General features: G+C 40.1%; 2 protein-coding genes across 2 annotated transcripts in view; both read left to right on the top strand.

Annotated features, from left to right (window-relative positions):
* The first annotated feature begins 2,496 nt into the window (after positions 1-2,496).
* LOC138967561 (probable 3',5'-cyclic phosphodiesterase pde-5) lies at positions 2,497-46,438 on the top strand. Its single transcript, XM_070340138.1, has 26 exons — positions 2,497-2,897; positions 5,946-6,119; positions 6,735-6,781; positions 10,019-10,130; positions 10,674-10,723; positions 11,065-11,093; positions 11,556-11,661; positions 12,902-12,995; positions 14,269-14,327; positions 14,735-14,785; positions 16,566-16,624; positions 16,971-17,022; positions 20,141-20,283; positions 23,719-23,811; positions 24,438-24,506; positions 25,903-26,017; positions 26,584-26,723; positions 27,726-27,812; positions 32,504-32,654; positions 34,116-34,271; positions 35,430-35,480; positions 36,406-36,527; positions 39,871-39,982; positions 42,276-42,356; positions 43,612-43,700; positions 44,949-46,438. The coding sequence occupies exons 1-26, from the start codon at positions 2,840-2,842 to the stop codon at positions 45,292-45,294; spliced, it is 2,646 nt and encodes an 881-aa protein (XP_070196239.1). The 5' UTR covers positions 2,497-2,839; the 3' UTR covers positions 45,295-46,438.
* Positions 46,439-54,419: 7,981 nt separating this feature from the next.
* LOC138967560 (phospholipid phosphatase 1-like) overlaps positions 54,420-61,393 on the top strand; it is a 7,551-nt gene continuing 577 nt past the window's right edge. Inside the window, exons 1-5 of the mRNA XM_070340137.1 lie at positions 54,420-54,523; positions 55,443-55,594; positions 58,398-58,696; positions 59,035-59,092; positions 60,269-60,445. Coding sequence (XP_070196238.1) covers positions 54,433-54,523; positions 55,443-55,594; positions 58,398-58,696; positions 59,035-59,092; positions 60,269-60,445 — 777 coding nt within the window. The 5' untranslated portion in view covers positions 54,420-54,432. The remainder of the gene's footprint in view (positions 54,524-55,442; positions 55,595-58,397; positions 58,697-59,034; positions 59,093-60,268; positions 60,446-61,393) is intronic.

Genomic DNA, 61,393 nt, shown 5'->3' with positions numbered 1-61,393 from the left:
GCACAGAGGACGACATCAATGGGTTGAAGAGACGAGATGGAAGCCTGTGTTTGCAGCACAGAGGACGCCATCAATGGGTTGAAGAGACGAGATGGAAGCCTGTGTTTGCAGCACAGAGGACGCCATCAATGGGGTGAAGAGACGAGATGGAAGCCTGTGTTTGCAGCACAGAGGACGCCATCAATGGGTTGAAGAGACGAGATGGAAGCCTGTGTTTGCAGCACAGAGGACGACATCAATGGGTTGAAGGGACAGAGGTTATGCTACGTTGGAAGCAAAAGAAAAAGCGAGACGTTCTTGCGGGTGATGATGGTTCCTGTCCCACAACAAATTCCCAATCTTGGGCAATTAAAGATTCTGTATTCTGTAGGTACAAAGCCTATTAGGGACTGTCATTGTTATTTCGCTAGTACGTACGTGACGTTCTTGAAAGCATCATAGTAATTTAAACGCATAAGGAAATGACCTACTTTTGTTTTTAAATAAAGCTTACGGTGAGCCACCTTTGCCTGAGGGGCACAACACCGTGCTCTGCGTTAGACTACGGTAGAATTTACGGTGAGGTAGGTGGAAATGGAAACTGGTGATAGGGGTTTGGGTGGTAGTTAAGATGTGGGTGTTCACCCAGGACCTATCGAACCACTGGCGGGAGGTATTCAGTCAGTAAGCCGTCTTGGGGTGATTACTTTTCGCTGATCGAGTCACAGTGATCACTGGGGCTGGCAAACCCTCACTACCGTGACGTCGCTAACAGCTTTCCCCCCAGTTTTGTATGCCTGAATGTGTGTACACGTGTGTGCGGATTTAGCACGTAATACGCTGCCCCGCGCCAACTGGGTCTAGGTATTGTCCAACGGCTCAAGTTGGGGTACCTGCCTGATTTAAACGGCTGTTGTAGCCAGTTTTTGTCCATGTTCTGTATTAATCAATCGGTCTGTTTGATCTTTCTAAATGTTAGCTTCTTCGAACGTACATAGAAACAATGACACTCAAAAAAAGAGTCCAATGCGCTCTTTAAAAGTATAAGTGGGTGTGGGAAAAATCGAGCGTAACTGAGACGAAGTGGAACAGTTAAAATCAGAGGGAACGGTTTTAGCCCGCAGGTGCGATTACAAACTTAGAATGTCTGAAGCAGAACGTATGCAAGAAGATACATTTTTTTCTTGTGCTGACCCACCATATTTTCGATTGCTTCGCATTACATTTTCTTGTCACGTGTGTTCTTCCTGGTAAGTTTGTAGCATAGTGCTCGACATGTATGTGTGTTGTAGTGGTGAACAGTATACACTGTATTCTGTTTTTTGTATGTTCAAAATAAAACATTATGTATCGATTGGACATTGGATTTCCCTTCTTTGAGCCATGTGACGTCAGAGGCCTACAAAACTTCATATTTGGGCGTTTCAGGTTGACCGAAACTTCAAAGCAACTACAAAACACACGTCATGTGTTTGATTGCATGTGTGTGTGCTCGTTCAATCGTCAAAACAACAACAAAGTCAGTACATGACGTGTGTTTTGTAGTTCCTTTGAAGTTTTGGTCAACCCGAAACGCCCAAATATGAAGCTTATGTGTTTGATTTCATGTGTGTGTGCTCGTTCAATCGTCAAAACAAACTGAAAGGAATTCGATCGATACATAAATGTTATTTGCGTTTTTGACCAAAATATGACATTTTACACAGATCTCGACAGTCATTGTTCACCTCGACCGCTATCGCGGTCTCGGAGAACAATGACTGTATCGATCTGTGTAAAATGTCATATTTTGGTCAAAAACGCAAATAACGTACAATGTTATCCTTTGCTTTATTTTTTTGTTAGAGAGGGTTACATTGCTGTGCTTTTACAAGCGAAGCCAGGTACTAAATTAATCCTGTCAAAAATGACAGCAGAGACTCTTTCATGGAATCAAGGGGTCTCTGGGCCAGCTGCAATCTTTGACTCGCTCGGACGGGGATCTTTTTATAGGCTGTTTTTATCAGTTTGATTTTTAGCTTCCACGCCGCGTTTACCCCCTACTCAGTTCACACTGTGTTATCAGACAGCGCCGCTAGCTCATGAAAGCATAAGTGCAATTAGTGTGGGTTTACAGTGCTGTGCACAAACTTTCAGCAAAAAACAAACAGTGGTGTGTGTGTTTGCAAACAAGTGATTTTATGCTTCTGAGCAAACTTCGTTTAGACTTCCAGAGGAGTAGGGCTTATGTTCTTATCAAATGTGTCAAATTTCACTGGAATCGTTTACGGACTTGCGGGAAAGAAAATTAATGCATCAGAGTAAAGACTGTGACACAGTGAAATGCCTGAAACAGAATACAAGGTGGATTTAAAGAGAAGGTGCACAAAGAGACAGAAAACAAAATGCGAGGAAGTGTTTTAAAAAGAAATGCAACAAAAACACACACACACACATTTGAGGTTGTTGTCACACTCACACGTATTTAACGTCATGTCCGCTGGGGAAAGATGCGTTCAGCTGTGAGACCTACCTTGTTTAGTTGTCTTCACCACTGAAATAAGGAGATGTACAGAGATAGCTGTCAACCCCTCGAGAGAAAGAAAAGAACATCTGTTCGGTTTCTGTTCTCATTTACACAGGAGTAGAATTTTGTCGAGTGTGCGTAACAGTGTTGGCCCTTGTAGGATCAGCTGGCGATGTAACAATGATGTAACACTGATGTAACACCAAACTCACACTGATTACAGATGAGACACAGGCATGCGACCTTGTGTGGATTACTCGTGACAAGATTGGGCCGACGTTTGTGTGGTGTGTGTTTGTAATTTTTATACGGTGTGAGACTGAGCCTTTCGCTTGAACTTTGTCCGAATGCATCATGATGCACCATCGTACATTCCGCCGTCGTATTCTTCGTCGTTCTTCTAGTGAAGAAGGTTCGTAATAAACATCCAGAAAAACAACCACAGCAACAAAAACAACAACAGCAACAAAAACAACCACAACAACAACAACAACAACAACAACCACAACAATAACATCATCAATAACATTACTAGAATCAGTAACGCTGCCAGTATTAACAAAGAACACCAACCCTATCCGAGAACGGAGAACATTTTTTTTCCTTTCTGGACCAGTAGATTTACGGACGCATTTCCGTGTCATCTTTATCACGCTGTCAAGGTTATCTTGAAGGGTCAAATGCACTTCATATAATGTTCAGAAGTGTTTTTCACACGTACGTTTGTTTTCTGTCCTGTTATCCTGTTTTTATGTTTGATACGTTTTCGTCGTGATTTTATCAGTTGCCTTACTTTTATAACATTTACAGGTTTTACGCACTATCCCTGATATATATATATATATGATATATGTATGCAGTTTATAGAAGGTATAATATAAAATCTTAAAGCTTTACAATCAGTTAGCTTTAATAAGATGGGAGCGAGATCTTGTGTGTGTGTGTGTGTGTGTGTGTGTGTGTGTGTGTGTGTTGGGGGAGGGGTGTGAGTGTTAAGCGAGAGATACCATGTTGAGAGCGCCTTTGAAGATGTGGATAAGATATTTGGAATGAACTTTGTCGAGTACCAGCTATCCTTACATCGTCGCCTACTAACATGCACCGGACTGAAAAGTTACGATTTGAATACACACACGAAAAGTATAATATAGTCTATGTCTGTCTTTTTTCGTGCAAGACTGTTAGGATCCAAAATAAGGTTTTGAAGGTTGAATGTGACTCTTACTCATTCTCACCCACACCCGCACGCACGCACGCACGCACGCACGCACGAACGCACACATGCACACATGCACGCACACAAGTACGCACGCACACACACACACACACACACACACACACACACAGACACACACAGACACACACACACACACACACACACACACACACACACACACACACACACACACACAGGTTTGCTGTCATCTGGACGTTTTGGTATTTGACTAATCATCTCCACAGCTACGTAAATGGTTATTTTGCGTTGCATGAGGATATATGACTTGGCGCTCACGGACTTTTTGTTTGGCTCACATTTTCATGTTTTAGCAATTGAAGGAATTTAGTATGCATAGTTCAACATTTTAAAAGTGTTACTGTTATCAAATTAGTATTCACATATTGAATTGTTAAAGATCTCAACAATTAAAATTTTAAATAAAATTTGTGATCTTGAATTTTCTGTGCATTAATTCAAATTTGTATTTGCAAATGTTATTTTAATGTTTTCAGGAGAACGTTAATTTAACATTTGCATGTGAACGTTAATTTAACGTTTGCATGAGAACGTTTGATTATGGTTTTGATTTGGTTAATTTCATGTTTGCATGCTAACGTTAAAAAAACGTTAAATAAACGTTAATAAAACGTTTTATTTTGGTTATTTTTATGTTAGCAAAAAACGTTAAAAAAACGTTAAATAAACGTTAATAAAACGTTTCTTTTTGGTTTATTTTGGTTATTTTTACGTTAGCAATAAACGTTTAAAAAACGTTAAAATAACGTTAATCTAACCGTTGTATTATGGTTTGATTTTGGTTTGATTTTGGTTATTTTTATGTTTGCAAAAACGTTGAATTAACGTTAATTTTAACGTTATATTATGGTTAGATTAACGTTAAATTGACCGGTACGGTTGGCCTAGTGGTAAGGCGTCCGCCCCGTGATCGGGAGGTCGTGGGTTCCTAAGACTTTAAAATTGGCAATCTAGTGGCTGCTCCGCCTGGCGTCTGGCATTATGGGGTTAGTGCTAGGACTGGTTGGTCCGGTGTCAGAATAATGTGACTGGGTGAGACATGAAGCCTGTGCTGCGACTTCTGTCTTGTGTGTGGCGCACGTTATATGTCAAAGCAGCACCGCCCTGATATGGCCCTTCGTGGTCGGCTGGGCGTTAAGCAAACAAAAAAAACCAAAAAACAAAACAAAAAAAAGACGTTAAATTAACGTTAGATTAACGTTAAATGTTAACGTTAATTTAACGTTTTATCACATGAGCAAATTAACGTTCGCGGTAAACGTTAATTTAACGTTTACCGTTAACGTTAATTTAACGTTAGCATGCTAACTGGGCAGGCAGTGATTAGGCCTAAAAAAAAATAGGTGTGGTTACGGTAACCCGACCTACCCTATTTTTAGGAGCCGACCCTATAACTTTTTTTTACATTTGTCAAAAAAAACCAAAAAAACAACGAGTGCAGAAAACGCAATGAAAGCGAAAGCGATCGAGTCGCACACTTATTTCCCTGTCAAGTAGGTTTAATTTGTACACATTAGAAAAAAAAGTTTAAAAAAAAAAGTGATTGCCTACCTTCCTACCCTATTTTTTTGGCTATGTTACCTTAACCACACCTATTTTTTTTTTTTGCCTTATGCCTGTCAGACAGAGTTGCATTAGCTGAGTTGACCCATGTTCTACACTTGGCACAGAGTTGCATTAGATGAGTTGACCCATGTTCTACACTTGGCACAGAGTTGCATTAGCTGAGTTGACCCATGTTCTACACTTGGCACAGAGTTGCATTAGCTGAGTTGGCCCATGTTCTACACTTGGCACAGAGTTGCATAAGCTGAGTTGACCCATGTTCTACACTTGGCACAGAGTTGCATTAGCTGAGTTGGCCCATGTTCTACACTTGGCACAGAGTTGCATAAGCTGAGTTGACCCATGTTCTACACTTGGCACAGAGTTGCATAAGCTGAGTTGACCCATGTTCTACACTTGGCACAGAGTTGCATTAGCTGAGTTGACCCATGTTCTACACTTGGCAGACTTAATAAGTGTGTGAGTGAATGTAAACATGATTGCATCATGAAATGAGCAAGTAAGCGTACAAGTCTTGTCGAATAATCATTGATTTAACCATGTTTGACTTTTTATCCAGAACTCCTGGTGTAGAAAAAGTTTGTCATAGAAACTGTTGCTACGGCATTAATTGACGTCATACCGTTTACTGTTTTGCAGACGTCAGTCCTGAGCTTGTGACGCAGTATTTGCAGCAGAACCCGGATTTTCTCGACGACTATGTGCAGCATTACGTCAACAGTGAACAGCTGGATCGGTGGACAACGTACAAAACACGTCATAGTGCGCGACTCTCAATACGTAACAGGAATGACCATCATCACCCCATCAACGGTAACGACAGAGTGAGCGAGTGATTGTGTGTGTGGGATATTGAGTGTGTGTGTGTGTGTGTGTGTGTGTGTGTGTGTGTGTGTGTGCTCGCGCGTGCGTGCGTGCATGCATATATGAGTGTGTCTGACACGGAGTCTGCCGTGCGAACTGAGAAAACAAAACAAACTAGCATCGATCCCGGATAGCCGTATCGGTTGATGGGACGTTAAAAAACAACGAAACAACCAACTGTCAAGATCTTTTGAATGTTGTGTCTCTATATTTTATTTACGTTTAATTTGTTTTCAACTCGTTTATAACGGTTTCTTTGTGAAAGAGGAACATGCGGGAGTTTATACAGAGCTTGTCCAAACAATGTCGTGCAGTAACTTTAGAAAAAAAAGTGGGCATTAAATCGATTGAGCCTCGAGTGAGGTTTACCGTTTCGCTAAGTGAATCTCAAATGATGGCTCTTCTTTCAGTATGTCACACTACTTCCACGGGGGTTATTCGGGACTATACCAAACGGTGTACTTTAGCTCTGATTAAAAGGAGGACCGAAGGGTCAGGTCAGTACGTCTCATTTAATCTCTTATCGATTTTTTCGACGCACTGAAGATGTTTCTGGTTTTGCAGGCGAAGTCACATCAGAGGGGCGATCATCTTCATTATCAAAATGGAAGGTATGTACGGTGCGCTATGAATGCGTGTAATTAATGTCCTAAAGAAGGACTCCATAAGTGCATTGCATGTACGTGCACGTCTGCTGAGAAAAGATAAGAAAAGGACAGAAAAGAAATGAAAAGAATAGAGTCCTATCTTGCTGTGATAATGTTGGTTGATAACCGTTAGTGCTTTTTATCTCTGTCATTTGTGGTTGCAACTTCGCAAGGATACAAACATAACCAAAGACACTTACAGACTAAACTGTACGAGTTGAGAAATACTTTTGTTTGCTTGATTTGTTTTTCAACCAATCCTGTCGGTGCATTTGAAAACAGAGGCCCTTAAATATACATTGCCCAAAATAGCTAAAGAACCGGAGCCAGACCCGATGTTCAAGGGATCCTTCTTTTCTCCCGTTCTATCTCTTTTGCTACCTTAGAATGATAAATCTCAGAAGAAACATTTATTTACTTACTTACTTACTTGTACTTTTACTTGTGCGACGTTGTAGGTTTATAGAAAATCTGTTTGCCGATCTTGGTATGAAAAATAAGCTGCTGTGCGTGGGCTCTAGCATAGGCAGCTTGGGAGCATTTGAACATTTAGGTGAAATGGTTCGTCTCCCGTCAAATATTCTTAAAATAATGGGATCTTTTCAACTTCTACCTCCCTGACGGAATACGTTCAACGCCCACAGTCCTGAATGCATTTGTCTCTCCGAGTTTGTTCGTGTCCAGAATTAACCAGTGCGGCGGGAAGATGTGGCACAGGGACTCCGTTTGTATGGCCATGTTGGGTTTGATGCGTGCATGCCTGGTTTTCTCCTGTAGATGGGTGTCGGCACAGAAGGTCTGCCCGCTGTCCTCAGCCAACATGCTCCGTCTTCATGGCAGCTCAAATTTTTTATCGAGGTTCTCTCCTCTAGATCCGCCGTGTTTCGCCTAGGGGCTTTCGCTGCCTAGTTGATAGGGTCACCTCGTAGAGGATGTGGTCATAGACCACGCACGGTCGGTCTTGGGATAGGGAAACGTTATGCTAGTCCGGAGGGATTACGCCACAATGGCCACCTCGCGAAGACCCAGGGTCCTAGACTAGGGAGGTCCAAGGGGGAGCACCGGGAGGGCTACCCCTCTACCCGCACCTCCAACACAGTCCCTTCCCCTGGTAGCTTCATCCCCAAGGAGGAAACAAAGCTACCTGCAACACCCCGGCACAGGGACAAAACACATTAGAATATAACAGGGCTTTGTAACCAGTCTTTTTCTCAACGTCTTTTGTATTTGAAAACAGATCGGCTGCTAACGTTTCAAGATCAAGATTTAAAAAAATGTAAAGCTCTGAATTAATTTAATGTTCACAAAACACAATCGCCAAAGACTGAGAACAGCAACGTTTTCTAAGCTGAGTTAATTATCTGTACCATAAGTGTGTGTCTGTGTGTTCACTGTAAAGACCACTTGGTCGAGGTTCCTGTCAACGTCTTGGTTTTTTTTAAAAGTTTTGTTTTAATCAAAACGTTCCAGTACTCTACCGTCCTTGTTTTTGGATTCACGTTTTTGTTAGATACCTCCTTCTGGTAGAAGATTATAAATTCCCCGTGGCTGTAACAGAGAATAGGTAATAGGAAAGAGGGTGGGGTCCATTTCTGTTGTTTTGACGGCTTATTCACTTTCACTGTTACCTCACGTCATTCATATGCAGCGAGTCTGAATGGAAAATACGGGACAATGATTATTTTCTATACACCTGTTAGACGTATGCAAAAACGTGTGAGCTGGCATAACAATTGAAGATATTGTCACCCCTGCGTGTTCTATAAACTAAGATCCAGAGCGAAAAGGAGTGCAACAACAATTTATGGAATGATGAATAACGCAGAGATGTGTGAGTTTGAATACTGGTGTCAATGAACGAGTTCAGAAATAAAATCTTTTGCTTGATTTGTTGTTATGCCATGGAGCCTTTTCGTGCACTTTGAAACAGAGGCCTTTATATTGAACTTGTTGCGAGCGAAGTACACATCTCTTATCAACAATGGACAATGCAGGGTCAATATAATTATGTGACGCATATTTTGCAGCGTGTTTGTGTCATGCTGAATATTTAAAGCTAAGGAATTGCTATACTTTAAATGAGGGATTATTGGTAACATTTTGGGGAGGGTAGAAGAGAGAACGCATACATAATGACATCGTGCAGTAAACAAGTTGTTGTTCAGTTCGACAAGCAAACTCTTCAACTTAAAGCATACTGCGCATGATACATTATTCAGAATAGACAGCGCTTAGTCTTAATCTTCGCTTTTGACGCGGGAAGGACACAAACCCACATTGCAGATTTGGAATAGAAAGAAAAGTTCACCAAAAGAATCAGAGGATGTTGGACTGCAAATGATATTTTTATGAGCTCTAACAGCCGAAGTCTGTCCTTATTTTCTTTTTATTAAACAAAAAAACTAACTAACAAACACAAACGAAGACCAGCCATTAAGCTTGAACAACTTGCCCAACCAGTCTACTTAAATCGATTCCCCTGATGACATAAATGAAAAGATAGAACGATATTGATGAAAACATTGTCAAAAGAACTAGAGCACTTTAAACGCAGACACAGTCCTTTAAACAATTTACAACAATTCATATTGATGTACATCGCTAGAATAACATACAATTGTTGTCCTTTGTAATGTAATTTGTAAAAAAAAAAAAAAAAAAAAACATCAACAACAACAACAGGGCGGGGATGTAGCTCAGTCGGTAGCGCGCTGGATTTGTATCCAGTTGGCCGCTGTCAGCGTGAGTTCGTCCCCACGTTCGGCGAGAGATTTATTTCTCAGAGTCAACTTTGTGTGCAGACTCTCCTCGGTGTCCAAACACCCCCCGTGTGTTCACGCAAGCACAAGACCAAGTGCGCACGAAAAAGATCCTGTAATCCATGTCAGAGTTCGGTGGGTTATAGAAACACGAAAATACCCTGCATGCTTCCTCCGAAAGCGGCGTATGGCTGCCTAAATGGCGGGGTAAAAACGGTCATACACGTAAAAGCCGTGGGAGTTTCAGCCCATGAACGAACAAACAAACAAACAAACAACAACAACAATAACAAACAAGCAAAAACAAACATAAATGAAAAGAAAAAACCATTTTCGATATTTCTTTTATTTAAACTATTAATATAGGATTTCTGTTTCGCAATTGTCTCCTCCTGTACCTGAATTTTACTGTTACATGACTCTATCCCCATAACATTTCCAGTCACGCATCCAGTCCAGCAAAGGGAGAGTATTACAAGAGTTGTCGAAGGAAATGAACCAGCAGCATGGCAAGCTGGCCGTCTTGCTGGAGTTATCTGCCTGTGTGGCCGCCGGTATGTATTACTCCTGCCGTGTTTCTGTCGGGTTTTCTGATCTATAATGTTTCTATTTCTGACGTGTTGTGCATAAGGCGATGTTTGTTCGTCTACTTTGTTAATGATGCACGCACTGAAATTTGCACACACGCGCCCGAATATCATTGACCTAGTTGACCTCTATTCGTGACACTACAGTGCAGATAACCTTGAAGGTTAAAAAGGTGATCCTGATTTTTTGTTAACAAGATTTGAAGTAACGCAAACATGAAAAAACATGAACTTTTTTTTACGTTCTTAATTTTGCTGTGATAGAACAAAATGTTAATAGTTTAAAACACGGAGACCTCCATGTAAACTGAGAAAGGGAAACAAATGGAATCGGTCCCGCATAGCCTTACGGGTTGAAGGAAAGTTACAAACATACAACCAGCCACCCGACTCAATTCATAATATAACAGGTGCAGAACAAAATGCGGGTCCTATTTATTCTACAATGTTTTTTTTAATTAAAAGTGTATAACTCATTTAAAAAAAGATGTATTTAAATGTTATTTTCAGCAATATCCGCGGATGGGCACAATCTCTACACGGTGGATGAACACAAAGAGGTAAAACCGCTTCTCTTTCTTTCTCTGTTAGTCTGTCTGTGTTTTCTCTCTTTCGTGAGTGGTTTAGATGTGTGTCATGTACATTTGTAAAGTCAGTGTAAATTTGACGCCAACGAGGTATGAATAGTTTTTCATTAAAACACGATTATGTCCGTTATTTTTGTTTTGCTATATAAATGTTGGCTTTTGCATTTTGAAGTATGTCCTGTTTTTTTTTTTTTTTTACTAGTTTCGTAACGGTAGTAATGTTTCTGTTTTTATGAAAAAGATGTAAATATTCTTTTTGTTATCATCAGTATAAGCTTGCAAGCATGGTTAACTCATGTGTTCTTTCTTTTCAGGAAATCAACCACATATCAACAGACCCAAGGTAGTGTAACCTTCGTGTAAAGTATACGCGTTTTATGCATTTTTGAAAAAAAGTTTGACATTTTGCACAGATCGAGAGAGTTAATAATTAAGCAACGATGTCGGTTTGAATCAGAAGTCAGAAGTCAGAAGTCAAAACGTTTAATCGCCAAAAACATGATAGTTCATGGTGATGGGGAGGTTGGGGGAGAAGGAAACAGTTTCGATGGCAAGAAAAGCGTTATATCAAACCTGGGGCAACTGCAGAATTTAAACATTACCTTTACAAATCAGATGCAAGTTGTGTTCTTGAAAAATGTTTCAAGTTTGTGATTTTTTTGCAAGGACTGTGAGTTTATGTGATTAGATTAATACCTGTGTATACGAACCAAAAGACACATTTCTGTATGATTTAAATTCAGAAAATAAAGATGTATTGCAATGAATTGAAGTGAAATTGAAGTGACGGCGTGTGTTGTTTCAGCGGTCAGATAGCACAGGGCCGGTCCCAGCCCTTGACTCTGAGCACCACGGTGGCAGCTCACGTCGCCTTCTCCAAGGAGCCGGTCCGGTTACGTGACCTTGCCATGGTCAGTGCAAATACCACGTGAAGCCTGATATTAGTTACGTGACCTTGCCATGGTCAGTGCAAATACTACGTTCAGCCTGATATTAACTAGGCGACGTTGACATCAGGAAGCCTGCTGCACGGAGCTTTGGGACTGAATTGTCGTTATCAAAACTTCGCGAAGTTATTTTCTGGCTCAATTAAGAAAGGCCTATGCGCTTTGTTGCGTTTGGTTTTTTGATAAAGAGAGGCATACTCGAAGATATATATAACGTTTGGTTTTTTGATAAAGAGAGGCATACTCGAAGATGTATAACGTTTAATTTTTTGATAAAGAGAAGCATACTCGAAGATATATAACGTTTGGTTTTTTGATAAAGAGAAGCATACTCGAAGATATATAACATTTGGTTTTTTGATAAAGAGAAGCATACACGAAGATATATAACGTTTGGTTTTTTGATAAAGAGAGGCATACTCGAAGATATATAACGTTTGGTTTTTTGATAAAGAGAGGCATACTCGAAGATATATAACGTTTGCTTTTTTGATAAAGAGAAGCATACTCAAAGATATATAACGTTTGGTTTTTTGATAAAGAGAGGCATACTCGAAGATATATGACGTTTGGTTTTTTGATAAAGAGAGGCATACTCGAAGATATATAACGTTTGGTTTTTTGATAAAGAGAGGCATACTCGAAGATATATAACGTTTGGTTTTTTGATAAAGAGAGGCATACTCGAAGATATATAACGTTTGGTTTTTTGATAAAGAGAGGCATACTCGAAGATATATAACGTTTGGTTTTTTGATAAAGAGAGGCATACTCGAAGATATATAACGTTGGCATTTTTCCGTGGAACCTATCCGGTTACATGATCTTCTGTTGGTGAAGACAATACATGGACATTTCACGTTACACTTTCTTTCGTTTGGTTGTCCAGTAGCTGCACGACGTTTGGTTGTCCAGTAGCTGCACGACGTTTGGTTGTCCAGTAGCTGCACGACGTTTGGTTGTCCAGTAGCTGCACGACGTTTGGTTGTCCAGTAGCTGCACGACGTTTGGTTGTCCAGTAGCTGCACGACGTTTGGTTGTCCAGTAGCTGCACGACGTTGGCATTCAGTGACCAGACTGTTATTTACACGACTGCTGCCTTTCTTCATTTGTAATGCTCTTGAAAAAAACTTTTGTGCACATGAAGTAAAATGACGGGTTGGATGTCTACGTGTAATGATACTTGAAGTCATTTGTGTTGCAGGACAAACGTTTCCCTGAGGGCCTTGGTTCTGGCAGCAACAGAGCGCACTCCGTCCTGGCACTCCCCATCACTGACGGCAACAGCATGGTTTTAGGTAAGGACCTTCAGTCATACAATCGAACCTGTTTAAACGACCACCACAGGGACCTACTAAAGTGGTCGTTATAGATTGGTGGTCGCTATAGAAGGTGGAAATATACCTATAACACTCGTCGCGAGTTCATTTGGGTGGGCAGGCGGTCGTTATTGAAAGGTGGCCGCTAGGGTCGGTTAAACCGTCTTTTTAACGGTCTGACTGAGGTGCCTATGGTAGAAGTTTGTTTTATATTATCAATACAAACGCCATCACCCCTTTATGAAGTGCTTAAAGCCTCACTCCGCCTCGTGTAAACAGTTCGGCTCGCCGTCTCAGATGTGGCCAGACCTGTACATGCCCCTTAACTTAATCCAATACCAAAACATAATCAATTTTGTTAAAGCCGCTTGACGTTGTTTTTTTTAAAGTAATCAATTTATTAAAAAAAATGAAAGATACCACAGCACAGTTAGGGGGGGGGGGATTTCCGGTATGCTACGAGGTGGAGGGAGGGATGATCGTATTCCACGTGAAAGGCTGACTAGATCTGTGATGGTAATCTGAACTGTTTTCACGGGAAGGATTTTGCCTTGGCTGTAGACTGCCTGCTTTAGACTGCCTGCTTTAACGGCCTTATGTACCTTCATGTCTAGACTGCCTGCTTTAACGGCCTTATGTACCTTCATGTCTAGACTGCCTGCTTTAACGGCCTTATGTACCTTCATGTCTACACTCTGGTCATCGTGTTTACAAGTAGTAAGAATTCAACTGTTTTGAACGGGTACCTTCTTTTCGTATATTCAAACGACGGGCGAAGTGGCGCAGTGGTAAGACGTCGGCCTCCTAATCGGGAGGTCGTGAGTTCGAATTCCGGTCGCTGTTGCCTGGTGGGTTCCGATCTCCCAGGTCAACTTATGTGCAGACCTGCTAGTGACTTAACCCCCTTCGTGTGTACACGCAAGCACAAGACCAAGTGCGCACGGAAAAGATCCTGTAATCCATGTCGGAGTTCGGTGGGTTATGGAAACACGAAAATACCCAGCATGCCGACCCAACGAAAGCGGAGTGAGCTGACTATGCTCTCAGAGTATAGTGTGGGGAACCCACATGGGCAAACGAGGTCACACGTCACCAGAATTTCTGGAACACTGAAGAAAAAGAAGTATATTCAAACATGATTCCTGTGCCTTAATCTTCACTGTGTTAAATCAAAGGAATGTGCAAAGAATAAAATGGGTAGTCGATTTGTTGCAATATCATTCGTCTGATGTACTGTGTGTTTTGTGTGCAGGAGTTGTGGAGTTTTTCCGGTTTTCACGCTACAGCGCCTTCACAGAAGAAGAGGAAGAGGTACGAGAAGTTCTGACATAGTTCTTTTTTCTTTTTTTGATTTTATTTATTAATTAATTTATTTTATTATTATTATTGTTTTATTTTTTTTTATTACAATTTTGGTGCATACGATATGAGTGAAAGTTTTACGTACCTTACGTATTTTGTGTGTGTGTGGAAAGTGTTCATTTTCTTGTCAACAATTTTCTTGTGTTCTGTTTTCTACAATAAAGAAAGCAAATGCGGCACATGGTTGCATTGTTCAATGCATCAGGCTTAGGTTTCTCTGGTAGGCGTAGCAAGTACCAGTTTCTTTGAACCTGTTGAAAGACAAAGTAAAGTATGATGCAGAATATCTATACAATTCCGCCCTATTTTCATAAACGTTCGACGGTATATTTATTGCTGTTGTTGTTGTTGTTTAGGTGGCGACGTACATGTTGTTGTGGGCAGACATGTTTGTGGCATACATGGAGGTAATTTTTGATTCGCTAACCGCCGTGGCTTTACTGCTCGGCTGCTTGCTGCCTTCAAAAACATACTCACCTGTGTTTTAACACCGTCCCATCCCTTTCTCTATACTATATCCCCTGGCGGAAAGCTATAACATAGCAGTAGTGCTAGTGTAACACATATTGTTTCCCGCCATTAAAGGTACAGTAGGTATGACGAATGCTTGCATACAATACTGTCACAATAGACGATGCTGGTAAAGAACTGGAGTTTGTATTGGTTGTGAAAGAGTAAACGCTCTTGCTTGCCTAACAAAATGCAAAAGTATTCATTCTTTCACAAACAATAAAAACACTAGTTATTTCTGGAGTTCGTCTATTGGTTACAGTTGTGATGCCCACTAACACACATTTCTAACGTAAACTATAAACTCTGTAAACTGGGAATATGTTAGTACATGAATGCGTGTTTCCGTTGTGATGTCGGTGACAGGTAATTTTGAATTGTGAATAACCGTGTCTGTTGTCTCCGGACCTGTTACTGACACAAAAGAAACGTGTTTTTGTCACTATCTGGATTGCTGCTCAGGTGGCGGGGACTCTGATGGCTTTGGGGAGTGTTGCCTTGTTTTATGCGGAGGTATCACGGCTTTCACCACTAACAGTTAACGTACACATTTCTCTGTGTCGTCACACCTTTAATTTTTTTTAATTATTTTTTTGTTTATTGTCTTCTTTGTATTTTGATCGTGGCAAGCTAAGCGAAAGTCTTGAGTTTTCTTTTAAATCTAAAAAAAAAAGTGATGTAAAGGGTGGGTTTTGCCAGACCTGTTTATGTGTAGTTGTACTTCACGACGTTGTCCTTAGCTTGGATATTTTTTCTTTCTTTCTTGTATTTAAAATTATTTTTTTTACATATAAGTTTATGTTATTAGTTATGCTTTTGTATCAGGCTCGAGATAAAAAAGTGTATATAAAGATTCTTTTGTAAAAATATACGTAATCATCGTTTTGTTTCATTTAGGAAATATCTAAATTATTGTACGATCGTTTTTAAGGATCGCTAATCTAAACTTAAAACAAATAAGATATCATTCAGTGTAGGCTTTATATTGTGTAATGTTACATTGCAGAGTCACAGGAACGTTTATAATTTGTGTTCACATTTGAGTTTACTTTTTTCCCTGTTTCGTAATTGACTTATTTGGTGCTCCCTTTATTACACTCTCTCTCTCTCTCTCTCTCTCTCTCCCTCTCTCTCTCTCTCTCTCTCTCTCTCTCTCTCTCTCTCTCTCTCTCTCTCTTTCTGTGTATGTGTGTGTGTGTGTGTGTGTGTGTGTGTGTGTGTGTGTGTGTGTGTGTGTGTGTGTGTGTGTGTGTGTGTGTGTGTGTGTGTGTGTGAGTAACTGCGTGCTTGTGCATACGTGCTTTCTTATTTTTATTTCTATCGCTATTTTGTGATTATTATATTACCTTTGCTGTTTGCGTTTCTTTTCATTTTTTTCTCTCCATTGTTTAATTTTTGTTTTAGGTAGATCAACTATTGTTAATAGTCAATGTTAGTTAAAAGACTTAGGCGACCATACAACTCAATTTTTGAACTTCTAGGTTCCTGTCAGCCTTTGTGGCCGAGTTACTCTTGTGTAAATGCTTCTCGACATAAACATTCAAACATGAACTCTCATTCTAACACAAGTGATATTTACTTGTATGCAAATGCTAGATCACTTTTTTTTTTTTTTTATATCTGACCGTGTATCCTGGTTTTCAGTGTGTGACATAATATTTATTTTGTTTCGTACAGATGCACAACAGCATGACAAGACAACGCAAGCTCAACGAATTTCTATTGAACGTCACAAAGTAAGTCATATCCTCGTGTAATGACCTAAAATAGCAATTCGTGCTTTTATCGACAAAATGGTATCATTTGAAACGTTCAACATTTTTGCAAAAATAAGAATAATACTCTGGCAGTGTAAACGTAACGTATTTAGATTATTTTTAGAACACATTTTATAAACGCAAGCGATAGCAACGACATCATTATATTTTTTGAATATCTTTGAAAGTAGTCATGCCGCACTTTAAAAAAACACAACAAATCTGACATTTTGTAGCTTCTATAAGAAATGTTATGCACGACTGTTCCGGCAATTTGTCAGAGATATTTCATACCTTGTTTTTTCTTTTTTCCCCCTTTTTTTAGATCCATATTTCAGGACATCGTCAGTATGGATACGGTCATCATGAAAATCATGGTATGTAGTTTGATCCTATTTCTTTGTATGTTTAAACTGAATATTAATGTAGTTATAGTTGACTGAAAAAGATGCTCATAGTTTAAAGACGATTCTGCCATCTATATTCGTTATCACATAGACTCTAAAAAACATGAACAGTGTTTTTGTGTGAACACGACCTAGTTTGATGTTGGGACAAAACTGTATCATTACAAAATGTGATTGCATATTGATGACAATGAGGCATTTTAAAGGCACAGTAAGCCTCTCGTAAACCATCACAGATACTGTCAGGCTTTTACACACAGTACAAACAACCTTTCATTTAAACACTCACCGCTTGAGAACATCCTAGGTGCCCTCCGTAAAGAGCGAGCAATTTTCAAAAAAATTATTTTTGCGTGGTTTATCTTACCCCTGAGCCATCGTGAACCCGTGTGATCCAGTTTCCCTTTTTCACAATGCAGTCGTCAGTTAGTAATTTGAATGCGACTCGCTGTGAGCTTATCTGCAATAGCACGTTATTATGTACCTCTGACTATGCACGAAACAAACGGCTGTGGTTCACAAGAACTCTCGCGATGGCTTTTGACTGTTCAGAGGAACTGGCGATAGACATAAACCGTCGTCTGCAACGAGAACCACGACCTTGAGTGAGCCTGCTTCCGGGCGTTTCTTTTTTCAAACTTTCACAACTTCGAATTGTACTGATCTTGTCTTGATGAAAAAAGAATTCTTTTATGATTTAAGAATGTTTGTGTAACAAGCTGTCAATTTATTATTTAGATTTTAAAAGTTAGGTCTAGCGCCAAAACGCACCACGGTCCGATTGTGTCAGAGACAATCCGCAAAATTAATTCTTTGAAAATTGCTCGCTCTTTACGTGGGGCCCCTAGGATGTTCCCGTTTGGTGAGCGTTCAAATGGAAGGGTGTTTGTACTGTGTGTAAAAGCCTGACAGTATTTGTGATGGTTTACGGGAGGTGCATTGTGCCTTTAAACTATTAAACTAATAATGCTGCTGCTGCTGCTACCATTGATGATGATAATGATGATGACGATGATAATAACGACGACGACGATGACGATGATGATGATGATGATGATGATTTCAAAATAAAGCCACTGTTTTTGGGTTTGGTTGAATTTTGAACAATGGATAGATTATATTAGTTCAATGTGGAATTACCTACTCCTTTACTTGTTTCTGAACCTAAGCCCATTATTCGTAAAAAGTCAAGTATTTAACTTCTGTTATCAGTGTTTCGTAGAGCCCGTAGATATTTGCTGAGTTTGCTGTGTAGATTCGTGTTCAGTGCACCACGCTACTTGATAGCACCTTTCAATAGGTATCCTAAGTTGGCACCTTGGTACAGTTTCGAAGCGTGCACGACAGGCCATAAGTGTGTGTTGCACCACGTTTTAATCGGTCTACATTTCAGTATGCTCTTCCTCAAAACTACTTGATGAAAAACCTGAGTGCTGACTTTGCTGTTGTTGATATAACCAATCTTATCTGTATTTCTCTGTTGTTTTCCTTTTGGTTGTGCCTTGGAATCTGAATTGTATTACTAAATTACTGGTTTCTTTGTATCGGGGAAAAAAGGGCGTTCTTATTCAGTATTGCAAAAGAAATGGGGAAAATAAACTCTTTTTTTTAGTCTGCCGAAACAAATTCATCAGCAACAACTTATGCCTATGAAAGTTTATTGCAGCTGGATTCTCTTTCTCTTAACCTAAAGATAAATGATCTGCTATTCCTCAAGATAAATTGTCTGGCTATCCTCAATACTATTGAATACACTAATTGTTGTGAATATTCAAACGTAATAGTATACGGGCATGACATGACTAGCACAAAAACAGTGTCTGAATTCTGTTTAAATCTGTCAAGTCTTCTGTCAAGTACATAAAACTTGGTCATTGTAAAGCGCATAATGGATGGACATGGCGCAAAGTCGTCGTTTGATATAAATACCACGGCTGCACCTCAGGAAGCTATTAGGCCTTTTTAATAAGCGCATTTGCAGCTGATATAGTGACTTTTCATACATTTGCTGTTGATTAGGTTGTGCTTTTCTATTAGATTGCGTTTTAGTTAGGTTGATGTTGTTTTGCTGTTGTTACAAAATAGATACAAGATAGATTTCAGAGCGACTTCATTACCAAGACGTCGGTATCCCCAGTTGAAAAACGAATATTGAAATACCAGAATATCCTCCTCAAAAAAGTTATCCTAGGACTCTTACTCCAAACAGTCTAATATCTTTTGTGTTTCTAAAGAATCCTACTTAACACTTTCTACCCCACCTATGTTGACCAAGTTTGTTTTAGCCGAGACCAGTGGTGCTGCAGCAGGTCACTCAGAATTGTAGTAACTGTGTAGCAACTGTGTTTTGACACGCTGGAATGCAGGCGTTAGATCGACGTTACAGGAAGCGACTGAAGCTAACAGTCTGAGCGGATATATCCGTACCAGGTCAGGTAGAGCCATATGAGTGGGTACGGATATATCAGTACCTGGGAGACAATGAGTTAACCAAGCACATATTCCACATATTCCTGTATTCCAAACAGAACTTCGTTCAAGAGTGGGTTGAGCTTTATCCATCAACCGATGTCATCAGCTCGAAGAGAACTACACATATGTATATGTGATTGTATCTGCAGCATATATTTCCACAGAATGTTGAGTTAAGATAATGGAGCGCATTTTCCTGTATACATACAAAACTACGACCATAAGTATGGTATGGGTTAGTCGTGTCCTTCAGCAGACGAATGCTCACAAGTTATAAGATCGATTTTTGTGTCCCCTGAACAGGACCATACTCAAAAGCTGCCACGGACGCTTTGTATAGTTCCACGGAATGTCGAGAGAAAAACATTCGAGCATATTTTACACCCAAATACAAACAAGATACGACCAAAATGTTTTGTCCCATCCGTCGACAGAATCATGCTCACACACTAGATAACTATATGTGTGCCCCGACCAAGACTATTAGTCTCTGCTCAAAAGCTGGTGCTGACGCTTTTTATAGTTCTACGGAACGTCGAGAGAAGAATTATCCAGTACTTTTTTCTGTATAAAAAGATGTTCACACATTTGATAACGAAATGTGTCCCCCGAACAGGACCACGCTCAAAAGCTGGTGAGCGCAGACAGAGCGTCCATCTTTCTGCTGGACAGCAAAGCCAGAGAGCTGTACGCGAGAATTTTTGATATGGGCATTGGAACGGGCCCCGTGCCTTCCAACACCCAGCACAGAGAGATCAGGTTCGAATCCTTGGCCATGGCTATTATAAGCACCAGCGCGAAGGAAGACGAAAAAGCATGGGTCAGCTTTGCTCGTTCGGGCTCAGATTTTGTATGACAAGTTAATTGCTGAGGTATTTTTTTTTTATATGATTCTGTTTTTGATTTGTTTTGACGATGTTGTTTAATTCTGTAGTTTATTTTGCTGAGAAATGTTCAAACTATGTTTGCTTTCCAACGTACATGAATGTATGTGCACTACTTAACAACTCGAAGTTTACACAGACAATCAGAAGCTCGCATGCACAGGCACTGCATTTACGAACGCAAGACAGACATCATGCAAACCCTTGGGGGTGTCATGTTTAAGGAAATTAGAGATAAAGAAACTAACAAATGAACCAGCAAGCAAACAATCCAACCAAACAAACAAACAAACACAAACCGCCTTTAAGATATAATACTGTTGAACAGTATCTTAAATCACTTGTAGCTCTGGAAGAATGGAAAAGAATAGTCAATTGGTGTTTTAATGAAGCTGTCACACGAAACGTATCTGTAACTATTTTTACAAGATGTACAACACTAATTTTCGGTTTTCCTATCTGAGCTTTTTGACCATTCGTTAATTGTCATGGTCTGACGATAGTGCTGCTTATGTATTTTTGAATGTTCTTCTGGGTAGGCTCAAGTCGGATTTTATGGAACTAAAGCCTATATACAATGAGCATGAAGCTGACCTATGCTTTTTTATGACGTCTTCACCTTCTTTATTCATATGGTTATGGGCCATTACGGTTCCTTTATGCATGAGATTTCTGGTGGTACCGTGTAGCTGCAATCGCTTGTCCCATATGTAATCAGAGTTTTGCGATGTAGTATATTATACCAACAGTGTTTCCTTCCTTTTGATTAACCCGCTTTTCCTGTGTGCTTTCTGCTTTTGTATTTAATACATCTGCGCGTTTGTGGAGACAGATACGTGGAGAAAAAAAAGCTTTCGTTTGTACACATGTGTAATCAGTCCTTTTCGTCATTTAAACAACACTCTTTCCGCTTGTGCTGACTCTGCGGGGATTGTCTAAAACTTAACAATGCAGTTAACATTCTAACCCATGCCCAGGCTCTTTCTCAATGCTGTTTTAGCTCTTGTGGTTGAAAACCTCCTCCACAATCGTTACTTTCACTTTTGATTTTTTCTACTCACTGAGTGTTTTTAGCCTGCAAAAGTGTTCCTGTTTTGAAAGAAGTGTTCTCCTTTTAGTGTTTAACACAAGTTTACTAATGAGTATCATATTAAACAACATGTACGTGTAATGGCCTGATCACAATGCACTCGCTTTGAAACGAAATACACATGCTGCTTAGTCGGTAACTGCACAAACGCTGACGTAGATGTCGGCTGAACTTAAGGGCAGCTATGGTAGTTTTGGTCAAATAAGGTTTGACCACCTGCGTCCAGAAAGGACTAATTATTAGTCCACCGATAGCCTTTGTGAACGTTTGCCTTTGTTTTCGGGGCCAATGCCTCCTGCTTCCCCGCTTTGTGTTGTGTGTCTTCTGTGTTTGAGTTTCTGTCATTGTGTACGTCCAAGGAAGAAGCACAGACAATTGGTGGGGAAAATTGTTTAATATATGCGTGCTAGCGTCCCTGCCAAATCCTACCCAATACAATCACTTCGCCTCCACCCTTAAAAAGACAGTCTGCCAAGTGATTGTCCTTCAGGCAGCTTTACAACAATCACTTCGCCTCCACCCTTAAAAAGACAGTCTACCAAGTGATTGTCCTTCAGGGAGCTTTACAACTACAGTTTCTTTGTATTTCTCTCTCCGCTTTGTGCTGCTCGTGCTGTGACTGCCTCCACCCAATTGCCCCGCCAGAACTTTGCTAAGACTTTGGTGAGCGCCGACCGCGCTTCCCTCTTTATGGCGGATGCTCAGTCAAAAGAGCTGTTCGCGCGAATCTTTGACACGGGGGCGTCGGACGAGACCACGGTACAGCAGGAGATCAGGTCAGGGGTGTGGTGTAACGTCAGTGTGCTGTGTACAAGGTCAACGGTTGAAGTTAACACTTTTACAGTGCTCATTATCGCCCTTTGTGCTATGTGTCAGGTCACCGGTTGAAGTTAACACTTTTACTATGATCATTATCTCTTTTTGTGCTATGTGTACCAGGTCACCGTTTGAAGTTAACACTTTTACAGTGCTCATTATCGCCCTTTGTGCTATATCAGGTCACCGGTTTAAGTTAACACTTTTACAGTGGTCATTATCTCCTTTCATGCTATGGTTTTGACTATCAAGTGTTGGTTTTGACTAACTAGCTATCAAAATTAGTTAAAAAAATTGCAGGGAATAATAATCTTGTGAGTAACGCAAATAAGCTATCATAGCGTTATTTTGCGAACAACCAGTATTGCGGTGTTAATGTTTCAAATTCTGGAAGAAATAGTGTACTGTAAAATGTTGGTAAGGCCAAAAAAAAAAAGGTCTGTTTACGGTAACCCGACCGACCCTAGTTTTTTCGCGCGACCCTAGACTTTTTTTGGCATTTGGGAAAAAACCCAAAAAAACCCTTGTTTTTTGGGCAAAATAACGTAAAAATATGGTTTTTTGGACCAAAAAAAAATAAAAAAATAAAAAATCCCGACCTACCGACCCTATTTTTTTGGCCTATGTTACCGTAAACAGACCTTTTTTTTTTGGCCTAACATTTTCTTTAGTTGCGTGGTCGAGCTGATTTTTTAATTGTGTAAAAATATGTTACTTTGAAAGAATAAACTAACTTTGATGGATTTTTTTTAAAGTAGATAATATGTGTGATCCTTGATTTGTGTCCCCGCTGTAATCTAACATTCCTGAACATATAAATTCAAGGGTTTTGTAGAATCTACTAACAGGTCAAATATTACCCTCTTATAGTTAACAAAGGTTTACCTTTAGGACGTGTTATTTATACTTGTCAAGTATTCTAGAGATTTCGATCGTATCGACTGAGATAATATTCTATTTTCAACATATATCGTGCTTATTATTGCATTAAATTTGTCATGTACTGTTTTTCATCATTAACCCGGTCGCTGTACATTGGTTATGGTGTATAATTATCGATAATCATCATTAGTGCACGAGTTACCTCTCTATGTTAACGATGTGGGTGGCTACTCATGAAGAAAATATGCACAGGTTAATTAAGCTGTTATTTATAAACAAGTGTCAAAGAACTTTGAAAATGATTGAATAACTCCGTAGAAGATTCAATTTCCATTCTATTTCTATTAGTCTAGACAAGTGACGATCTGCTGAAGACTATTATATCAATGTGCAGTAGAATGATTATGTCTCAGTTTATGTTTAAATAATCAGTTAAACCATACCTTTTGTTTACTCCAAGAAGTTGAATTTTTGGTTAAATAGTGGTTGACAGGTTATCATTATTTTCACCTGCACCGTTAGGTTCCCGATGGACAAGGGGGTAGCGGGTCACGTTGCCTCAACTGGAGAGGTGCTGAATATACCTGATGCTTACGCCGACAATCGATTCAACAGGTGCGTATACATGTGTGTGCATTAAACTTTAAATCAATAATTTAAAGATAAAGCATTACACGATGTTCGGAAATAAATCTATCGGGTTTGTATTGGTTGTGGAAGAGTGAATATTCTTGTTTTTAGTGAGACAAATTACCCGCACGTGCTCCTTGTCCCCGTGTTTCAGACACACTCCTCGCTAGTGACTGGCATGTTGATTGTTCGTCTCACTGAAAGCGAGGCTACTCACTCTTTCACAACCCATGCAAACCCGACACAGGTGTTTTTTTCGGAACTCGTCTATTCCGCAGTAAAAAGAGTTGTCTCTGATGCACATCACGCATTTTTATCTTTACGGGTTACGGATTTCTGAAACCTGTCTGCCGTGACTCTGATGCTTACATGTATCTTTTTTTTACTGCTTGATATGTTATTGCAGTTGGGTTTGTGAAGTTACCGGTTTGCAGTCGATGGCCTCGAAAGATCTCTCCCCCTCCCTTTAACCATCAGTTTAATACCCTTGTCGTTAGTCGGTCCTCTGTTAATTGAAACACTCGTGTGTTTAATGTTTATTTAAATATAAATCCTAATCTAAACTTCTAAAATCTCAAGCACTAACTGTTGTTATGCTTGTGACTCAACAGAGACGTCGATCTTCAGACTGGCTACAGGACGAAGACTATCCTCTGTATGCCCATCTACATCCGGGGAAAGTGAGTCATACTTCATTATATTATATTGTGTACAACCAACTTGTCCAAGTTTCGTGTTATCCACGAGACATTCTGTTTATTTTTACGTTATTATGCTAGAATGTATATATAAGCCTATATGTATCTGATGTTTGAATAGTATGCTTTATTCATAGTTAACATGTTAAGCGCGGAGAGCATAGCTTACTGTGGTTCTCACCATATAAGCTGTCATTATCATTATTATTACAATCAACAAGTTTGCGGTTTTTTTCAGCATATCTATTTCCAAAGACATTACATTGACCTGCACTGAAAACGTCAGTCATTATTCTCTTGAATTCAGTGGGGTATATTTTGATCATCTGAAGTGTCCAGATGCCCAAACCCGCAGAACACGTTTGTCAACTGGTTTTTCTTAGTCAAAACCGAAGAATAAAGCTGACAACTGGTTTGTCTTAGTCAAAACCGAAGAATAAAGCTGACAACTGGTTTGTCTTAGTCAAAACCGAAGAATAAAGCTGACAACTGGTTTGTCTTAGTCAAAACCGAAGAATAAAGCTGACAACTGGTTTGTCTTAGTCAAAACCGAAGAATAAAGCTGACAACTGGTTTGTCTTAGTCAAAACCGAAGAATAAAGCTGACAACTGGTTTGTCTTAGTCAAAACCGAAGAACAAAGTTGACAACTGGTTTGTCTTAGTCAAAACCGAAGAATAAAGCTGACAACTGGTTTGTCTTAGTCAAAACCGAAGAACAAAGTTGACAACTGGTTTGTCTTAGTCAAAACCGAAGAATAAAGCTGACAACTGGTTTGTCTTAGTCAAAACCGAAGAATAAAGCTGACAACTGGTTTGTCTTAGTCAAAACCGAAGAACAAAGCTGACAACTGGTTTGTCTTAGTCAAAACCGAAGAACAAAGCTGACAACTGGTTTGTCTTAGTCAAAACCGAAGAATAAAGCTGACAACTGGTTTGTCTTAGTCAAAACCGAAGAATAAAGCTGACAACTGGTTTGTCTTAGTCAAAACCGAAGAATAAAGCTGACAACTGGTTTGTCTTAGTCAAAACCGAAGAATAAAGCTGACAACTGGTTTGTCTTAGTCAAAACCGAAGAATAAAGCTGACAACTGGTTTGTCTTAGTCAAAACCGAAGAATAAAGCTGACAACTGGTTTGTCTTAGTCAAAACCGAAGAATAAAGCTGACAACTGGTTTCTTATCAAAATCAAAAAGAAAACAACAGCAACCAGTTTCGGTAAAACATTTTTTTTTACATTTTCGTCAGGATGACTTCATGAGGATGGTAAGGATAATAACTGGTTTCTTATTCAAGTTGGGTATTTTTATGTTGAAGCCATGTTTTACTAACTACTTTCCTGTAGCCCTTGACTGAGAGCGGATGTTGGGCGTGTTTCAGTATCATCGGGGTGGTTCAGATGGTGAACAAGTTGGCGGGTACATTCACCCGCAATGACGAGGAAGCCTTCGAGACGTTTGCCGTCTACTGTGGTCTGGCTCTGCATCATGCGAAGGTCAGAATTGTTACAGGAACCAAGGGCTCAACCTTTATTTGTAAAATATTGTATGTGGGTTGATATTTAAACCGTTTTTGTAAGCCATCAATTTCCTTTATCATTGTGTTTTGAAGAAAACCAAGGGTACTGATACATTTCCTTGAAAGTGTTGATAGCTTTGAAAGTCCAAATTAATACTGAATGAATTCTAAGTTTTGTTGTTGTTGAAGTAATCTGAGCAGTGGATTGTGGCTTATTCTAACAGAAAAAAAGTCACTTTAGACAAGTGTAGCGCGATTAAACACACACACAAGCTTTCGATCAGCCTGCAAAAATGACATCGCATTATCTACCATCACTTTCACCGTTCAAAAATTACAGTTCAATGTATTATAGTTCCAAAAATACTGATTTGTTCGAGTCCAGTTTTGGGTTCACGGTAAGTCCTCTGCCGTGACGGACTACACTCTTTGTAAGTCCTCTGCCGTGACGGACTACACTCTTTGTTAGAATGTCTCCAATAGCATTAAGTGAAGAAGAGACGATGAACAATAATGACCAATCTCCCATTGTTTGTGGTGCAGTTGTACGACAAGATTCGCCGTTCAGAACAGAAGTACCGCGTGGCGCTGGAGGTGCTGTCGTACCACAGTCAGTGCACAGAGGAGGAACTCCACCTCCTGCAGGCAATCCCCATGCCTGACACTATCCCGTCCATCACACAGTGAGTGCAAGTATCGCTTGCTTCTGGCAAGATTGGTACACGACAAATTGGAACACTGTATTGGCGTGCAAATATTATTTGCTAATGGCAAGATAGATACACAACAGATGAGAACACTGTAACGACGTGCAAATATTGGTTGCTTCTGGCAAGATTTGTACACGACAGATACGAAAACTGTATTGACGTTCAACTATTGGTTGCTTCTGGCAAAATTTGTACACGACGGATACGAACACTGTACCGACGTTCAACTATTGATTGCTTCTGGATAAGATTGGTACACGACGGATAAGAACACTGTACTGACGTTTAACTATTGATTGCTTCTGGATAAGATTGGTACACGACGGATAAGAACACTGTACTGACGTTCAACTAGTGATTGCTTCTGGATAAGATTGGTCTTTCTTTCTTTATTTGGTGTTTAACGTCGTTTTCAACCACGAAGGTTATATCGCGACGGGATAAGATTGGTACACGACGGATACGAACACTGTATTGATGTTCAACTATTGGTTGCTTCTGGCAACATTTCTACACGACGGATACGAAAACCGTACTGACGTTCAACTATTGGTTGCTTCTGGCAAGATTGGTACACGACAGATAAGAACACTGTATTGACGTTCAACTATTGGTTGCTTCTGGCAAGATTGATACACGACAGATAAGAACACTGTATTGACGTTCAACTATTGGTTGCTTCTGGCAAGATTGATACACGACAGATAAGAACACTGTATCAACGTTGGAGTATTGGTTGATACTGAAAAGATAGGTATACGAGAGAGCTTTCTGTACGAACCAAAAGACAAATTTCTGTTTGTACCACATTCAAATAATGCAGTTGTATTAAATTGAACTGAATAAAAACACCGTATCGACGTGTAACTTTTGGATGCCACTGGCAAGATAAATACACGACAGATCTTGGTGTACGAGACGTTGACAGCAATCACAAGCCCATCATACAATGCATGAATTGTTGTGTGTTGCTAGCTACCACTTCTCTCCTTGGGACGTGGAAAACGACCACAAGCCAATGCACGTGCTCTTTATGTTCCGCGACCTCTTCAGTCCCATGAGGTACGTTTGGTGCTCTCCACTCTCGCCGACTCTCCGACAAAACACTGACATAGCACAAGGCGACCTTATATTTAAAGGTGTTAGTTGCTCATTTAATATAACAAAACCAACAAGAAAGGTAAGTTGTCCGAACGTTTGTTATTGACAAAACAATACATTACATTCACAGATATTTTGACCCAGCTATTTTTGTTCTTTGTTTATTATTTTTTTATTTTTTTATTATTTTTTTCTTCTTCAGATATTTTGATTGTGAATTTTGCTCATTTAATATTTCACCTTGTGCAACACATAGATATGCTTCCTGTAGATTATCGACACTGATAAATTAGTTATTACAGTAGTTGGAATACAAATAGCTGCTGTAGCTGTCTCAGAGTAGGACAATAGACTGTCCTTCTGGGAAGGGTTTAATTCATTGCTTATTTTGTTTCCTTCGAGATTACGTTTACTTCATCTTCTGTTAGCTCTTTCACCTTTTATTAGCTCTTTCACCTTTTGTTAGCTCTTTCACCTTTTGTTAGCTCTTTCACCTTTTGTTAGCTCTTTCACCTTTTGTTAGCTCTTTCACCTTTTGCACAGTAGAACCAAGCACGCTTCCGGTTCCTTGCACGTTCATTTCATTTACAAAATACATTTGTATTAAATGTATTCGTTTGCACAGATATTTTAGCACTTGATTTTAACTGTCAAGTTTAGTAGCAATTTTTTTTAAAGGCTGAGATTCCGTTGGCCAGCTTGTAAGCCTTGTGTGCTTATCGAAGTATTTTTCATTTTACGACTTCTTAAGTATTTTTAGCGTATGGTTAAAATAATTTCTGTTTGATCGTAACATATTCAGGATTTGATTTTTGTAGGAGTTTTTGTTGTGTTTTTTTGTGGTTTTTGTTGTATTTTAGATTCTGGTTGGTTAATCAGTGCTGGATATAAGAAATCGGCGTTCATATGCACTACAGCACTAATTTGAGTTGCTCTGTCGGTACGCTACATCTTCAGCTTGTGTTTTGTGTTGGTCTTGTTCGCAGCTTTCGTTTTGTCACACTCTGTGAATCAGTGGAAACATTTTTATTTGCTGTATGTGGTAGAATGTTTGGTTTTTGCTTTTGTTGAGCTTACCTTTTTTGTTGAATTTTGTGACTAACACTATGCATGTAGCTGAAGGATTGGTGACGATTTAACTTCCCACATGTACCGGAGTGCTTTAGTTTTTGCGCACTGATTTGTTGTCCCAAACTTGCACTGCAAAGTACTGTATATTTATTTAACACACGCTTCTGTTTCTTGCACAATTTTATTGCAACGACTTTTGGGTTGTGGGTAAAATATTCACACACACACACACACACAGGCACACACACACACACACACACGCGCGCACGCGCGCACGCAGGCACGCACGCACTCACACTACTATCCTCGTCTTGATTCCTAGTCTATTTGAAAACATTTAGTCAAATCTTGACAACATGCAAAATAACAACTACAAAAAAAAACAAAAAAAACTGAAAGGTGCCCGGACAAATGAAAATACTCTCAGGTTGAGATTGGTAGCTTGAGCAGCATATACACATGTATCAGTGTTGGTTTTCTAATCAACCGGACTTTGTGTCTGTGAGAACGACAGCTTATTGCTCACCGTAGGAGTTGTAGTGTTGATGGTAGAAATGGTGAGCAACATAGGGTTTCCGCAAGGGATGTGGGCTGCGTGTGAGTGTGCCACCCTCTGTGAACCCGTGACGCCGCTGTCTTTTTCAGGACAACCAAGCGAGAGCAAAGGTAGGAAGTGACGTCACTAGTCTTGCTGTATTTGTATGGCTGGCTGTTGTAACTACGACTCAATCCTACCCTTTCTCTGTGTAGTAGAAGTAGAGCTCACTAGCATACTTTCATGTTCTCTGTTTAACCATCGGGTGTAACAAACTAGAAAGTACACTAGATACGTAGACTAACTCACTTTCTAGTGCAGTGTTATTCCCAGTATTTTTTTGTACACTTGACATCTGAGTTTCCAAAAACTAGATTTGAGTTTGTTTTGGTTTAAACAAGACTTTATTAATGAAATACAGGGTGGCATGTATATACGATATAAACATTTGTGGCCACACAACAAGCTAAGCTTATATTAAGTGTGGTTATAAATATGTACATCTAGATAGGAATTGTTATTTCACGTTATGTCAAGGTCATAGAATCACTTATACCCTTATGAGAACGCAAGACAGACAAGATACAATTTTTACACACACACACACAAAAGAGGAAAAAATGCAGCAAAAGAATTAGAAGATTTGAGTTTTCATTTTAACCAACGTGGTATATCGTTAAATGTTACCGTGTGCAGATCTGTTTGTGTGTGACCATTCCTTTTATTTGAGTTTTACGTTGAATTTATGTTGAAAATTACCATTTTTATTTGTGTATTCCTATTTGGTGTGCTTTATTTTCAGGTGCAAATTGTTTTTGTAGGTATTTTGAACGCGTACTTCTTGATACTAATTTGTATTTAGATTTTGTGTGAGAGGAACTGAGACACTACTGGAGTACACATAGTGTTTTACAATGAATGGTGTTCCAAATTTTAACAAAGTATTTGAAAGGTATTTCAAGTTCTATAAAGAATATAACAAACTACGTATACGTTATAAAAATAATTCTTCGTAGGCCAAAAAAAAAATAGGTGTGGTTACGGTAACATAGCCCCCAAAAATAGGGTAGCTAGGTAGGCAATCACTTTTTTTTTTTAAACTTTTTTTTCTAATGTGTACAAATGAAACCTACTTGACAGGGAAATAAGTGTGCGACTCGGGCGCTTTCGCTTTCATTGCGTTTTTTGCACTCGTTTTTTTTTTTTTTTTTTTTTTGACAAATGTAATAAAAAGTTATAGGATCGGCCCCTAAAAATAGGGTAGGTCGGGTTACCGTAACCACACCTATTTTTTTTTAGGCCTTATCAACGCCTTAAATTTTCATTTGAAGTTGCGTGTCAAACATACATCTTTGCCATTTGCCAGATCAGAGAGATACACGTGAAACGATGTCTATTGAACATTCTGTATATGACTTCTTTGTAAGAACTTCTACAAGCTTTCTCTCTCTTGCTTTAAACGCTAATATCTCTTATATGTTGTGTCTTCCCTTGTTTCCTTTGTAAGGCAAGGTTTGAACATGTGTCAGTGGTAGGCTAAATATATCATTTCCAAATCGTTGTTTTTGAGAATAACTTGATTCATGTCACTTTTGTTCTGGATCGGTTTTACAATAAAAATAATAATAATAATAATAATGGACACTTGTTAATCGCCCCTTCTCACTATAGCTCACGGCGATGTACAATAGCTACAGCGTGCACACACACACACACACACACACACACACACACACACACACACACACACACACACACACACACACACACACACACACACACACACACACACACACACACACACACACACACACACACACTAAAAAACCAGTTTGTGGATAACAATACTATAAAGACTATCCTTAAAAACTCTCACAAAGAGTAATCGACTGCCAGAAATCGCACGACTGCCAATTAATGTATTCTATGAGTGATCGACAGTTCGAAAGTGTGTGTACCAGCGAATGAAGAGGAAATCAAAAGACCGAAACTATGTTGAATTGAAATGCCCTTACCAGTTCTTGGAATGAATTTATTAAGCCTGTCCAAGTCGACTACGCGAAGTATGCTTGGCGACGCTGGCCGCACGGAGCTTCACAACTGAATTTTTGGTAAAAAGACTTCGCGTAGTCTTCGAGAAGTCGACTTCGGGCTGAATTAAGGACCGTAAGGAGGAAAACGTTTGGACAGGGAGGTTGGGTTTGCCTATCAGTAAGCCTTAGGATGTCGTTTGGACAGGGAGGTGGAGTTTGCCTATCAGTAAGCCTTAGGATGTCGTTTGGACAGGGAGGTGGAGTTTGCCCATCAGTAAGCCTCAGGATGTGTTTCTTGTGTGTGAGTGTTGTTTTGTTGTTGTTGGTGTTTTGTTTACGCTTGAAGACACTGAAAAAGTTGTTATTTTTATACCAGATGTGTTGAATTACAGAGAACGCCATCATCGATCATTTTTATCCTAAATGCCATGTGCAGTGGACAAGGAACTTTGTGTCAGTGTCCAGGTCCTTCTGTTGCCTTTGCAATACGTATGTTTGGAGAAAAATAATCATGTCGCTGTTTTCATGGGTGTATCGCAATTTTGTTTTTAAGTTGTACGTTAGATGTGGTTCTGTCTGTCCTCTTCTTGACTAGTCTTCTTCTTTCTCTTTCTGTCGTTTCTCCTTGCTGACGAAGACCTTGTGTCGAAACGATAGTTCATGTTTTCATCTTGTCTTGTTGCTGTTTTCTTGTGAGTATATTTGAGCAAACGGTGTGTGCAAAAAAATAGGTTACTAACGGTAGTCAAACGGGAGATATTAGCTTTACACGTCTTTACGCACCCAGCCAGGGGAAAAACAAAATAAATTAAAGGTTTCACATGAGGATGCGCGTCTCAACCTAACACTTGACGTCGAAGAAATGTGCTAGTTAGACCTGAGACCTTTATTCACGAAGCATTGGTGTTTTCACAAAGCATGGGTGTGTACACTAGTCAGATAATATATATTGTTATCTTGTGTATTTTTTCTCCGACAAGAAGTTGTGAAGAGTGTGACGATGGTTGTTTCAGGTACGACCTCCACGACCTGATGAGGTTCACGCTAACGGTGCGCAAGAACTACCGGAACGTGCCCTACCACAACTGGGTGCACGCCTTCTCCGTGGCTCACTCCATGTACACCGTCATCAAGACGTGCGACCACCAGCTCACGGATCTCGAGGTGAGTGTTGTAGGATGCTGCTTTCACGCACATATTCTACAGTCCCAATCATGCTCAAAGAATACAATATCAGCATACAATATCAACGTAGAACCGATTTCAGGAACAGCAAGGTTAATTCAGTTGTTGACTTCACGCCATGATGCAAGGACGCCATGAGAGTCCTCTTTCGCAGAAGAATACTTCCGGTAAAGGAAAATAATTCCATACACAACACAAGGTGTCAACACAATACATGTGTCACGTCCCAGAAGCGATTCCTATTCGCGTTGAAGTCTTAGAAATAATCTATCGCTCTTGCTCCGAATTCAGTGTTCGTCCTGTTTGCATTGTTTCGTCGGGGGCCCAGTTGCTGCGCTAGGTATAGCATTGTCTCAAAACAAAAGTGATAAGAGTTGTCTGTCCCTGACATAGCCCGCGGCGCTGTTGGCGGGTAGTTCCGGTTGTTTTGTTTACGTCCAAATTGGCTGAACGAGAGAAGAAGATCAGTGGTGGACTGGAGGAAAACGTTACTGTGTCTGCTGTTCAAGCAGTTGAAGGGCGGATTGTCATGTGGTTCCATTTTGCAAACACAAAACGGAACTACCTGCCGTTCCAGGGGCGCAACTCTGTCCGACTATCGCGTTAGTTTCGAGACAGTGCAATAGGAAGCATTGGGTGGTAGGCTAGCTGCACAGCCCAGGGCCTGAAACTCGGCTCTAGGGCGAATCCATCGCGAAAAGCAGTAGCTTGACTACAATTGTACAAACCCACCATAGGTACACTATCCACTTTATCTTTCACACTTTGGACCTAAGGCGCGCCAACCAATGAGGATATAGTTGCCCTGTAAAGGGATTTCCCTAGTACAATGAAGAAGAAGAAGAAGTTGTGAAGTGTTGTCACAACTGAGACGGATTTCCTTTGCCAGTCACATAAAGCAGTAGCTCCGACAACATTTCAACAAAAAGGGCTGTTCTCGTCGATAGATCTACGACGATGCTCGACACAATTGGTGAAACAGCAGCTTTAAGATCACTTGAAGTCCTAGTGCAACTTAGAAAATTACCAACGCGTAGAAGAATCCTGTTCCACAGGAGATATATATCCTGTTGAGTTCAGCAAAATTGAAACTGAGAGCAACCACACACACACACACACAAACACACACACGACACACCCACGCACGGCTCGCACGCACGCACACACACACACACACACGCACACATACACGCACACACACATACACACACGCACACACACGCACACGCACACACACTGGCTCCGTTCGGGGCGTGTCTATGCCATGATCACCGTGGCAAGACCTACAGTTTCATAGTGAAAACTATTCAACATTTTTTCTTTCGTTTCATTAATTTATCATTTGTGTTTGTTCGTGGTTTGTTTGTGGCATGGTTCATTTCATCTCAAAACCATTTTTTTGTTCATTGGAAAGTTCCATGTAATTGTTTCGTGTTGCAGTGTCTAGCGCTGTTCGTGGCGTGTCTGTGTCATGACCTTGACCACCGCGGCAAAACCAACAGTTTCATGGTGAAGAGTGCTTCGCCCCTGGCTGCCGTCTACTCTACCTCCACGATGGAACATCATCACTTTAACCAGACCGTCACTATCCTGCAGGTACGGTGCTCTTGTCGTTTAAATGTACCATGTTTGGAACATCATCACTTTAACCAGACCGTCACTATCCTGCAGGTACGGTGCTCTTGTCGTTTAAATGTACCATGTTTGGAACATCATCACTTTAACCAGACCGTCACTATCCTGCTGGTACAGTGCTCTTGATGTTTTAATGTACCATGTTTGGAACATCATCACTTTAACCAGACCGTCACTATCCTGCAGGTATGGTGCTCTTGTCGTTTAAATGTACCATGTTTGGAACATCATCACTTTAACCAGACCGTCACTATCCTGCTGGTACGGTGCTCTTGATGTTTTAATGTACCATGTTTGGAACATCATCACTTTAACCAGACCGTCACTATCCTGCTGGTACGGTGCTCTTGATGTTTTAATGTACCATGTTTGGAACATCATCACTTTAACCAGACCGTCACTATCCTGCTGGTACGGTGCTCTTGATGTTTTAATGTACCATGTTTGGAACATCATCACTTTAACCAGACCGTCACTATCCTGCAGGTGCGGTGCTCTTGATGTTTTAATGTACCATGATTTGAAATAATAGTTACAGGATCTGTAAAAGTTTGACTACTTAAAACCTGAGGCAAATATTTATACCAATGGCTATGAATTGTTTTCAGTGATCAGAATCATCAAAGTTGATCATAAGATTCCACATGTATTTTGTGCAGGGTTGGCTGACGCCTTTTTCTCTTGAAAATACGAATATCAGAGTTCACAATCACTGCGGTCACGATTGCTAAGCTGCTGATTGGAAAAGTCGCCATGTGTCTTGTTACACACTTTGCGACTGTTCAGTCGTTCGGTTATTGTACAATGGACAAACAAATTGTGTCGGCATGCGAGAGATGAAGGGCCATGCCATTCAACGTAATGTATAGTTTCTGTCTCACGTCTAAAGCCTGGTATTAATCAGGCGAAGTTGACTTCACGGTTTTCCCACCTCGAAGCTCGGTGCAAGAATCTTAGGCACTGAATTTTCGGTAAAAGAAAATTCGCAATATCAACTGTTCTCAATAAAGGACGGCCTTGAAGAATGGAGAGAGATACGTCAACAATGTAATTGTTATCGAAAATGAATAGGGGTCACAGAGCTATGTTTTCAATAACTCCTGTGTGTTTTTGTTTCAGCATGAAGGACACAATATCTTCAAGTATCTCAGCTCAGAAGAATACAAGAAGGTAAAAGGGTTTTTCCCGTTGCTACATTTTGTATTTTCCCCTTGACAGCTGAAGCGCAAATACATGTACCAGCTCATCGCTTCCCTTTGTGAGAATGTATCATCTATACCCCAACGTGCATTCAATCATCTTCGTCAGGCCCCTACCCCTCGCCAATTCTTCTGTGGGAGATTCTTATTATGTTTTTAAGAGTATGAGTATATTGACCAGTTCATTTGTTCACGAGAAGAAAATAAATGGTCTTTCCGTTGAACACGAGTGTTTACAATGTGTGCAATATTTGCTGTTAGAATCATGTACTATGTCGATGTCACACAGTGTTCAAAACTTGTTACACAAAGTGTGTTTAAAAGTGGAACATTTCAGTTCAGAGCGCAAGATGTCGGATGACATCCGTCACAGCACTGTCTAAACGTCTCACCCCGTTTGTTTGTTTGTTTGTTAATTTGTTATTTGTTTGTTTGTGTGTTTGTTTGTTTACTACAGAGGTAAGTTGCAAATTGACCATGAGTCGTTGCGGTAATTATCAACTTTGATTGGGTATTTGAGAGTGCATGCTTACAATCGTCCTCTGCATCACGAAATCAAAGCCGCGATGGTTCCACACATCAAACAATCAGCCTGATTGGCTTTTAATTTGACAATCTGCGTTTCGCCTGAAAGCTCAAACCCATTTACCACCTCGATTTGTTACACGGGGAACAGTGTTTTATATTCCCCAGCTGGTTATGAATGAAATCTCGTGAAAATGATGACAATTTGTTTTGTTACAATTAAACGTTCCTATAATATACCTTTCTTGTTTTGTTTTGTTTATTCACTCTCGCCCCGTTCTGTATGAATCACGTAAGAGTAATAGAATACTCACCGTTTCTCACGTGCCCATGCAGAACAGCAAGTAATGTGACTGTTGTGTTTGTTCAAGGTGTTGAGTGACGTGCGCCACAGTATCCTGGCAACAGACCTGGCCCTGTTCTTCACCAACCACGCCCGTCTCAAAGACATCGTGTCTAAAACAGGATTCTCCTGGAATGCGCCTGATCAGAGGTACACACGTGTTTTTACTGGCGAAGAGACATTATTTCAGCAGGCATTTACACAAAATAACACCAAAAACAAAGTTGAAAAACAAAGGAATTGTGTACTCACCAACACAAGGACAGCACTCACAAAAACAATGTCAAATGTCCGCCTAGGGAGGCTTCTACGGGCCCACAAACAAACAAATACAACGGAAAACAAAAACCAAAAGCAGCACTTAACAGCTGCAGGCGGGCACAGTCACACACGGACGCAGACACATAAGCACATTTCCTTTTATCTTCAACTGGGGTTTTTTTTCTGCGAATATCTGCCTATTCGTCCACATTCCCGTAAGATTCATAAGACGATTTTCTACAAAGCTACACACTAAAACATCAGATGGGCCTTCTGGCGAATAGCAGGCTAGATACGACAATTTACCTTGACGTGTACGAATCTGATGCTTTGTAAGGATGGAACCAAGCGGCGGCGTTGCGACACAAACCCCACTGTAACTGCATCAGTTCCAACATTGTGTGTTTCAAGTAGTATTACTTCTCCAGTCTCCAGTTTTGCACAGTCAGTTCATTTCCTACTCGATTGATGGTACCTTTAGCCTTGATTTTTGTTAGGCCCCAGTATTACATCATAGGAACCATTGACAACATTGCCACTGTTGGGATTAAGACTGTATATTAATGTAATGCCTTTAAGATTATTCAGAGATTAGTGTATTGTCTTCAGACATTTTTGCACTGCGCCTGGATCACAGCAATATGTGATAAAGATGTGAGCACTATATAATATGTCAGTTCTTGATTTTGTGTTTAATGCATGATATGAAGAACAGAATTATCTTGAGTGGGTTTGATAGCTAATTCCTTTCATTTGTATATTGCTCAATATATGTTTGTGCCTGTTTGTGTTGTATCACGTTACAACGGTAGTTGCTGGAGTGTTTGTAAACACCATCATAGCTAAGTAGTACTGACATTAATGTGACCTTTTTAGGCTTTCGTGTAATTCGTGTATAAAGTAGTCATTGTACAAGATCACTACACGTACTCAGCTCGGCGCGAAATATAGCTCTGTGGATGCATGTTTGTATAGATGCAAACGTGTACATGTAACTTTAGCACGTGATATATCATGTATATATTGTGCATATTGTAAGGAATATGTTTACCGCTTGTACATATAAAAGGTCAAACACAATGTCAAATATGTTTATGTTTATGTGTTCGCAGCACCAAATTGTTCAGTTTTGATGACGCCGAGATGATCCCAGTTCGTTTATTTATTTCAATATAATGTCCAATGAGTTTAGATTAGCACCATCTGTGTGTACGTTGTTTGAGATAATTGGTGTTGAATGTATCTTAATTCGTAAATCTACAACGTTCTCATGGTTACTGTAAGCCAAGGCTTGAATGTTCCAGAAGTCGAGGTTTTCACATGGCAAAGATTAGAATTTAAACAGCGAATTGAATCAACTTTCAGACCATGATAGAGGAGGATGGGGAGGGTGAAGGACAAGCTACCTGTACTGGATTAAGAGGAATCTCTGCAACAATTGACATTAGGAAAGAGGACAAAGGAGCAATCTTCTGTTACAGAAACGCTTGATAGCAAGGTGTTTTTTTGTGACTGAACCAGAATTGAAACTTTCATTTCACTTGGCTCGAAATATATTTCTTGGGTGCTTTTTTCCACGTAAAATTACGAACACTTTCGGACAGAACGTCCACCGTTGTTTTCTGTACAGATTTCTATTGGACACGAAACTAGCCTCGGTCGTGCTATATCTCAACTTTAGTGGAGTGTAGGTAACTGTAATCAGTCCCTATTGGCTTGTGCAGACATCTGGCATGTGCTGTTGCTATGACAGCATGCGATCTATGTGCCATGACCAAGCCTTGGAAGGTACAGTCGGAGACAGTCAAAGTCATCTATCAGGAATTTTATGAGCAGGTGACCTTTGGTTGCGACCTTGACCTCAGCGGCCACTTTTAATCAGAGACTTTTTTTCTTCGTTTTGTCGTGTTGTTCTTTTCAACACATTTGTGACTGCGACGTTTTCGTACTCCCCGTTGGCAATTTTCTGTGAATATCTTTTGTGATAGCGAGTCATCCCTCCTTTGAGACCTTCTGGGTGTTGCACGCTTTTTCACCAGTGTTGAGATCTTACAAAGCTCGTCTTATAGCACTTGTACGATTTCTTTGTAGCTTTCTCCAGTGTCGTTTTTTTCGTCAGATTTCTGTCGTCAATATAGTACATTTCTTTCTGTTACATTTCTCCTTTACATTTAGTTTTAATAATTCTGCAAGCACGATATATGGTTGCTATGGTCGCCTTTTCTACCATGTCTTACATGATAAAGATACGTGATTGAGTAAGGTGTAAATCGTTTGTTTTTATGAAAAACAAAACAAAACATACTCACATACAAATTTGGCAGGAGGTTTATTTTCGTCCCTGATTTTATTTCCGGCGCAGAAAACTGAATAGAGCAAGGACACACAACATCAAGTAAAATTGGATGAATACGTGTGAATATTACCTTTGATTTGATAGCTTAGCAGTTTTGAGGATTGATCTTGATTTAATAGTCGTATGTATATGTACACGTATATAATTACATACATTTCATTTCATTTTTCAAGTTCATTTTGCAGTAATAAGACCCACTTTCTGTTCAAACATATTGCTTTCAGATCACAAGAATAAGCACATTTTGATTTGCAAACACAGGGCAATACTTGCTTGCTGTGTGACAGGGGAGGCTACCGCTCCTTTCACAACGGACTCTGCACCCGGGTTGTTGGCCTTTAAAGTCAACACCTGTGGTTTGTAGAGTTCTGTTTGTGATGGGGTCTGGTGGTTTCCGATTGTCTGTATGTTCATGTAAACCTTCGGGTTTGCATAACAGTTTTTATAGGGCTAAGAAATTAGCCCTAATATTTTCAAACCTGTTTGATTGCACTTCGCTTCCCGAGGTGATCGTAGTGTTTCGGCACACGGTTACAGCTGCATGAACAGTTGTTTTGCGCATGCTTGCTCTGAAAACTCAAGCTTTTTTTCTTTGTTGTTTTAGCGCCCGCACGCACGTTTGTTCTGTATACGTTTCATCTCTATGCTTACGTGTACTTGAAGGGTACATTCTGCTTTGATTTTCTTTCAAAAGATATTTATTTATTCATTAATATACTGATTTACCTACTTACTTCTTTATTTTGCATTATTTTTGAGTAGCTTTCTTTGCCTGCGGCTTGGTTTTGTTATGTGGTTTTGTGTTATTTTTTGATGTGCATGCTTTTGTCTGTTTTCTCTCTCTCCCACTGACTGTGCTGATGGTGACTCGCGTAGAGATTTACTCATGGCCATCTCCATGACCGCCTGTGACCTGTGCGCCATGTACAAACCCTGGCAAACCCAACTCGACCTCGTCTATGTCATTATGGAAGAGTTCTGGCAACAGGTAAGACAAGTAGAAATCATGGCAAACACTAACTCCTGACATCCGATGAACCGTGAAAAGTCCAGCTCAGCCTCTTCTGTGTCATTGGGGGGGAAACATTCTGGCAACAGGTACAAGTAGAAACCACGGCACTCGATAGCCAGTTGTTACAAAAAGGTAAACCACGAAAAAAAAAACCAGGTCTTCCCAACAACATCTTATAATATCTAGCGTCAAGCAAAATCTAGCTGCCTGACAGATCCGATTCAGTTTTGATTTAACTCATGCATAATGATTTTTGATGAAGAGGTAACTTTGGTCTTCTATGTGATCTCAACAAATCTTATCAAATGTTAAAAACGTCCTTCGGCGTCTGTAAATCACTGTAAAGCGCTTTGAGCTGTAGAAAATTGCTGTATAAATGTTTTTTTTATTGTTATGTTTAAATAAGCTCAAGTCATGTTCAAATCAGGTGTTTGTACACAATGGTGTCCTTTTCTCGTTTTCATGTTCCTGACCTGTGGATGTCGTGTTGTCAACATTTTACATTTGGAATAATTATGCTACATGTATTGTTAAACTCGCTCATTTATCTGTGTGCCTCTTCATATTCTCCTTTTATTAAATTTGCTTTAATTTGAAAGAAGTAACGAGAAAAGCGTACGGTTTTGCGTTGTTTTATTGTCAATTTGCAGCGACGTTTATTTACATTCTTCTTGCTATTGCTTTGTTTAATGTTATTTTTCATTGTTTTCTTTTGTTCTTTTTCACAGCTGTAAATTATTAATACTCAGACATTGATAGGTTTGCCATTATTTGATGCACCATTTTTCTTTTGTAACCGTTGCTCGAATTGCATTCTGGGGTGTCATGTGTGTGCCTTCAACTGCGTAAGTTTGATTTTCTAGTACTGAGTTAAGTTATTTTTTAAATGAAGTTAAATTTATTTAATAGGATTAGAGCAATAGGAGATATTAACCCTTAGGCTGGTTGTCGCGACATATGTCGCGCTACTTTACGTATACTGTCACCTGGTTGTCACGACATATGTCGCGCTACTGTTTGCCGGTCGGTTCCGATTACCTCCCATGGATGCGAACACCTATATGACCGTTTTTTACATTTAGTCAAGTTTTGACTAAATGTTTTAACGTAGAGGGGGGAATCGAGACGAGGGTCGTGGTATATGTGTGTGTGTGTGTGTGTGTGTGTGTGTGTGTGTGTGTGTGTGTGTGTGTGTGTGTCTGTCTGTCTGTCTGTCTGTGTGTGTGTGTAGAGCGATTCAGACTAAACTACTGGACCGATCTTTATGAAATTTGACATGAGAGTTCCTGGGTATGATATCCCCGGACGTTTTTTTTTCTTTTTTTCGATAAATGTCTTTGATGACGTCATATCCGGCTTTTTCTAAAAGTTGAGGCGGCACTGTCACACCCTCAATTTTCAATCAAATTGATTGAAATGTTGGCCAAGCAATCTTCGACGAAGGCCGGACTTCGGTATTTCATTTCAGTTTGGTGGCATAAACATTAATTGATGACTTTGGTCATTAAGAATCTGAAAATTGTTAAAAAAAAATTAGAAAAATAAAACGATCCAAATTTACGTTCATCTTATTCTTCATCATTTTCTGATTCCAAAAACATATAAATATGTTATATTTAGATTAAAAACAAGCTCTGAAAATTAAAAATATAAAAATTATGATCAAAATTAAATTTCCGAAATCGTTTTAAAAACTATTTCATCTTATTCCTTGTCGGTTCCTGATTCCAAAAACATATAGATATGATATGTTTGGATTAAAAACACGCTCAGAAAGTTAAAACGAAGAGAGGTACAGTAAAGCGTGCTATGAAGCACAGCGCAACCGCTACCGCGCCAAACAGGCTCGTCACTTTCACTGCCTTTTGCACTAGCGGCGGACTACGTTCAGTTTCATTCTGTGAGTTCCACAGCTTGACTAAATGTAGTAATTTCGCCTTACGCGACTTGTCTTTATTTTTCTCTCTGTCAATTCACCAGTGGCTATGTAACATGTGTTACAGAATTGCACCAGTGACCGATTTGCAGTTAATATTTGTAGACTTTTTCTTTGTTAAACAATGCCATTGACAGTGAATTAATTCCTCAGTTTGCTGTCTAATCACATTGAATGAAACGTCACTTGGGGCAATGAGGAAAAGATACAGCTAGGGCATGACGCTGATTTGCAGCAAATATGTTCATGCTTTTTCTTTGTTAAACAATGGCCTTGACAGTGCATGAATCCCTCCGTTGGCTGCCTGATAACATTTAATTGTATGTCACCTAGGGCGATGAGGAAAAGACGAAGGGTATGACGCCGATGCCGATGATGGACAGGGACAAACAGAATGAACTGCCACAGCTGGAGGTAAGTCACATCTCATCTTTGAGATCTTAATGTTAATGTGGCATCGGTATTAGTATTCCTCGCGCCCCCTAATTGGCGTAGAGGCGCGTCCCCCGGGTGGTGGATGGGGGAGCCTTCTCTACTAACTTCTGAGAGAAGGTCGCATCACTCTCGATGCCGTGAACCTAATTAGGATCTTTTTCTTGTTTCTTCTCTATTTCTGCCTCCCCAAAGTCCTTTTCTCACCCATAAAATTCTTCACTTATTACCCTTGTTAAGTGGTTCTTGTATAGAATATAGTCAATGTTTGTAAAGATTTTAGTCAAGCAGTATGTAAGAAATGTTTAGTCCTTTGTACTGGAAGCTTGCATTCTCCCAGTAAGGTCATATATTGTACTACGTTGCAAGCCCCTGGAGCAATTTTTTTATTAGTGCTTTTGTGAACAAGAAACACTTAACAAGTGGCTCTATCCCATCTCCCCCCTTTCCCCTATCCCATCTTCCCCCTTTCCCTCGTCGCGATATAACCTTCGAGGTTGGAAACGACGTTAAACACTAAATAAAGAAAGAAAAGGTATTAGTATTTTAACGTCCTGAGAGGTTACCTGCGTGGCAATTAGGCCAGCTTTCTCACTGGGGACAGCGAACTGCCATACAGTGCTGCGCCACCCATTTTGCTTTATATGTCCTGCATGCGTGTTAGCATGTTTCCAAGCCATGAGACTTTCACTGTGATCTTTATCGTGCGCATGCACGCACACGGGGATGTTTGGACACCGTCAATGAATCTCGTATGCAAAATGCCGGCATTTTTGCATGAGAGATTCAGCGACGATTTTGAGGTGAATTCATTATTTGTACCATAAATGTTTGTCTGTCTGTCTACTGAAGAGAACACTGGGTCGACGTACTGTGAATGTAATGGTTTGTTTTGTCAATAATTAAACGTTCCAGTAACCTACAGCCTTTTTACATTTAGTCAAGTTTTGACTAAATGTTTTAACATAGAGGGGGGAATCGAGACGAGGGTCGTGGTGTATGTGTGTGTGTGTGTCTGTCTGTGTGTGTGTGTAGAGCGATTCAGACCAAACTACTGGACCGATCTTTATGAAATTTGACATGAGAGTTCCTGGGAATGATATCCCCGGACGTTTTTTTCCTTTTTTCGATAAATGTCTTTGATGACGTCATATCCGGCTTTTTGTAAAAGTTGAGGCGGCACTGTCACACCCTCATTTTTCAATCAAATTAATTGAAATTTTGTTCCTGCACACAGGTGGGTTTCATCCTGGGAATCTGCTTACCATGCTACAAACTGCTGGTGGACATCATGCCACAAACTGAACCCATGCTGACCGGTGTGATGTAAGTGTAGGACGCAACAACAAAAAGGACGATTGAGGTTTCAACCCCCTTGATCTTGAAAGAATAGAATTTCGTCACCCTGTCCTACATAATTGCATCTTTGCAGTTTACAATGTACTTTCCCACATGCAACTAGAACATACACTTTCATTTGCTGTTTTTAGTTTTTGCATTAGAAATGTACTATTCTTTTGGCTTAAGCGAGCCTTGGGAGGACATTCGTCTTTTGTTAAAGCCGAAGATGCGTCTTGAGGAGACCAAGCCTGGGTATAGTAGTCTATACCGGTCTGACTAATTACTACGCGACCGCACGCGACCTTGCACTACCTTGCGCGACCTCAAACTAAAGCATGTACATGTAATATTTATATATATATAGTATCTTCACAATATTATCTGACTTTATTCCAAGTTTTAAGTCAAAGAAATTAAAAATAACGGAGTTATAATGTATGTTGCGACGAGCCATCGAGCTAAAGTGAAATCATCGTGGTTCAGCGTCCGACCATGTTCGCATTGATTTAAGAACACAGGCTCAACCTCAAACTAAATAATATTCATGTAACATTTTATATATCTAGTATTTTCACAACATGATCATACTTTGAACCGAGTTTTAAGTCAGAGAAGTAAAAACAAAGGTAATTCTGATGCATTTTCAATGGTCGGACGCTGAACCACGATGATTTCACTTTCGCTCGATAGCTCGTCGCAAAATACATTATAACTCCGTTATTTTAAATTTTTTTGACTTAAAACTTGGTATAAAGTCAGATATTGTTGTGAAGATACTATATATATAAAAATATGACATGTACATGCTTTAGTTTGAGGTTTGCGCAAGGTAGTGCAAGGTCGCGTGTGGTCGCGTGCGGTCGCGTAGTAATTAGTCAGACCCGTCTATACTGCGTAAAATCAATCTGTTTGCTGAATATGGTAGGGGAATGAATGGTCTTCCCAGTCATATAACTGGATTTAAAATAAACGGTTTCACTAAAAAGATCTGCACTTAAACGTATCTGTCTAGGTTTGTTTATAACGGGTAGTATAGAAGGCCAAATAGTGAGATGTAGCGTTGCCAGAACGAGAAGCGAGAGCTACATCTGACGCTCGTCGATGTTGGCCTTTAAGTGACTTGAGCGGCCTGCAACATTACTGTGCGTAGAATTATACTGCCATCGTGACACGTGCAATGTGTGATCTCGTGTGTGTGTGTGTGTGTGTGTGTGTGTGTGTGTGTTTTTTCAGGAACAACCTGAAGAAGTGGCAGCACCTGGCGGACGAGCACAGCGAGGCGGAGGAGAGGGCCAGCTCCCAGCTCTCCATCACGGACGGCAAGGACGAGGCTACGGTCAGCAATCACAAGCTCAAGGAGAAATTCCGCAAAATGGATGACAAGGTCGACGAGGTCAAGGACAAAGACGTCAAGGACACTTACCCGGAAGTTGAAGAGAAAAAGGACCGAGAGGAGAAAAAGGATGACTCAGAACCTGAACAGACAGTTGAAGACAGATCGGACTCCGTCTTGGCAGTGGCTGGCGATGAAACGTACAGTGAACCGCTGAGTCCTGAAATGTCATCGTCAGAATCTTGACTTTCTTCCTTGCAGCATCCTTGAAAAAAACACTCATTCCTTCTGGGAATATTTGTAGGAGATAAGTTGTTGTGCGAGCCAACACTCTATAGGGGAGAGAGAGAAATTTAAGTTTTACGCCCTCACGGTAAAGCCATTGGGGGGTGGGGGGGGGGGGGGGGGTGGACATGTGTGACGGGAGACATACAGAAAACTCTCTATGGCTGAAAATACAGTCCGATACAGTGCGTGTGTTCTATAAGTCATGTCCGGAATGTGTACACTGTGGTCATCATGATTTTATCTATACATATCAACACAGACCTGCATACATATTACAAACATTCTAGTTATTCATCCCACCTTCGCACACACACACATATGCGGGCAAATAAGTTATCAAAGATTCAGCGCCTTGCACCCAAAGATCTTCTAAGCAGTAGAAGATCTTTGCTGCACCCCATCTCAGGCCCGTCTTTGTGAATTCCACTGGCTGAGATTACCCCGGCAGAGACCACAAATAACGCTCTCTGAGGAAGGTCGCCAATTCAAGCACGCATAGTCCTGATTCTCTGGTAGCGATTGAACAGCTAAGAATGGGTATTCTTGTGACGTGAACAGTGCCAGTATGCGTGGATATGTTACATTTTTATTGTTACAGCTGATTCAACTCCACCTATGTTTGACCTTCGTCCTTGGTGGCTCTGGCTCTGAAAGATCACGCGCTGTTGCTCTATACTGTGCTATTAGCTAGCAAAAACTTGTTTTTGAACCGAGAGCAGTTTTGTGTGGCGCTCATGCTACTGATGAGACAGACGTCCTTCTCTTGATGTGAACGTGTACGATCGTTGTCGTAGTACTGTGAGAGAATTTGTCTTGTGCTTGGGGTGAGTAGCAACACTGTATAGCGGCACAGCCTCAGAAAGTTCAGTTCAGTTCAGCTGAAGATTGTACCTGTTCGCTCGGGAAAGTACATACGCGCTCCGCCTGCATTCTGTGAGGAGTTTCCCTAGAGTTGCATGGGAGATCCTACCAGTGATGGTCTGGTTTTGGCAAACCATGGAGTCGTCAGGCACATGAACAACTCTCGGACATTCTGTGGTGGTCACTTGAAGTCGTTTTCGTCATTTGTTCTTGTTTGTTTGATTGTTGTTGTTTTGGTGGGGTTTTTTTTTTGGGGGGGTGGGGGGGGGGGGGGGGGGGGTTGGGGGGGGGGGGGACGGGGGTGTCATTGTTGTTTAATATTCGTTTCATTTGCCGTTTGCGCGCGACATTGACATGTTGCGCTGAATTATTTGTCTGGGATGAAGGCGAGCATCAGTATTGAACCTCTGCTTTGCTGAACATTACGGCAGCGTGAAGGCTTGTAGAAATAGTCAAGTGTATTTATGTAAAACACTTAGTTATATATGACTGTGTTATTTGTGTTCATGAAATCCTGGTGGGTTGTTTGACTCAGTTATGAAAATGCATTGAACGTGGAAAAATGTGTGCACAGCAACTGATGGCATACACTTTAATTAAGTAATTAAGTGTACAGTTAACTAAACATGAGTGGGAAAGGGAATATCATCTATTAAAATTATGTCTGGTAATTGAAAAGAAAGGACGTCGAATGTTGGTCAACTTGATAAAAAAGCAAAGATATTGTATAATGTGATTGGTGAGCATTGTTCTGCTTGTTATTTTGCAAAGCTGTTGCTGGTTTTTAAGGGCTGTAGAGAGGCAAACTTTTCAAACAAAATCAGCCGTTTTCGCTTTCGGTTACATTCTGGTAAAACCAGTAACACTTGCAGAAATACATGTGATGGTGATGTTTGTAAACTTACTCTTTGTAACGGATGGTCTTAACACAAGATCTTTCATTTTACTAAGTTAATTTATTGTGATAATGGTATCGTGAAAATAGTAATTCCTGTTTTTTGTTTGTGGTAGAGTACTTTCTACTGTCCATAAGAAAAGTTCTCGTGTGCATCGATATTTACGCTAATGAATGTAATAGCTGAGACCAACAACAAAAAATTGTCTGTTTACGGTATCCCGACCGACCCTATTTTTTCGCGCAACCCTGGACTTTTTTTTGGCATTTGGGAGAAAAAAAGAAGAAGAAAAAAGTCTTTGTTTTTTGGCAAAATAACTTAAAAATATGTTTTTTTGGAGGAAAAAAAAGAAGAAAAACAAAAAGAGAAAAAATCCCGACCATACCGACCCTATTTTTTTGGCCTATGTTACTGTAAGCAGACTATTTTTTTTTGGCCTTAGGGCTGGTTTATTACAAAGCGAGGCCCATAGTGTTCCAGACATGTAGGAAAGAGAGGCACAGAAGTCCCATTGTAGCCTAACTGCCCTGTCATTGTTGTTGATATCGCTGTTTGGAATCATTATTACCAACATTCCCTCATGTCTTGTCTGTTTGTCACAATTGTCTAAACTGTTACTGGTTCATTCAACAGCTGCAAATATGAAATGTTGTGATACCTGTAAAGAGAAGCATAATTTATTCACCTGTGTTTGATATCAAAAAGTGATACAGCGTTCTCATCCAGCGTCCTCATCCACAATGTACGAATGTGACTCTGTTAATCAAAAATTAAAAACTTCAGTTTACATGCTTAAGTTACATGCATTACAGTCTTTTTGCGGCTTTGCCTATTTGGTTTGCTGACAATTCAAATCAAAATAAGACCTACTTGCAAAATCTTGTGATACGGCTGTGTAAAAACTATAAATATAAAACCAGCCTTAATTCCACCAAAACATCAGACATGCAGTTCCTTTTGGCTTTATTCGTTGACAGCATAAAGTCCATACATGTACTGTTTGATAAGTAAAGAAAACACGACAATAGATTACTGCTAGGTGGTTGTAACTTTTGATTTGTTTTCTGACATGCATAAAATAAAATGTCAACTTCTTTCGGCTACAAAATAAAATAGGATGTCTATATAACCTTAGGTCATGGATGGACTGCATGTTCTGCTGTCTTCTTTGTTCTTGTTTTTGTTTGTGATCTGTACCTTGTACATACTTCGATAAACAGTTATGCATTTGTGGACTTTTATGGTCGATTTGATTTGAATGTTTTGCGATCTCCATATTCGTTGACGTTGTAATTGAGTATGGTTATATCAGTGAGAGTTTTTCAATGTGTGTTTTAGTTCTCGCGCGAAGAATAATACGCAATTATGTTTTTGGTTGAATCAAGCGCTCTCGTGGCCTTCCGTGCATAATCCAGGGACTATCATTATTCTTTGTATTACAATCAATTCAATATGTGTATTATGTGTTGTAAGTCAAATTTTCATTTTACAATCGTGTTTGTCCTTGTAAACGTGTGTTGAATTCGGCAGTGGATTTTTCACTAAATCACTATCAACTGTATGTGTTGTTTTACCGGTAGTAAAAGAGATAACAGTTGACCTGTTATTATTGATTTTATTTTCGAATGCCTCTGTTGACTCATTGTGAAAAGCAAGCCTACTTTCGACCCTGAAATAGTTCACATCTGTGATAGATTGGGAATATGGATTGTGATAACAGAAGATATCAAAACTCAATAACATAACAGGCGAGATATTAAAATGTCTTTCCTCGAAAATAGACACTGACTGTGATGATAGCGTTAGTGACAGATCTTTTGTGACAGATCTTTCAACAAAATCTAAAATGTGATTTCACGTATTTTAGCATCCTTCTGAATATTGATCTATTCATTTATTTAGGATTTCTTTCTTTCTTTATCTCTTCTTTAGATTCTTTCTTTTTATTTACGGGTGTACGTGATGACGTCAGAGTAAGACGTATAATTCATCAGTGCAATTTACCCTTGAAAAGACTACCAGTATAGCTGATGAAACCGTGGCTATTCTAAAGTAGAACATTCCTAGTAGGTGATAATTCCATTGTGACCACACGTTATCTGTGGTCACGAAGTTGTACAGTTGTAAGCTGATCAAGGGCAAGCGTAAATTAATGGGAAGGGGGGGGGGGGGGGGGGGGGGGAGGGTGTTTCATTCAGTGAAAAAATATGGCAGTCTGTATGTAAACATTGGTGGTTTTTTGCGTATACATCTCCATGCTGTTTTCTGTACGTTAGGCTCGTATGGTTTGCCGAATTGCGTATGATATTTATCGATAATTTTTGTCAAGCTCATTCAGCTGGTTCTTGGTTTTGATCTTTATTGTTCGTACATTGCCAAATCCTTCAAATTCCATTACATGTCATGTCCTCGGTAAGCACACTTGGAAGTTTTACTGCTCACTGTGAAACTGACCACCTTGCTCTTTTGCATATCAAATCCCAGAAAACAGCTCTGGTTTTTGTTCATGTGTCAAGAGAGTATTGCTTTGCTCACATTCACAAAATGTATTATTCATCTCAGTTAGGTCTACTCAGTGAATTTGTGAAACTGTTAAAGCTGTTCTTTTCCTGCCAAGATTTCTTGGGATGTTTTATTTTATGTACGTATGGGAAATAAATTATTGTAAATGAAAATATGTGTTGTGTCGTGTGTTGTAGGGGAAGGGCTCCTAATATGGACTGGCTCCTAATATGGACCACCTCCTGTTCTGACAAACTAACGGCGCTAGAGCGCTCAAAACAATTTCATTGGCTGTATTCACCCTCTCTGGATAACTTTCACATGTCAAAACAGTTGCAGAAACACAAACCTCAAAACCGTTAGGCTTTTTCTCTTTTTTTTCACTTTTGGCAGGGTTCACTCTAAATTTACCGCCTAAAACGGACTCGTTTCTACCCACAGTCAAAGCTTTTATCACACAAAAATTGCTACATATGACAGATAAGACAGTATGTGTTACATTTTAGCAGTGTTGACCCCTAGTTTCTGCTGCAAACAAAAAATAGTTGCAAAATCTCAAAGTATGTGTGAGTCCCCTAATATGGACCACCTTCTACAAATCGAAGAAAATAAAAGCTAAATGCTATTTTTATTAATTCATTCAGAAGCTTGCTGGAAATAACCTATAACTAGCCTTCGAGATTTAAACAAAATATCACAAATAGTCTTCTTTTCGTGGAAGTTGATAATTTCACTCATTTTCACTCTGTTTTTGATAAGCTTCTTTAGTTTCCTGGTGTGCTTCAAATAATGCTCTCATCAACCCGAAACAGATAAATCTAAAGCATATTTTGATTAGTCTGACTTGCAAACTAAGTTGTATCATGTTATTTTGAAGTATGGGGGGGCTTTTTACAGTGATTCGAGAAGCTTCAGTGGTCCATATTAGGCGCCCAGGCTCCTAATATGGACCATTTGTGTTTTTTCTGTATTTACTTTTTGCTGAATATCTATCAAAGCTATTTCACTCTAATTAGGCCTAACGGTTAACCTAAGGCCACAAAAATAATAGGTGTGGTTAAAGTAACATAGCCAAAAAAAATAGGGTAGGAAGGTAGGCAATCACTTTTTTTTTTTATAACTTTTTTTTTCTAATGTGTACAAATTAAACCTACTTGACAGGGAAATAAGTGTGCGACTCGAGCGCTTTCGCTTTCATTGCGTTTTCTGCACTCGTTTTCTTGTATTTTTTTGTTTTTTTGTTTTTTTGTTGACAAATGTAATAAAAAGTTATAGGGTGGGCCCCTAAAAATAGGGTAGGTCGGGTTACCGTAACCACACCTATTATTTTTTTTGGCCTAAGAGAGAAGGACTACCAAACACAAAATGAAACTTCTTCGCAAGAAAACAAGCTAGTTATCAGCGTGAAACAAAAAGTGGTCCATATTAGGAGCCCTTCCCCTACTATCTGTGATTGGTTTTGAAGTGGTTGTGTGTTTGCGAGAGTCTGCAGAGACACGCATGCATGCACTTACGCCTGACTGAAAATTCCAGTTTTGTGGTCATACCATCAGCCGATGCGAGTGCCCCCGCCCTCTCCCTCACACAGACACAGACACACACAGACAGACACACAGACAGACACACACACACCACACACACAACACACACATATGTAAACCTTTAACTTGAAAAACAAAATTGAGTGAAGTGTGAATTTCAGCCGGACGGAACCCACAAGCGCTCTCGCCAGGCTACACTGAACCGCTGTGACAATAAGCCAGAGACCCCCCCCCCCCCCACACCTGACGTATTCAAGCGTGTGCAGTCAGTCACGGTAAACTTACCGAGTGACACCGTGTAACTGGCGTGATGAAGGGCCCACTGAAAGGCTGCGTCATTAGACCTAAAAAAAAAAAAAAATAGGTGTGGTTACGGTAGCCCGACCTACCCTATTTTTAGGGGCCGACCCTATAACTTTTTATTACATTTGTCAAAAAAAACCACATACAAAAAAACAAGAAAACGAGTGCAGAAAACGCAATGAAAGCGAAAGCGCTCGAGTCGCACACTTATTTCCCTGTCAAGTAGGTTTAATTTGTACACATTAGAAAAAAAAGTTTAAAAAAAAAAGTGATTGCCTACCTTCCTACCCTATTTTTATATTTAGTCAAGTTTTGACTAAATGTTTTAACGTAGAGGGGGGAATCGAGACGAGGGTCGTGGTGTATGTGTGTGTGTGTGTGTGTGTGTGTGTGTGTCTGTCTGTCTGTCTGTCTGTCTGTCTGTGTGTGTGTGTAGAGCGATTCAGACTAAACTACTGGACCCATCTTTATGAAATTTGACATGAGAGTTCCTGGGTATGAAATCCCCATACGTTTTTTTCATTTTTTTGATAAATGTCTTTGATGACGTCATATCCGGCTTTTCGTGAAAGTTGAGGCGGCACTGTCACGCCCTCATTTTTCAACCAAATTGGTTGAAATTTTGGTCAAGTAATCTTCGACGAAGCCCGGACTTCGGTATTGCATTTCAGCTTGGTGGCTTAAAAATTAATTAATGACTTTGGTCATTAAAAATCTGAAAATTGTAAAAAAAAATAAAAATTTATAAAACGATCCAAATTTACGTTTATCTTATTCTCCATCATTTGCTGATTCCAAAAACATATAAATATGTTATATTCGGATTAAAAACAAGCTCTGAAAATTAAATATATAAAAATTATTATCAAAATTAAATTGTCCAAATCAATTTAACAAGAAGAGCAAACGCTCGATCGAGTCACTTTCGCAGTTCTGAATATTATATGAGGCATCAGATGGACAGGAAGAAATTGCTATTCACAACACAATGAGTCACGTTCACATAAAATTTGAGCCCGGTCACTTTTATAGTTTCCGAGAAAAGCCCAACGTTAAGTTGTGTGTTGCCGAACAGAAAAGGCTAGTTATCTCCCTTGTTTTTCTGATAACGTTCGTAAAAGGCTACAGATGTAAATACTTTGATGTAAAGAATAATCCTACAAAGTTTCAATCACATCCGATGAACTTTGTCAAAGATATAAAATGTCTAATTTTTCCTTTGACGCTGACCTGTGACCTTGAAAAAGGTCAAAGGTCAACGAAACCATCGTTAAAGTGTAGAGGTCATTGGAGGTCACGACTAAACAAAATATGAGCCCGATCGCTTTGATAGTTTCCTGTCAAAGATATAAAATGTCTAATTTTTCCTTTGACGCTGACCTGTGACCTTGAAAAAGGTCAAAGGTCAACGAAACCATCGTTAAAGTGTAGAGGTAATTGGAGGTCACGACTAAACAAAATATGAGCCCGATCGCTTTGATAGTTTCCGAGAAAAGTCCAACGTTAAGGTGGTGTCTACGGACGGCCGGCCGGCCGGCCGGACGGACGGCCGGCCGGCCGGCCGGACAGACTAACACTGACCGATTACATAGAGTCACTTTTTCTCAAGTGACTCAAAAACACTTTCATCTTATTCCTTGTCGGTTCCTGATTCCAAAAACATATAGATATGATATGTTTGGATTAAAACACGCTCAGAAAGTTAAAACAAAGAGAGGTACAGAAAAGCGTGCTATCCTTCTTAGCGCAACTACTACCCCGCTCTTCTTGTCAATTTCACTGCCTTTGCCATGAGCGGTGGACTGACGATGCTACGAGTATACGGTCTTGCTGAAAAATGGCAGCTACTTGACTAAATATTGTATTTTCGCCTTACGCGACTTGTTTTTGGCTATGTTACCGTAACCACACCTATTTTTTTATATTTAGTCAAGTTTTGACTAAATATTTTAACATCGAGGGGGAATCGAAACGAGGGTCGTGGTGTATGTGCGTGTGTCTGTGTGTCTGTGTGTCTGTGTGTGTGTGTGTGTGTGTGTGTAGAGCGATTCAGACTAAACTACTGGACCGATCTTTATGAAATTTGACATGAGAGTTCCTGGGTATGAAATCCCCGAACGTTTTTTTCATTTTTTTGATAAATGTCTTTGATGACGTCATATCCGGCTTTTCGTGAAAGTTGAGGCGGCACTGTCACGCCCTCATTTTTCAACCAAATTGGTTGAAATTTTGGTCAAGTAATCTTCGACGAAGCGCGGACTTCGGTATTGCATTTCAGCTTGGTGGCTTAAAAATTAATTAATGACTTTGGTCATTAAAAATCTGAAAATTGTAAAAAAAAATAAAAATTTTAAAAACGATCCAAATTTACGTTTATCTTATTCTCCATCATTTGCTGATTCCAAAAACATATAAATATGTTATATTCGAATTAAAAACAAGCTCTGAAAATTAAATATATAAAAATTATTATCAAAATTAAATTGTCCAAATGACTTCAAAAACACTTTCATCTTATTCCTTGTCGGTTCCTGATTCCAAAAACATATAGATATGATATGTTTCGATTAAAAACACGCTCAGAAAGTTAAAACAAAGAGAGGTAAGGAAAGCGTGCTATCCTTCTTAGCGCAACTACTACCCCGCTACGAGTATACGGTCTTGCTGAAAAATGGCGTTGCGTTCAGTTTCATTCTGTGAGTTCGACAGCTACTTGACTAAATATTGTATTTTCGCTTTACGCGACTTGTTTGTTGTTGTTGTGCCTTATACACTACGAATTCAATTTCAACCTTTTCAATAAATACAAGAACATCATTTGCCAACTTCCCTTCTTGCATTGTGCAACGCACGTAGGCGATACAATTAGTCTCTTTAAACGGCTCTATTATCTACCTGTCTGACCTCACCTGTGCGTAGGTGAGAGTGTTGATGTCAGTCAGTGCCCTCGTCTGCTTTGGGCAGTTTTGCCACAGTTCTCTCCCTTTACTGTCATGGCGGCGTTCGGAGACGGACCTGAAAGAATGTTGAGTCGAAAGCGTTTCTGTTTTCGTGCTCTTGTGGATATAGCGTGCGTCTGCTGTGGTAAGTTTTGGATGGATAAAAGATAGTCTGTCTTACAGTCTGACAGTAATATCATTTGGTTATATGAGATAGCAGTCGCTAAAGAAGAACAGGTGCTTTTTTCACTGGCTGAAAACGAGAGTGAGACAGTGAGAAAAAGTTACATTTTTCACACTCACAGTGAATAATTTGAACAGAGCCAGATGATGCCGGATTCCTCTTAATCTTATTTATTGATATCGAATTTCAGTAATTTCTTGTCGATAATGTGATCGATTCCCCAATATTTTCAGTCGTGACGGAACATTTAAAGGTAGGTTCTGTTTTTCTTGAGTGGGCAGGTGGGTTTTCAGGCATCTATTCTGGGTTTACAGATTTTGTAAACGCCAAACTCTCGCACATTTGATACTATCTTCTTCTTAATAAAGCAAGGTGTATGGTTTTTTAAACATGATTCTTTTTCAATAATTCATAATCTTTTTCTCTAGTCTTAGCAACTGTAATCATGACATGAGACTAGTATAGTTCGTTTTTTTTAAGGGGAAATTTAGAGGGAAAGTTAATTTAAGGGCTCATGCTGGGGGTGACAGCTGTGCACTCTTGATTAAAAATGAGACACCACACTGACATTTTACTGTTTCTGATTTTATCATTAAGTTTCATGGGATTGTGACTGTGAGCGATAAAAGTTAAAACGGTGAATTGACAGCTTTAATAAAATGGTCACATTTATTTCAAAGCTTATTAATTATTATAAGGAGCTTTATGTCATTTTTTATATTTATATCTGATTCTGAGCCACCATTTGTTTGGTTGGGGATGTATGATCTGAAAAGTTCTATACACATGTGCGACACATTATAAATTAAGCCAGGGCACATGTAACTTGTAAGATTAGCTGTAACTTAATGATTAATCTGATGAATGATTTTATTTTCAGTGGCAGTCCCAGTACTGATCATCAATGTAGTGGCTCAGCCTTTCCACCGTGGATTCTTCTGCGATGACCAGAGTTTGATGCACCCCTACAAGGCTGACACCGTTCCCACATGGCTTCTTGTGGTGGTTGGAATGGGGCTCCCCATCCTCTCTGTGAGTCGACTGATCCCTAGTCTTCTTTCTGACTGATCCCTCGTCTTCTTTCTGACTGATCCCTAGTCTTCTTTCTGACTGATCCCTAGTCTTCTTTCTGACTGATCCCTAGTCTTCTTTCTGACTGATCCCTAGTCTTCTTTCTGACTGATCCCTAGTCTTCTTTCTATCTGATCCCTAGTCTTCTTTCTATCTGATCCCCAGTCTTCTTTCTGACTGATCCCTAGTCTTCTTTCTATCTGATCCCCAGTCTTCTTTCTATCTGATCCCTAGTCTTCTTTCTGACTGATCCCTAGTCTTCTTTCTGTCTGATCCCTAGTCTTCTTTCTGTCTGATCCCTAGTCTTCTTTCTGACTGATCCCTAGTCTTCTTTCTATCTGATCCCTAGTCTTCTTTCTATCTGATCCCTAGGTCTTCTTTCTGACTGATCCCTAGTCTTCTTTCTATCTGATCCCTAGTCTTCTTTCTATCTGATCCCTAGTCTTCTTTCTGACTGATCCCTAGTCTTCTTTCTGACTGATCCCTAGTCTTCTTTCTGACTGATCCCTAGTCTTCTTTCTGACTGATCCCTAGTCTTCTTTCTGTCTGATCCCTAGTCTTCTTTCTGACTGATCCCTAGTCTTCTTTCTGTCTGATCCCTAGTCTTCTTTCTGACTGATCCCTAGTCTTCTTTCTGACTGATCCCTAGTCTTCTTTCTGACTGATCCCTAGTCTTCTTTCTGACTGATCCCTAGTCTTCTTTCTGTCTGATCCCTAGTCTTCTTTCTGTCTGATCCCTAGTCTTCTTTCTGTCTGATCCCTAGTCTTCTTTCTGTCTGATCCCTAGTCTTCTTTCTGACTGATCCCTAGTCTTCTTTCTGACTGATCCCTAGTCTTCTTTCTGTCTGATCCCTAGTCTTCTTTCTGACTGATCCCTAGTCTTCTTTCTATCTGATCCCCAGTCTTCTTTCTGACTGATCCCTAGTCTTCCTTCTGACTGATCCCTAGTCTTCTTTCTGACTGATCCCTAGTCTTCCTTCTGACTGATCCCTAGTCTTCTTTCTGACTCATCCCTAGTCTTCTTTCTGACTGATCCCTAGTCTTTCTGACTGATCCCTAGTCTTTCTGACTGATCCCTAGTCTTTCTGACTGATCCCTAGTCTTCTTTCTGACTGATCCCTAGTCTTCTTTCTGACTGATCCCTAGTCTTCTTTCTGACTGATCCCTAGTCTTCTTTCTGACTGATCCCTAGTCCTTCTGACTGATCCCTAGTCTTCTTTCTGACTGATCCCTAGTCTTCTTTCTGACTGATCCCTAGTCTTCTTTCTGACTGATCCCTAGTCTTCTTTCTGTCTGATCCCTAGTCTTCTTTCTGACTGATCCCTAGTCTTCTTTCTGACTGATCCCTAGTCTTCTTTCTGACTGATCCCGAGTCTTCTTTCTGTCTGATCTCTAGTCTTCTTTCTGACTGATCCCTAGTCTTCTTTCTGTCTGATCCCTAGTCTTCTTTCTGACTGATCCCTAGTCTTCTTTCTGTCTGATCCCTAGTCTTCTTTCTGACTGATCCCTAGTCTTCTTTCTGTCTGATCCCTAGTCTTCTTTCTGACTGATCCCTAGTCTTCTTTCTGACTGATCCCTAGTCTTCTTTCTGACTGATCCCTAGTCTTCTTTCTGACTGATCCCTAGTCTTCTTTCTGACTGATCCCTAGTCTTCTTTCTGTCTGATCCCTAGTCTTCTTTCTGACTGATCCCTAGTCTTCTTTCTGACTGATCCCTAGTCTTCTTTCTGTCTGATCCCTAGTCTTCTTTCTGACTCATCCCTAGTCTTCTTTCTGACTGATCCCTAGTCTTCTTTCTGTCTGATCCTGAGTCTTCTTTCTGTCTGATCCCTAGTCTTCTTTCTGACTGATCCCTAGTCTTCTTTCTGACTGATCCCTAGTCTTCTTTCTGACTGATCCCTAGTCTTCTTTCTGTCTGATCCCTAGTCTTCTTTCTGACTGATCCCTAGTCTTCTTTCTGACTGATCCCTAGTCTTCTTTCTGACTGATCCCTAGTCTTCTTTCTGACTGATCCCTAGTCTTCTTTCTGACTGATCCCTAGTCTTCTTTCTGACTGATCCCTAGTCTTCTTTCTGACTGATCCCTAGTCTTCTTTCTGACTGATCCCTAGTCTTCTTTCTGACTGATCCCGAGTCTTCTTTCTGACTGATCCCTAGTCTTCTTTCTGACTGATCCCTAGTCTTCTTTCTGACTGATCCCTAGTCTTCTTTCTGACTGATCCCTAGTCTTCTTTCTGACTGATCCCTAGTCTTCTTTCTGACTGATCCCTAGTCTTCTTTCTGACTGATCCCTAGTCTTCTTTCTGACTGATCCCTAGTCTTCTTTCTGTCTGATCCCTAGTCTTCTTTCTGACTGATCCCTAGTCTTCTTTCTATCTGATCCCTAGTCTTCTTTCTGACTGATCCCTAGTCTTCTTTCTATCTGATCCCCAGTCTTCTTTCTATCTGTTCATTTTTTGTTACACCTGGTTACAGTGGTATGAAATAATCATATTTTGTTATTATTTGTAAGACTTTTTATTCGTAACGTGCTTTAAAACAAAATGCTTGTTAGTAAGTAACAAATAGCTGGTTCTCTTTGGTGTAAGAAGAAGATTAAAAAAAATGGATAATCAAAAACAAACCCGATTGAGTGTAAAAACACTCAGAGATTCTTCGCCTCTTCTCGTTTGCGTTTCTATGGACTCCATTCATGATTTATTCAAGCAGTCTGTTCCTCGTTGAAACATATATAATAATTAATCAGACCTGTTTGGTTTTCTACAGATTCTCTTGGTGGAATGCCTCCTTCAGAAAACAACGCGGTGCTGCGTGTTGGTGCCCACAGAGATTCCACCGGTGCCCAAAAGTTGTTCTGAGTCCAGTTACCGCTCCATCGTCATCTTTTTCTTCGGCGCCGCCATCACTCAGCTGCTGACGGAGACAGGAAAGTACAGCATCGGCAGACTGCGGCCACACTTCCTGGACGTCTGTCGGCCCGAGAACATCCCCAGTAACTGCTCTGACATCTTTATCATGCTGGATGTGTGCACTGGGGATGACTCCGTCAAGATGAGACAGGCCAGGTAGGAAGGAATAGCAGTGCTCTTTCAGCGGGGAAAAAAACAAAATGATAATAAAACAAATTGGGGGGTGGCTAGGTGTTGGGAATTATGCGAACACATTTTTAGTTCACAACAGCCAGAACTCCCCACTGACGCTATACCCAGAGTGTCTTGGGACCCCGAATTATAATTGTATAAGAGTTAAGGGGCTAAAACTGCGTGCATGTACATGGATTAGTGCAGTTAGAACAGTGGCGTTTGATACAAACATCGTTATTCTGCAACTGTGTATATGTTGTTGCAGATACAGGGTTAACTTGAAGGGTTGAGTTATGATGAAAATGTGCTGTTGGTTGCAGGTTGTCCTTCCCATCAGGCCATGCGTCCATGTCCATGTACTCTGCTGCATTCCTCATGGTAAGCAAGGGTGAAACAGTGTACCGTACACTTCCCACACTGGCTTTTATTATCAATACTAACCCTCGTTCCCCCATTACGGCCAGCTTCAGCTTCCAAATGCAGATCCCTGAAACACCCGCTTCATTCAGTGATACCTGTGACACATATCTTCTGCCTGCAATGTTTGAGCATTTATGATTTTGGAAAACTTGCAGTGATTACTATGATTTTTTCAAGTTTGAAATTGATGGAGTAACTTTCCACGCCATGGGGGTGAGTGGGTGAACCTAGTTTTAGTTGATTCATTGGCTCGGCTTCCTGACCAGTGGACGTAAACTGATAGAACTATCAAGATAAGTTTTGTGTGAATATTTGTTTGTCTGTTCACTTGAAAGACCGTTGGGTCGAAATATCTGTGAATGTATTGTTTTGTCAATAACAAACGTTCCAACAACCTACCTTTCTTGTTTTTTGATTCTGAATTTTGGAACGTTGGCAGTCTCTTTGTTTTTGGATTTATTTTTTCTAGTTTTCGTTGACAAAACCATTGCACCTGGAAATAATATCATTGGAGAATGTTGTTGCTGTGGATTGGCTGTTTACAATTTGAGGCTACGACAGGACAGGACCTTTGAATTATATTTGTCAACTTTGAGTTTGTGTTGGTTATTCTAGTGATTGGTGTGCAGGGTTTAACCTGGGAGAAAAAGGCAATGGGACATTTGTCCGATGGGACATAGTCAAAGGCAAGAAGCGCCAAAGAGGCCTGTACGCGTTTTGACTAAAGATGCAATTGGTACATTATGGTGCCATCTGAGAATTAGCAGCTATATTGTGTTATCTATACATGTGTGTGTGTGTGTGTGTGTGTGTGTGTGTGTGTGTGTTTAATCCAATGTAAAGTGTACATTTGGTGGCGCAGTGGTACGTAATCTCAATGCGCCCTTTGACGCACTGACAGGAATTGTGATGGGACATTTTCAGATTTAATGCGCCAATGGCGCAGGGCGCACAAGTAAATGAAACCCTGGGTGTGTGTGTGTTTTCATGTAATATGTTCATGTCATTGTCAGAAACCTCAAATTTGAGTTAGCTCCCTTTATGAGGAATTTTCACAGCCCTTTCCAATGCAGTTTGTCAATGAAAATGATGTTGCATAATGATAACACGATATTTACATCTGTTGTTTGACAGGTGTACCTGCAGGCTCGCTTAGTGGTCAGCCAAGCGAAACTGCTTCGTCCAGTGCTGCAGGTGGCTGTGTTTACCATGGCTTTTTTCACCTGCCTGTCGCGCGTGTCCGACTACAAGCACCACTGGAGCGATGTGCTGGGGGGGTCGCTGCTTGGCATCATTGTGTGCTTTCTTATCGTAAGTACAGCTTAAAGATACACTTTCTTGTGAAAACACCATCTTGGCTCACCATCTCATCTGGCTAGAAATACTCACAAAAAGGTATTAACAAGAAATCCTGTAATGGTTATATTTATGACAAGGCTCTCTCAGTCAAACGATGTGCCATAATGTTTTACACGCTGTATGTAGTGTAATTGAAGGCAAACTCCTTCCCGCTCACCATCTTAGAGCTGATCTGGCCAGGCATTTACATGATATTAGAACATCCCACCACTTGGTCGCATACCAAAAATCACACACCCTGACTGCTTGCTGTGTTGAGTTGACATTTTTTATGAATTAATTTCTAAAAAAAAGCCACTGTTGCATTTAGAAAATTAATTCTATAAAAAAATAATTCTCACTGTGCACATGAGCACCAAGTGGTATGATCTTGTCCTATGTATGTGACCAAGTGGTATGATCTTGTCCTATGTATGTGACCAAGTGGTATGATCTTGTCCTATGTATGTGACCAAGTGGTATGATCTTGTCCTATGGTTAAGCCTGACCAGGTCTGAGATGGCGTGCCTACAAGTACACTACAGTCTGTAAACATTATATGGAGCATTGTTTGGGTGAGAGAGCCTCATTATAACCTTCAAACAGATTCTCGTTAATTTCTGTTGGTGAGTAGTCTGGGTATTTAGAGTGATTGCTTTATTGGACAGTCTGCAAATTCTGCAAGTTATCGGTAGCTGCGCTGTCCCCGTCTCTCTGTCCCCGTCTCTCACTCTCTCTTTTTCCCTCATTTGCTGTAAGGGAGGTAACTTCATCCTTGGCAACATGCTCCTCTCTCTGCAGCACTTGGGTACAGTGGAACCCCCTTTTAAGACCTCAGAAAATCTGAGAAAATCAGGTCGTAGAAAGGGGGGGGGGGGCTTAAAAGGGGGGTTCCACTGTATTTAAGATGTGTGGTTGTTG

This window comes from Littorina saxatilis, linkage group LG5 (assembly GCF_037325665.1).
Source record: "Littorina saxatilis isolate snail1 linkage group LG5, US_GU_Lsax_2.0, whole genome shotgun sequence".
Lineage (NCBI taxonomy): Eukaryota > Metazoa > Mollusca > Gastropoda > Littorinimorpha > Littorinidae > Littorina > Littorina saxatilis.
This window is presented reverse-complemented; position numbering and strand designations above follow the sequence as displayed.

Bases quoted from the DNA above. Each gene is read 5' to 3' on its own strand.
- LOC138967561 (XM_070340138.1), top strand. From the start codon at position 2,840: ATGATGCACCATCGTACATTCCGCCGTCGTATTCTTCGTCGTTCTTCT. The intron at 10,724-11,064 runs GTAAAACCGCTT...CTTTCTTTTCAG, and splicing joins CGGTGGATGAACACAAAGAG to GAAATCAACCACATATCAAC. The intron at 14,786-16,565 runs GTAATTTTTGAT...TGTTTCGTACAG, and splicing joins TGTTTGTGGCATACATGGAG to ATGCACAACAGCATGACAAG.